Genomic DNA, 71,996 nt, shown 5'->3' with positions numbered 1-71,996 from the left:
AAGAGAGTGAGAGTGTAGGGCATGAATTGAGTAATTTGTATTTTCCAGCTCTATGACGCTTGGGGGGCAGTGTTTCTACTGCTGGGGAGTGAGGATGGTATTATCTTGTAACCACCTGGACCCTTTTGGGTATTTTAAATAAAAAAATCTCTATCTTCTTCCTACTACCATTTTCTTGTTTTGTTCTTTTGTGTAATTTCTGGTCTGCATTTTCCTGACTCTATTAATTGGTCCCACCTGCCGGATCCACAAACCCATAATGGAAAACAGATTAGACAAGATAGAGGGGAAAATGGCTTCTCTAGCACAAAACCTAACTCATTCATTGGAAACAAGAGAAGAACATGAACATAATCAACATTATACTCGCCGCATTACTGCAGATGCAGGGGATGACAGTAGCAGTGGACAAAATTGTTGCCAATCACCAGCTTCAACAGCCAACCAATGTGGAGGCTGCGACCATTCACATGGGTGCTCAAGATTGACTTTAGGAGGAATTTCCATTCATCCCAAGGAAAGTTGAAATACCCATGTTTACTGGAGACAATCCACAAGGGTGGATTGAGCATGTGGAGCAATAATTTGCAACATATGGGACTCGCGATGATACAAAAATTCTTTTGGCTATGGTCAAAATGGACGGAGCACCGCTTCAACGGTTGAGTGGGTTTCGTCAACAAAACCTGTTCCCTGCCTGGGACCAATTTACTCTGGAGCTATTGGGGCATTATGGCGGAGATGCAGGGGAGCATCAAGGGTCTGCTTGTGTATAGCACAAAGCAAACAGCCAGGGAGATGGAAAGGACATTTCACATTGCTATGCAGGTGAAGCCAAAAGACTCTTTCCAATTTGTGTTTGGAGAGTCGGCAGGGAATAAGACGACATGTGATGGGTTTGTACTGTGGATTGCTTCTGTTGGGATGAGCCCATTTTCTACCAATAGAATCAAAATATATTATGAAACGGAAGAACCAATACACATGAGCTCGCAGTACTTTGCAAACCCACCTCCTAAGTTGAAAGTTGCTTTTGAAATTGGCTAAGTGTGGATTTTGCTGGGTGAGGTTAGAAATTTCTAACCATATGAAATTGTTGGTTGGCCCAATTCAAACCAACTCAAGGCCACCTCCAAAACCCCCACATAGAATCCTAGAGAAATTTCAAAACCTCAGTCTTTCATCTTATTCGTCCATAATTTTCTGTTCTTCATCTGCTTTATTGCTATTGTCCATCAAACAAAGAGCCTCGATACAACAATATCGATTCACTACTGATGGGAACCTAGAGATCAGGGCAAAGTGGTGGCTAATGGAGACCGACGATACTCTTTCCACCCAGATGGCGCTGAAGCTATTTTCAATTGATAGAACTTTTCAATCAAGCACAAGGACAATGAGGGTAAGTATTACTATACACCCAATTACATTGATATTAGATGGCAGAGATGGCCAAAATTGGGCACCTCACAAAATGGGTCACACCATATAATGTCGGTGGGAAATTTGGTGGGATTCTAAATACTAGGTTATCGATTATTTTGTTTTAACAAAGAGTAATTTCTATGTAATTGTTCAATACACATTGAAAATATTTTACTTGTTGCACAAGAGGCCACTCGCACAAATATGTCCATTTTAATTAATGCAGAAAGTAAAAAGGAGGGGTAGGATGATTTTATGAAATTGGCTAGTCGTATTCTAAGTTCTGCAAAATTTCCATTTGCATGGAGTGATGCATCATCTGTTCTGAGTGCACACGTTTTTATGTTCATCAAATTTATGAATGCTACGTTGGACGAAGATGATGTTAGGTAGAAACCCTAACAACAATTATTTCAGAGTTGAAATTAAGAGAACAGAAAATTAGAAGAAAAAGAGAGAGAGAGAGAGAGAGAGAGAGAGAGAGAGAGTGTCGAGAATTGTAAGGAAGAAGATAATATTGCATTGAGAATTTGAATGAATCTTTACAATATCTCACAACCCTATTTATTGCCACTTTCCCTCCAAAAACAACTGCCTAACCACTTGCTACAATTTCTCCAACAACCTATAACAGAAAGCTATTGCAATTTCAACTACCATCACAATTAATTAATCAATTCACTTATTCTTATACTTCCTTCTTTTGTACGTGACAATACCCCCATCTCGAGAACATTCTTGTCCCCAAGAATGTATGAAAGTGGGAAATTGGGCTTGGATGAATGACTGATCCTCCCAAGTAGCATCCTCTAATGGAAGATTAAACCATTTGACCAGTCCTTGAATTACAGCCTGACCATTCCTTGTAATGGTTATGGTTTGCAAAATCTTCACAGGGGCCACTATTATTTCATTCTCCAACATTTGATGCTGTAATTGTGGCACAACATTGTCTCCAAGTTTTCTCTTAAGAAGCGAGACATGGAATACAGGGTGAATAGCAGCATTAGGAGGAAGCTGTAACTTGTATGCCACTTTGCCAATCTTCTGCAGAATTTGAAATGGTCCATAATACTTAGCAGCTAGCTTTAAATTCCTTCTTAAGGCAACAGATGTTTGCCTATAAGGTTGAAGCTTTAGATATACCACATCCCCTACCCCAAATTCTCTCTCAACTCTACCCTTATCAGCTTGCTGTTTCATCCTGTTCCTAGCTTGCTCCAAATTATTCTAGAGAACATCATTCAACTGCTACCTCTCCTGAAAAAATTGGTCAACAGCCTGAACTGGTGATGCAAAAGAAGGAATAGCAAGTAATGATGGAGGGTAATAGCCATATAAGGCTTCAAATGGAGTCATTTTTATAGCAGAATGGTATGAGGAATTGTACCACCACTCTGCAAGTGGCAACCACTAAAACCAGGCTTTGGGATGTTGATGAGTCATGCATCTCAAGTAGGTTTCCAAACACTGATTCAAACGTTCTGTTTGGCCATCACTTTGAGGGTGGTAAGCACTACTATAAGAAAGAGTAGTGCCCAGCCGCTTGAAAAATTCTTTTCAAAACACACTTGTAAATACTTTATCTCTATCTGAAACAATTGTGACAAGGGCACCATGAAGCTTACAAATATGTTCTATAAAGACCCTTGCTATAGAAGATGCAGTAAAGGGATTAGCCAATCCAATGAAATGGCCATATTTTGTATACCTATCAACCACCACTAGTACAGTATCCTTACCTCCAGACTTAGGAAGCAGCTCAATAAAATCCATAGTGATGTGCTACCATGCCTGAGAAGGTATTTGTAAAGGCTGCAATAACCCAAGGGTAGCGAAAGTCATTCCCTTACATTTAGCACATTCTGCACATTGTTGTACCCATTGCAAGACGTCAGTCTACATGCCAGGCCAATAAAAATGTCTCTACAGCCTACTATAAGAATTGTGAATGCCGGGGTGCCCTCAACAGCACTGTCATGATACAATGATATTAATTGCTTCCTCAAATTACCATGACCACCAACATACAATCTATTGTTGCAAAACAACAGCCCTTGCTTCAACTGAAACTTGGAATGAACCTTACTATCCAAAGAAAGTTGAGTAATTAAATCCGTAGCCTTAGAATCATTAACATAGCTATTAAGGACATTAGCCATCCAAGTAGGAATGATTTCAGAATGAGCAGCAGATAATTGATTCACAGCAGAATGTGGCCTTCTAGACAAAGCATCAGCCACTCTGTTCTCCACCCCTCTTTTATACAAAATTTTATAATCTAAACCCAAGAGTTTAGAAATACCTTTCTGCTCTAAAGGTGCTTGATACTTTCATGATCAGTTTGATGAAGAAGGGACCTTGCTCAAGGTAATGCCTCCATTTAGTGATGGCAAAAGTGATTGCCAGCAACTCTTTATCGTATACAGAAAGGCTTTGATTCCTAACCCCAAAAGCCTTAAAAATATAGGCAATAGGGTGTCCATTTTACTGTAATACAACTCCCATACCATAGCTGTTAGCATCAGTTTCAATGATAAATGGTTGAGTAAAATTTGGTAATGCCAGAACAGGAGCAGAAGACATAGCTACTTTTAATGAGTCAAATGCTTGTCTAGTAACTTTAGTCCATTGAAAGTTGTCCTTCTTTAATAAATCTGTAATAGGCTTACTAATCACCCCATAATTTCTAACAAACTTCCTGTAATACCCTGTCAATCCCAAGAAACTCCTCAATTCCTTGACAGAAGTTGGATAAGGCCAAGCTACCCTAGGCTCATTTTTTAGTGTATCTGTAGATACTCCTTTTTCTGAAATAATATGCCCTAAATAATCAACAAAATTCTTACCAAAAGAGCACTTAGACATTTTAGCAAAAAGCTGCTGCTCCTCCAACACCTTAAAAACAGATTCCAAATGTTGTAAATGGGATTCTAAATCAGGGCTGTAAATGAGTATGTCATAAAAAAAAACAACAAACTTCCTAAAAAATGGTTGGAAAATTTGGTTCATGAGGGCTTGAAAGGTAGCAGAGGCATTAGTCAACCCAAAAGGCATGACTGTGAATTCAAAATGTCCATGGTGGGTTTTAAATGCAGTCTTGGGAATATCAGGAGGATCCATTCGAATTTGGTGATATCCAGCCCTTACATCAATCTTAGAAAACGGTTTTGCTCCATGTAATTCATCCAATAGATCATCTATGATAGGAATAGGAAATTTATTCTTAATGGTGTGGTCATTCAACTTTCTGTAATCAATGCAAAATCTCCAAGTTCCATCCTTCTTCTTAACCAATAAAACAGGGGAAAAAAATGGACTAGTGCTAGGCTGAATAACTTTGGAATTCAACATTTCAGTCACCAACTTTTCAATCTCATTTTTCTGATAATGGGGATACCTATAAGGTCTCACATTTATAGGTTTAGTATCAGGTTGTAATGGACTATTGTGATTATGACTTCTAAAAGGGGGTAAGGAAGTAGGTTCAGTAAAAACTTGAGGGTATTTATGAATAACTTTCTGAATATCAAGGTGAATATCACCTCTGTTAGCTGTACACAGAGTAGTAGCACCAGCAAAATGAATTCCAACAGCTTGCTCTATCAAATTAACACAGAATATGGAGACTGGAAATCATTTTCCTTCCTATGCAACAACTGCTTCAAGGAATTACATTCTTGAAGGCTACCAGGTTCCATCCCCTCTTTAATCCCTTGCAAAATAACTAAAGTATCTCCCTTTTGAAATGAGATTTGCAATCCCTTGAAATCAAATAAAATTGGACTCACACTTCTCATCCAATCTACTCCCAATATAACATCAAATCCACCCAACTCCAAAAGTCTCATAGGAAAAGAGAAACATTGGTTCTGAGTGTGCCATTGAAATGAAGGACACATTGTAGAACTTAGTAATTTCCTTCCATCAGCTACAATAACCACTGACACAGGTGCTTGCACCACTAGAAGTTTTAAATCTTTGGCCACTTTTACATCCAAGAAACTGTTAGTGCTCCCACTATCCACCAATATAACTAATTGCCTATCCTTATGTCTCCCCATCACCTTAATTGTGTCTACACCTCGACTGCCTTCCATAGCATGGAGTGATAGAGTCATTTATGGTTGTCCTTCCCCAATTTCCTCACCTTCTACCACTTCTTGATACTCTTCCTCCAATTTTTCCACTCCTTGTTCCTCTAATTGAATGGTCATAGCAGTCTTAGATTTACACTGATGACTAGGGAAGAACTTTTCCCCACATACATGTGAGGTTTGACCGCCTACTTCTTTGAGTTGGAAGCAAACCTGATTTAGATGAAGGTAGAGGTAGTGAATTACTACTGGCAGCAGAAGAGGACTTAGCAGTGGTTGCATAAGGTTTTTGGTTGTGGTTGTTATCATTTGGAGGTTTTGGTGGATAAGAAAGTGGTTGAGAAATTTTGTAGGATTTGTATGAAGAAGAAGATGCAAAATTAGGCTTATAAGCACTATTGTACCCAGATCTTGGTAGAGAAAAGGCTTTACTATTACATAGCATCCACTGCTCTTGTAGTCTAGCTGCTTCAAAAGCATGAGCTAGGGTTGTAGGCCTAACCATTCTCACCAATGGCCTAATTTCATCCCTCAATCCTCCAATGAATCCAGAAAAAAAAATAAGCTTCTCCTAAATCAGGCATAAACCTCTCCATTCTCACCCTAAGATCCTCAAACCTATATTGATATTCCCCAACACTACCCTCTTGCCTTATTCTCATAAACTCCTCAACTACATCCTCAAAACCCTGTTCTCCAAATCTATTACATGCTGCTATCTCAAATTCTTCCCAAGATCCACTAATTTTAGACTTATTCCAATTTTGAAACCAAGAGTCAGCTCTTCCTACCATGTACAAGCTTGCTATTCCCACCATCTTATCTTTAGGAACCCTAAAAACTTCAAAGCACTTGAAACACTTCCTAACCCAAGCCCTTGGCTCACTTCCATCAAAAGTTACTAATTTAATCTTAGGAAAAATCTTTTACATTGCGATTCCATAACAAAATCAGAACTACCCTGATCTCTAGAATGAAGATTCAGAGTTTCCTTTGGAGCTGTTAAAGAATTCTTACCTGTCACTCCATTAGAATTCCTTTCATCAGAGTTGATGATTTCTTTCCCTTTTTTCCCAAAAAACCCTAACATTAAGGTTTCTAATCTTCCCACAGCAGTCTCAATTGCAATTTTATTCTCGGCAGCATCTTTCTTGATTCCCTCTTGTAGCTTCTTGAAGTCATGCTTCAGAATTTCCATTTCCTTCCTGGTCTCCCGAGATTCCCCTTGCAACAGACCCAACCTTTCTTCCATTTGTGCCATCTTAACAGCATCTTGACCCACCACTGCTGATTTGGTCATGGTTTGCGACTCCAAAGAACCAAATTGCAAATGAAACCCACCCAGTTTTCAAGCTCTGATACCAAATGTTAGGTAGAAAAGCTAACAACAATTATTTCAGAGTTGAAATTAAGAGAATAGAAAATTAGAAGAAAAAAAGAGAGAGAGAGAGAGTGTCGAGAATTATAAGGAAGAAGATAATATTTCATTGAGAATTAAAATGAATCTTTACAATATCTCACAGCCCTATTTATTGCCACTTTCCCCAAAAACAACTGCCTAACCACTTGCTACAATTTCTCCAACAACCTCTAACAGAAAGCTACAACAATTTCAACTACCATCACAACTAATTAATCAATTCACTTATTCTTCTACTTCCTTCTTCTGTACGTGACAGATGACTACATAATACTTGAGCGAAGTACAACTAAGGCTTTATACCAATGGAAACAGACGCTCTGTTAAAACATTACAGCAAAAGGATGATATAATTGTCATCACAACATGTTTTTCATTGACATTGATAAAGCTAAAAGCAAAATGGATATGAGCAATAAATGACAAGTTGTTTGTAGAAGCAACTGAGCAGATACTTCCACTGGAATTTGTTGACACAATTGGCACTGCAAATACCATTATTGGTGTTGATTTTCATTATCCTTATGAAACAACCTGGATGGACTTCATTCAAATTCAGTTTCCATATCTCAGCCTTGAGGACAAGGCTGATCTTCAAGGGGTCAGCAATGATAGGAAAATGGGTGTAGCTGGGATTGCACTTAGAGGAATTAGAATTCATGGCTGGTTGATATATTCTAAAAGGAGTAAGAAGACACTACAAGCAATGCAAGCTATTATGCCAGCTCAGCCAATTCTGTTGAAGAATACCCGGAATTCATGTGAAGCAGCAACCACAGGGAGCAATATATAGTAGAAGAGATTGAGAGTGTAGGGCATGAATTGAGTAATTTGTATTTTCCAGCTCTCCGAAGCTTGGGGTCAGTGTTTCTACTGCTGGGGTGTGAGGGATAGTCTTATCTTGTAACCACCTGGACCTGTTTGGGTATTTTAAATAAAAATCTCTATCTTCTTCCTACTACCATTTTCTTGTTCTGTTTTTGTGTAATTTCTAGTCTAAATTTTCCTGACTCTATCACAGCTCATACTTGCAACTGTAAGAGACATAAGTAAAGGCTTCAAAATTCAAAGAGTTGAAATGTTGAAGCCGAAATTTTATAAATGTAATGTTGGTTCCTTTTTCTTCTGTGGCTGCTTTGCTTATTGGACTAATATTTTTCCTATGAATGGGAATACAAGAAACCTTTACCATTCTATACCATTATGGCAAAGCCAAAGACCAAAAAGAGGGGCCATACAGATCCTGTAATACTTGTTAATCAAGTCCGGCAGCACAAATAAAAATAAAAAAGCACCTGGGAAAGGCGTCCAGCATCCAAAGCTTGACGAAATCTAGACTGCAAAACCTCTGCAACAGCTTTTACTTCCTTCTCGGGCACAGCAAAGCATACAGAATGCTCGCTACTAGCCTTCATTAAATTAAATCAAACTAACATCTATGTTAAATAATGAAAGCCATCAAAACTGAAATTAAAGAATAGAAATACCTGCGATATCATAATGACATTAGCACCAACATCTTTCACAGCACTAAAAATGGCACTAGCTGTGCCAGGAACACCAGCCATTCCGGTTCTGCAAAATAAAAAGACAATGAAAATAGGGATATATATATATATATATATATATATATATATATATATATATATATATGAGTACAATGTATAACTACAGCAAACAAATGAGTGAAATACCATGAAATGGCTCACCCTTCAACATTCACAAGGGCCACATTGTCTATCGTCGCAAAACCTTTGACAGGGGAGTCCAATTTCTGGTCATCTTCGCTCACATTCATAGAAGGCTGGCAGATCATTGTTCCAGGTGAAGCAAGGTTGAAAATATTCCTTATCATGATCGGAATATCATAACGCATAACAGGAATAATAGTGCGGGGATGTAAAACATTAGCTCCAAAATACGACTGCACAATCACATAAATTTAATCTTAGAAAAATGCATTCAGAAATTTGGAACAACCCTGACAGGCATGAGAAAAGTGATTAAGTTTACCATTTCCCAGGCCTCTTGATAAGATAATGTCCTCAGTATCACAGCCTCACTAACTGCAGAAATAAAAGGGAAAAAGTAGGAATGTTTAGCATTTCATTGAACCTCATAATTCATGTCTTCTTAAGTGTTAAGAGGTACTATCTAGAATTAGACCTAGAATTAGACTGGTTCAGCAAGCAACACAAGCCAAGGTAGATCCCTTCTACAGATAAGGTGTACACCATGAACTCGCTTAAGACCTAGCACAAACCTTTTCTGGGGTCTGCACTGTAGACCCCATTAACATCAGTCCAAATAGTGACTTGTCGAGCCCTCAATAGAGCACCCATTATTGCTGCAGAGAAGTCACTTCCATCCCGCTTCAAAGTAGTTGGAATATTCTGAGGTGTGCTGGCAACGAAACCAGTTGCAACTATTGTCTTACATGGATTTCGAGAGAACCATTCTTCAAGTCTTTTTTCAGATTCCACAAAATCAGGATCAACTTGATTAGAGCTGGTAGGATTTACAATAAGCACTTCTCTTGTATCCATCCATTTACAATCTAACCCGCTCTGCACAAGAAATCTATATAATCATACTCAGAAAATTTGCACAAACTACAATTCACAGGTAATCTACATTATCATGAGCAAATAAACAGTCAACCTTTCTGACGCGACATATGATAACATCTGAGCAGACCATAACTCTCCATGTCCAACAATAAAATCAGAAAATGATTCTGTTGCATGACCAGCTGCAATAGATTAAGTTGGTTGTTAGAGGCACTAGAAGTCCAAATAATACAAGGAAAACAGACCAGCAACTCATTATAACATGAATGTGCTGATCTTGTTCTAACGGCCAGTGCACGTACACTGTTTAAAAACAATCAGTAAGTTCAAGAAGCAAATCTTGTTTCTTAATTAATAAAACCTTTATTCCTACTTTCACTTGTTCCTTAAGGGTAAGAAAAATGAAAAAGAATGCATGGTTAGAAGAAAGAAAGATCCAAATGCCAGCAATGGGAAGTTGAGGTGCATGACAAATGAGATATGATTTACCACTGGCCTCAAGAGCCACAGTTCATACAATCATAACTTAGGAAAAAAATAATAAAAATAACACAATTTTGATGAATCACTGTTCTCATAAGCACATATGCTTCTATAGGTATTAATATTCATCAATTCATCAACCACTTTGCAGAGAGAGAGAGAGAGAGAGAGAGAGAGAGAGAGAGAGAGGTTTGATACCTATGTATATTGCATGAAGCATGGCTTTGAGGTTATTAACATCATCATGTAACTGGGCCAGAAAACTAGCAAGATCTTCCCCATCAAGAAGATCTGTTGCCGTTAATCTATGCTTCTCAAAAACAGCATCAGCAGCAGCAATATAAGAATCATCTCGTGATTGTGCCTTGTAGATGAGGTCATACATCATGTCCGTCACCTTTGACATTGCTGACACAACCACCAATTTCCCATCTGATCCATCATTAACAATTACCTCAGCTACATTCTTGATTCTCTCAGAGGTTCCGACACAAGTACCACCAAACTTATGGACTGACCACATATCAACTTTTGGAAGGCGAATCTTTTCCTTGGATTCATCCAGTAAAACAGCTAAAAGCAAAGGAGAAAATTCACAAATAGAACAAACTTACTGTACCTATTATTTACAAGCTTGTATACCCGAGTTTAAACAAAAGTAGAGAATTGAACAGCTAATGTACCTTTAACTGAAGAAGAGACATGACCACATCCTAACTCCCTTCTTCCCCACTGAGAAACAAAACTTGTCCTGAAAGAAAGATCATATAAACTCTTTAGCAGCTTATTCATAAAAATAGAAAATAATTGAGCTTCTAACCTAAGAGGACAGGTCAAAACTATAGATCTGTGGCTTCCCAAAAATCCAGCATTATTGTAACCCACCCACATAATTCTTAAAAAGCCCTCACAGCAAGAAATATGTCATACTCTGTAAGTTCAAAAAGAACAGCATTCAAATATCTTGATATGGGATTAAATTACAAAAAAATGAAGGAAATAGAAAAAAAAAATTATCACAATTAAAAAAAATAAAGGAGAATAAGAATGAGCTGGATAGGAAACCAAAAACACATACTCCTATGCTGGTCAGAAAGTGAGAAGGTAAAATGTGTAAAAACAATAATCACAACTCACGGGAAGGATGTGAACAAGAATGATCACTTTTCAAAGTAGCTTCTAACCTAAGAGGACAGTTCAAAACTATAGATCTGTGGCTTCCAAAAATCCAGTATTATTGTAATGCACCCATGTAATTCTTAAAAAGCCCTCAAGGCAAGGAATATGCTGTACTTTATAAGTTCAAAAAGAACAGCATTCAATTATTGATATGTGATTAAATTAAAAAAAATACAAGAAATAGCAAAAAACAACTTATCACAATTAAAAAAAAAAAAAGAATAATAGGAATAAGCTGGATAGGAAACCAGAAACACACACTTTTGGACTGGCAAGATAGAGAGAAGATAAAATGTATAAAAAGAATAATCACAACTCAGAGAAAGGATGCGAACATGAATGATCACATTTCAAAGTAAGTTCAAGTGGACCAAAGATTAACCATAGCATCTAAAAATCATTGAAATGTAAGTGAAGGATGTAGAGCATAAGAGAAATACTAAACACCAAAAAATTTAATTTTAATGTGAACAAAAATAAAATAAAAATGCTTCCTTCCCAATGGTTAACCAATAACAAGTTTTAATGCTTTTTCTCTTTAGGTTAACTTTGTACACCAATTGAACTTGGAGCATTTCTAAACAGCATCTAGTATAATGCCTCATCATAAACAACTAACTAACCAACCACCTACCACATTATGCCACTTTCCTTTAGACATTTATTTAGAGATCTCAACAATTCATTGCAATAGCAAGAGCCACTATATTGATGAATGTAATTAAGTAATCCTATCAACAAGCTGATGCATTTCAACACAACAATCAATCACTCAACCTAATATCTTCAAGCATTTTAGTTAAGTACTGAACATTAATGAATTTAATTTTTTTGTCGATCAAATTGGCTCCAGCTCTGCAACTACATGAGCATCAACACCCATTAGTTACAGAAGAATTAACCAACGAAATAACCTTATAATTCTAGGCAATTCAACTCTAATTTCTTCTTCTTTTCCTTTTTTTTTTTCTCTTTTATTTCTGATGAGCAACATCGCATAGGCATATTAAGAATTTTATGGTTATAACGTTTTCTGGTTTTCATTTAGTAGTTTTCAGTATTTGTCTGCAACAACCTAATTACATTGAATAGCCTTTCTAAGACTGAAATAAGCTATTAATCAAAAGACGCAAAGGCAACATTACTCAAAAAGTTTATGCTAACAAGCAAAGCTATTAGAAGGATTGAAAAACTGTATCCTTGAGCTTCACAACCCTACTTCTGGCCCCATTCTCATCAAACAGCATCAAAATAGCTAAAACAGAGTTTGAACGACATCTAAAAAACTTCTTCCGGCCTTCTCAAATCTATACTATGCAAATAGCTAAAACAAATTTAGCCCAGCGGTTCCATGTTCATACTGAACAGTGAATTTGCGAATGTAGTTTTCATGGGCTGCAGCCAGAGAATCCGATCTCAACCCACTCCATAAAAAATACCATGTAGAAATTTCTTTTCCACCAAGCATGTGTCCACAGGTATTGACTTTATGCGCAAAGCAGAATGAAACCAAATAAAGAACAAAAAAAATTCAAAAACTAACCACTCGAAGTGATGTCGCTGCACTATCAAGCGATTGAGGCGGCTGGTCAGGCTGCTGTTTTGCTGGCAGGTGGAGATGCGTGGGTATGGACAAGGAAGCTGTGGGATAAGCCTTGTAGGAATTAGCTGCTGTCTCGCCATTTAGTCACTGATTCGTGTTCTCAGTACTTCTACTACTTGTACTACCCAAAACGCAACTAGAGCTAAACTGGTAAAAAACAATAAGACATAAGAGAGAGTATGAGAAGCTAGGGATTCATGTGATAATGTAGCTTTACTAGAATTCAATTTTGTGAAATTTTTGGTGATTAGACGTGTGATTTTGCTTGTTTGACGCAGGGACGAGGAAGAGATGGCAGCGAGTTTGGTAGCCGTGCAGAGCTGTGAAGGAAAGGGGAGTTTGATCTCTGGCCGCCAGGTGGAGGAAGAGATGGCGGCTATTTGGCGGCCGTTCAGTGCTGTGAATGAAATGGTAAAAGGCAAAAGAGGTCCTGCTAGAAAAATGAGGAAGAAAATAAGCACGAATCAACCCGGTGGCGAGTTACATCGTATTTGTCATTATTTTTCGATATTTAATTAAAATTTTATTTTGTTAAATATAATTAAAAAATTATCAAATTTTAATTTGATCTAGTAGATAATCATTTCATTTAACGGCGTCGTTTGCTGAGGGACATGTGCTGAGAAATATCAAGAAAATATCGACAAAGATATCAAACAGAAGGGAAAGATAAGACACACAATAAAAAGCAAAATGTCAAAACCTGAAAACACAATATACACAATTTAAGGGGAACAGAAATTACACTTGGCCTTGTTTTATCAAACTGATATCTGTTCTCACTCTGGATACTTCTCACAAGTTTAGCCTACACCTGTAATTACTTGTAATGATGCTGTCCTCTGTCTAAATCTGTCTGTTGTTTATCCAAGTTCTCCATGCCTATGCCAATACGGGGCTCAAGCGAGGAATTCACAGTACCGTTCTTTGTCTTGAGTCTACCTCGTGACATCTATTCTTTAGGAGGGTTCCAATTTTTTGTTCAGATGTTCACGCAAGGCTTTTAACAGCCTCTGCTGCATGAAGAATAAACAAATCCAACTTCCATGGATTATTTTCACTATTTCTTACTCAAAATTTCCTTAGCTGTCTTAGCATTGAGTCTTTCAGCATCCAGTCATTCTTTACGAGCCTTCAATGAGTACTGTTGGGAAGAAAAATGATCTCCTCTCAGAAAGGTATTAGTGGATGCCCTGGAGTGCCGAGCTGCCAAACTCATCATCCTTGGTTCGTTTCTTCGATGGCTCAAGTAAACATCATGCTCTTCCAACTCAGGCTCAACGGGGAATTAAAGGATCGCAAGTGACCCAGAATTAGTTCCATGTGTTTGCAGCAGCAGGGAGCATATGTCCACAAGCAGTATGCACATCCTTCAATTGTTCGTGATTATCTTTAATAGCATCCTCAAGAGTAGAGCTTAGATCAGCAAGGTCTGAGGTCTGTCCTAAAAAACCAATCTCATCTTCCCCCTTGTCACATCGAAATCATCTCAATGAGATAAATACATTGCTTCCCCATTCTCCTCGAATTGTCAGCAGACATCATCGCTTCCATCAAAATTGTGGCCTTATCAATATAAGCGTTCACGAAGGCCATGACATCCTCGATCAAACTTTTGTCAGCCCAGCTGTGAAGTTCTTTGAGATGATTGAAGGTAAAATCAGGATCCTTCTCCCCAAGAAGTCAACTAAACCAGATCACTAACTGGTGTCAACTTATTGCAATTGCCATTCTCTGTTATGGGTGGAAATTCTGTAGAGTAATACAGATGAGAAGGACCCTGCAGAAAAGCCATTATTGTTCTGGCATTAGCATTCAAGTTGTCTTCCCTATTACGGAAATTTTTTCCTTTGGGATAGCAATTATTTCGAACCAATTGATTCATTCTTAGGGGGTGTTTGATTTACCTGTTGTGTGCAGCTGATAGCTGATAGACATCCAAACAGATAAATTGTGATGTTTGGCAAGCTTAAAAAAATAGAGCTGATAGGCGATGGGCATTCTGCGATTGTATCTTTTAGAAATTTGTTTCTCATCAGCTGATAGCTGATCTGATTTTATTTTTTATTTTGACCATATTATTCTTTTTTATTTAACTTAAAAATTAATATTATTAATATTTTTATTTTTTTATTTATAATTTTAACATTTTGATTAACGTATTTCAACTTTGTTAAAATATTTTTTATTAATAACATAAAATATAAAATATTTATTTATATCCAAAAACTTAAAATTACTTATAAATTTTTCTATTAACAATAATAATTATTTTATTATTTTATCTATATTTTTAAAATTATTTAATTATCTTAAAAAAATAATTATTTTCTTATTTCAATAATAAAATAAATGATATAATATAAAAGATTAATAATTATATATTTATTTAAACAATATAATATATTAATTTAATAATTATATATTTAATTTAATAATAAAATAAATAATATAATGTAATAAATTTATAATTTTATATTTATTTAAATAATAAAATAAATTATATGATATATACCCTTATTAGTCATTTCACATGTTAACAAAGAATAAATATATAATTTTACCAAACACTTAATATAAAGCAGTTATCATCACTATCGCTATTATCACTATCAAAGATACTTGTTATCAGCTAACAGCTATCAGTTGTATTCAACAGTTAATCCAAACAGGCCCTTAATCCATCAATTTTTTCTGACCCTGTTTCGATTATGATATTATACCAATGGGATAGAAGACCTTCTCTTCGCTCCCATTCCTCTCCACGAAATAATATATCATTATTTTTTATTAAAAATAATTTATTTATATATATTATTAAAATTATATTTAAAACTTATATTTTTAATATATAATTTATTTTTTAATAAATAAATTTATATTATATATATAAAAAATTAAAATATAATAAAATTAAAATAAAATTTGCTATGGAGAAATCTGTCCCAACCCAACCCTGCTCCGAACTGTTGTGGGGCGGTGACGAAAAGTGCGATTCTCGCTCCTAACCGATCCTATCGTCATTTCCAAATTTTTAGAGGAAAAGAAAAAAATTAAAAAATAAAAAAATAAAGAATATTCTTTTATTATTTTTTATACTATTAATTTAATAAAAGAAAAATAAAATTCAGAATGAAAATAAAGTTTTTTTTTTTTAAATAAAGAGGTGAAAGAAAAATATGATAAATTTATAATTTTATTTTATATATTTTTTAAAAAAATTAAAAATATAATTTTATAATATTTTCGTGCTTTCTTCTCACTTTTTTATTCTTAGAGAGAAAATAATAAAAAGAAAATTAAAAATTATATTTCATGTCACGACCCAACCTATGGGCCGGACCGGCACTAGGACCTGGGCCAGCCTAAAGCCTCCGAGGCCCGTAGTAAGCCTAACTGTTCATTAACCCAACTCTAAGGCCTATTGGGCCTAAATTCAAGAAAACAAACGGACAGAGTCCGGCCATAAAATGAACTTTCCAACGGGGAGTTTTCGACTCACCCGACCTGTAAACACAATAAACAATCCATTGGGGAGCTCAGCTCACCCTCCACATACTCATCAACATAATAATAAATGGGAGCTCAGCTCCCTCATCCAATCCATCAAAACAGACTTAAAATATTAAGTTTACAGGTCCAACATGATAATAATATTACAAACCAAATTCAAATAATTACTGCTAACACATGCGGAAATTCTAGGAGTAATTAAAATTACACAAATATTAATAAACAACCTGCGAAGTAGAAAAGCAGGTTAACCCATAACAAAATATCCTCCTGTGGCCTGTAAAAATTTTTGAACAGGAGTGAGCGTTCGACTCAGAGAGTAAAATATCAATTTTAACCATAATCTCTATAACTATCTAAAACTAATGCACCATGTAGAGTGAAATGCAACATCAATAACATTTTCACATCATAACATCAAAAAGATAATTTGGAGCACTCACGCACCCCGTAGAATCAATCATAACATATGGGAGCTGATCCCCTATACAGCTCTCTTAAATCCAACACGTGCGTGAAGAACTCAAGCCGGACTTTCGCTTAATAAACCAAATCGAGGGTCCCAGCGAAGAACTCAAGCCGTGACTACCCCTCGAAGGATCGGGTTCCCAGCGAAGAACTCAAGCCGTGACTACCCGTCCTATCCATAGTCCACACCACATCACACGCACGCCAACGCACGCACACTGCTCCAAATTACCACAACAACATCATGGCACTTAAACATTTATCAATGCATCATAAATCGTGCCTAGAGTTTAACTACATAAATATATGTATATAAATGATGCATGGGCATGCTAAACATATAATAATATCGAAATTACAATTAAAATTAATATTTTACTCACAGACTTGACGATGGTCACTGAGGCGGCTGGGCGGAGGAAGAAGGCTGTCCCGGCTCACCTGACAATTATATTACAATTATTTAATACAATCTGACTCAATACAAACAAAGAAAAAGACCAATACGTCCTAAGTCGTGCCGAAAATCCGGCAGAGTCTCCCCTATACCTAGGACCTACCCAACCTGCAAAATGGCTCAAAACGCACTTCTATATTCACAATCCATATATCAACAGTTCAATCATATCACACAGCCCCTCCTGGGCCCATCAAATCAATCACCCATCACAATACGCAAAATTTCAATTTAGTCCTTATTATTGATCATTTTTGCAAAAACTGCCCAAACAAGCTCTAAAAATTATAAAACTTTGCCCCGCGGTCCTTAGCAATATTACTAAGCTATTGCAAAAAGAATCGTAATTTTCTAAGCTACCACGAATATTTTATGGATTTTTAATCCTATTTAAGCACTAGAAAATTACGAAAAAACAAGGTTCGGGTTTACCTTTGCCGATTCCGACTTCGGGGACGCACTCGGGACGTCTGACAATGGGGGGGTAGCCAAAACCTCGGTCCAATTCGGAGACTTTTCAAAGATGTCAGTGCATTCGCGGAATTTATGAACTTGGTCAACTGTCGAATTTCCGCGAATCGAGGATACCTACACGAAGCCCATAACACGGGGGTTAGTACATAAATTTTTCAGAATTTTCTAAGCTCATTTAATGCTCGGAAAAACACTGCGAAGTTCCGTGGGACCCACCGAAAAACGGTGTCGGAAAAATTTGAAATTTATGTCGCCGCGAAGCTCTCGACGAGTGGAGCGTGCTGGTAGCCTCGGTTTTCTCGTGGGATTCACGGTTTTCGAGAAATCTAGCCCAAAAGTCGAAATGGGCTAAAATCTTCCAGAGCAAAAATCGGACAAACCGCTCGATGGATTTCGGCATTCTTGGTGTCTATGTAAAGCTCTCGCCGAGTAGATGATTTTCGACACAAGACCCGGTCCAATCGGTGGCCGGATCGGCCGGATTTGGCGGGAAGGCTGAGCGCGTAGCAGTAGGGGCGTTTCGCGCGCGTTTTTCCGGCCGTTTGGGCGTGGCCGCATTGGTCAGGCGGCTGATCTTACCGCTAGGGGCTGGTGGTGGCCGTGGTGGGGGTGGGGAGGAGAGAAAGCGAGAGTAAAGGGAGAGGGCCATCGCGCGCGGGAGGGAGGAGAAAAAGAGAAGAAGACCGGTCCGATTCGACCGGTCCGATCCGGTCCGGTTCGATTCGGCCGGTTCGATTTGAAATATAAAATTTTGAATTTTTTACTCTGCCTCGGGACCGAAAACGAGGTCCAAAAATTCCGAAAAAATTCCATAAAACTTAGAAAAATACGTAGACTCCAAATATATTTTTAGTTTTACCACGTGGTCTTTAAATTAATTTTTAAAAATCATCAAAGTTTATATTTTCGGAAAATCGAACCCGATTTTTAAAATTCGAAAAATCTCAAAAAAATTCCTAAAATTTAAATAAAATTAAAATACCAAAAATGCTCATAAATTTTAAAATTTTGAGGTGTTACATTCTTCCCCCCTTACAGAAAATTCGTCTCGAATTTTACACAAGGCAGAATAAAGCACATGATTATACATTGAACAGATAAGGGTACTTGCTACGCATGTCCCGTTCTGACTCCCAGGTGCACTCTTCCACTGACTGACTCCTCCACAAAACCTTAACCACAGGGATCTATTTTGATCTCAGCTGTCTCACTTGGTAGTCTACTATGGCTACAGGCTGCTCCTCAAATGTCAAGTTCTCTTTTAGCTCTATCACATCCGGCTGCAGTACATGAGAAGGATCGGGAATGTATTTCCTGAGCATGGAGATGTGAAACACGGGATGAACGTGAGAGAGGTTGGGTGGTAGCTCCAACCGGTAGGCAACTGCTCCAACTCTATCAGTAACCTCAAAAGGTCCGATATATCGAGGTGCCAACTTGCCCTTCTTTCCAAATCTCATGACTCCCTTCATTGGAGAAACCTTCAGGAATACATAGTCGCCCACTGCAAACTCCACATCCCTCCGTCTGGGGTCTGCATAACTCTTCTGTCTACTGAAAGCTGTCCTCAGTCGTTCCCTGATTAAAGGAACTACCTCTGAAGTGTACTGCACTAGGTCTACATCATGCACCTTCGCTTCCCCCATTTCTGTCCAACACAGAGGAGACCTACACTTTCTTCCATATAGTGCCTCATAGGGTGCCATCCCTATCTTTGGAGTGATAACTGTTGTTATAGGCAAACTCCACCAACGCTAGCTGCTCATCCCATTGACCTCCAAAATCCAAGACACTCATGCGAAGCATGTCTTCCAGTGTTTGGATTGTCCTTTCGGACTGTCCGTCTGTCTGAGGGTGGAAAGGCATCGAAGTTCAATCTGTGTGCCAAGTGCCTCCTGCAACTTTCTCCAAAACCGAGAAGTGAATGGGGCCCTCTATCGGATATTATGGGCGGAACTCCATGCAATCGACTATTTCTCGAATGTAGAGTGGGCGTCTTGTGCCCACAGTATGTAGTCTTCACGGTAAGAAGTGAGCTGATTTGGTCAAGCGGTCTACAATTACCCATATCGAATCATATCCTCGCGTGGTACGAGGCAACCCGATCCACAAAATCCATAGTAATCATTTCCCACTTCCATTACGGGATAGGGAGCTCTTGCGACTTCCCGACGGTCTTTGGTGTTCAAACTTCACCTTCTGACAAGTCAAGCACTTGGACACAAAGTCTGCTATGTCTCTCTTCATGCCATTCCACCAATAGCTATCTTTCACATCATGGTACATCTTGGTGGAACCTGGGTGGACACTGTACAGTGTGTAGTGTGCCTCTCGCATGATTTCATTCCTGAGGTTGTCCACATCGGGCACACATATCCTAAAACCTTGCACTAAGGCGCCATCATTGGCAAATCCAAACTCACCACCTTCACCTTGCTGTACTCTTTCTATGATTTTCATCAATTGTTGGTCTCTATGCTGGGAAACTCTAACTCTGTCCCTCAAATCAGGCCTCACTGAAAAGTGAGCCAACAATACCCCCTCATCTGAAAGATCTAGGATTAAACCTTGATCCATCAACTCATGCACCTCCTGAATCAATGGTCTCTTTTCTACTGAAATGTGCGCCAAACTGCCAGAAGATTTTCTGCTCAAAGCATCTGCTACAACATTGGCCTTCCCAGGGTGGTACTGGATGGTGCAATCATAGTCCTTCAGAAGCTCCATCCATCTCCTCTGTCTCAAGTTCAAGTCCCTCTGCTGGAAGATGTACTTCAAACTCTTATGGTCGGTGTATATCTCGCACACTTCACCATACAGGTAGTGTCTCCAGATTTTTAGTGCAAAGACTACAGCCGCCATTTCCAAATCATGGGTGGGGTAGTTCTGCTCATGCCTCTTCAGCTGCCTTGAAGCATAAGCCACTACCTTTCCATTCTGCATCAAAACACACCCTAGGCCAACTCTGGAGGCGTCACAATACACGGTGTATCCTTCACCACTCACAGGTAGTGTCAACACAGGGGCAGTGGTTAGACACTCCTTGAGCTTCTGGAAACTCACCTCACAGTCATCTGTCCAAATGAATGGAACATTCTTCCTGGTCAACTTAGTTAGGGGAGCCGCTATCCTGGAGAAATCTTATACAAAACGCCTATAGTAGCCAGCTAAACCCATAAAACTTCGCACCTCAGTGACTGTTGTAGGCCTAAGCCAATCAGTTACAGCTTCAATTTTCTTGGGATCCACTTGAATACCGTCACTAGAAACCACGTGTCCCAAGAATGAGATGCTTTCTAGCCAAAATTCACATTTTGAAAATTTGGCATATAGCTGGTGCTCCCTCAACGTCTGCAACACCATCCTCAAGTGCCACACGTGTTCTTCCTCGGTCCGAAAGTATACCAAAATGTCATCTATGAATACGATGACAAAACGGTCCAAAAATGGCTTGAACACCCTGTTCATCAAGTCCATGAAGGCTGCTGGTGCATTAGTGAGTCCAAAAGACATCACCAAGAACTCATAATGACCATATCTTGTCCTGAAAGCCGTTTTGGATACGTCCTCATTCCTGATTCTCAACTGATGGTAGCCTGATCGCAAGTCTATCTTGAAAAAAAATCTAGCTCCTTGGAGCTGATCAAACAAATCATCTATCCGAGGAAGTGGATACTTGTTCTTCACAGTCACCTTGTTCAGCTGTCTGTAGTCGATACACAACCTCAATGACCCATCCTTCTTTCTCACAAATAGAACAGGAGCGCCCCAAGGTGAAGTGCTCGGACGTATAAAACCCTTGTCCAAAAGCTCCTGTAGTTGCTCCTTCAGCTCTTTCAATTCTGCTGGTGCCATCCTGTAAGGTGGCATCGATATGGGGTTTGTACCCGGCACAACATCAATGCAAAACTCTATTTCCCTTCCTGGTGGCAACCCTGAAAGCTCCTCTGGGAAGACATCCATAAATTCTCTGACAACAGGAACATTTTCCATGCTGACACCTTCTACAGATGTATCTCTCACCAATGCCAAATACCCTTGGCATCCACTCCTCAACATTTTTCTAGCACTAATTGCTGACACTAAGTTATATGGAGCCACGCTCCTGTCACCGTCAAAGCTAAACTCTTCCACACCAGGTATGTGGAAATACACCTTTTTGTTCCTGCAGTCTAAAGTGGTACAATGAGTTGCCAACCAATCCATCCCCAAAATTACATCAAAATCCATTACTGGTAAAGGAACCAAGTCTGCTGGGAGAATCTTTCCATCCACTACTACTGGGCTACCCGGAAAAACCATATCTACATCTATGTTGTCACTAAGTGGGGTAGCTACTGACAAAGGGTACTCTAAAGTTGTAGGGTTTCTACCCAACCTCATGGCAAACACAGGGGAGACAAATGAGTGCGTAGCACCCGGATCTATCAAAACACGAGCCTCATAAGAACAGACCAGAAGAATACCTGCCACAACTGCATTGGAAGCCTGAGCATCCTGGTGGGTCAGGGTGAAAACCCGAGCTTGACCCCTACCCTGAGTGGCGTAACCACGACATCGACTTCTACCTCTGACCGCCTCCAAATCCACGTCCCCCTTGTCCTCGGCCTGTTGGCCCATCGATCACTGCCATGTTGGAAGTACCGGATACAATCGGCGAGGAACATTTGCAGAACCTGTGACCCCATCCGTGGCTCACAAAAGCAGGGCATTCTCTAGCAAAGTGACCGGGTTGGCCACACCTGAAGCATACTCCTGATCCCATCAAACAAGGTCCTGAATGTCCTCTTCCACACTGTGCACAAGGTGCCAAGGAGGATCCTGAACCAGACCCAGAACTGCTGTACCCTGAACTGTGACCACTGCTGGATCCGTACCCTGGTCTGAATCCTCGAGGTTTGTGTCTAAAACCACTCTTCTTGTTCCTACTTCTTCCTCTGTAATTATTCTGGCCACCACTGTCTGGAGTACCCATGGAAGGGACACCTGAGGAACCCTCTGCTCTGTTTTTCTTGGCTCTCCTGCTGTCATCCGCAGCATAGCTGATCTCTGTCTGTCTAGCTCAATCAACTACCACGTCAAAAGACTGATAAGACATCATGGCTAGGTTCGCATACCTCCTGTCAAGCCCCCTTAGGAATCTCTTCACCTTCATAGTTTCTGTAGCTACTGTTGCAGGGGCATATCTGCTCAATTCCAAAAATTCTGTAGCATATTCGCTCTGCACCGCCATTCTCGTCTTAAGGCCTCAAAGGCCCACCGCTTCGATCTCTCAAGCTTTCGCACAAAACGATGGATAAAAAGTTACACAAAATGAGACCATGTCAAACCCTCCATCTTGGGTAACACGTAGTCATTCATCCATTGTCTAGGCATAGGCCCCATGACATTCTGCATACTCTCTATCAATCTTCTATCGTCAATCGTAATTACATTCTGCACTCTGCAGAATCCAAAACCGATATGCATCGTCTGACACATCATAGGTACCAGGCACCAACTTCTTGAAATTAATTATCTGTTTGTAAGGTTCTCCTCTTGGTGCGGTGGACTGCTGCTGCTGTGAAGGATGGACCATATACTGTGCCATCATGTCGATGGTTCTCTGCAGACCAGCTAGAGTAGCTGCCATGGGGTCCATGGGACCCTGTGCCATAAAGGACTGATCCTGTACTGGGGGTGGCTGCTCCTCTACTTGAGCAGCTCTAGGCCTCCTACCCCGCCTCCTACCCCGCCTCCTCGGGGCAGACGCCTCATCCTGTGCCGACACTTCGTCAGACACATCCAGTTGCAGTGCGATGGCAGCTCTCACCTTCTACGCATTTTCACGAAATTCAAGACATTAGCCCACAAAAATTCAAAACTGCTTATTACACAGCTCTATAGACTCATATTTATACATAACATATAGAGCAGAAACTAGAAGCAAAGATGACAATGCAAGACGAATGTGGACCCTATATTTCCGCATGTGACTCCTAGTAGACTCTTCCCAACACTTTAGACAACATTCCCTAAGAATCTGGAGCCTAAGCTCTGATACCACATTTGTCACGACCCAACCTATGGGCCGGACCGGCACTAGGACACAGGCGACCTAAAGCCCCGAGGCCCGTAGTAAGCCTAACTGTTCATTAACCCAACTCTAAGGCCCATTGGGCTAAATTCAGAAAACAAGCGGACAGTCAGGCCATAAAATGGACTTTCCAACGGGGAGTTTTCGACTCACCCGACCTGTAAACACAATAAACAATCCATTGGGGAGCTCAGCTCACCCTCCACATACTCATCAACATAATAATAAATGGGAGCTCAGCTCCCTCATCCAATCCATCAAAACAGACTTAAAATATTAAGTTTACAGGTCCAACATGATAATAATATTACAGACCAAATTCAAATAATTACTGCTAACACATGCGGAAATTCTAGGAGTAATTAAAATTATACAAATATTAATAAACAACCTGCGAAGTAGAAAAGCAGGTTAACCCAGAACAAAATATCCTCCTGTGGCCTGTAAAAATTTTTGAACAGGAGTGAGCGTTCGACTCAGAGAGTAAAATATCAATTTTAACCATAATCTCTATAACTATCTAAAACTAATGCACCCTGTAGAGTGAAATGCAACATCAATAACATTTTCACATCATAACATCAAAAAGATAATTTGGAGCACTCACGCACCCCGTAGCATCAATCATAACATATGGGGTGATCCCTATCTGACTCTCTTAAATCCAACACGGTGCGTGAAGAACTCAAGCCGGACTTTCGCTTAATAAACCAAATCGAGGGTCCCAGCGAAGAACTCAAGCCGTGACTACCCCTCGAAGGATCGGGTTCCCAGCGAAGAACTCAAGCCGTGACTACCCGTCCTATCCATAGTCCACACCACATCACATGTACGCCAACGCACGCACACTGCTCCAAATTACCACAACAACATCATGGCACTTAAACATTTATCAATGCATCATAAATCGTGCCTAGAGTTTAACTACATAAATATATGTATATAAATGATGCATGGGCATGCTAAACATATAATAATATCGAAATTACAATTAAAATTAATATTTTACTCACAGACTTGACGATGGTCACTGAGGCGGCTGGGCGGAGGAAGAAGGTCATCGGCTCACCCGACAATTATATTACAATTATTTAATACAATCTGACTCAATACAAACAAAGAAAAAGACCAATACGTCCTAAGTCGTGCCGAAAATCCGGCAGAGTCTCCCCTATACCTAGGACCTACCCAACCTGCAAAATGGCTCAAAACGCACTTCTATATTCACAATCCATATATCAACAGTTCAATCATATCACACAGCCCCTCCTGGGCCCATCAAATCAATCACCCATCACAATACGCAAAATTTCAATTTAGTCCTTATTATTGATCATTTTTGCAAAAACTACCCAAACAAGCTCTAAAAATTATAAAACTTTGCCCCGCGGTCCTTAGCAATATTACTAAGCTATTGCAAAAAGAATCGTAATTTTCTAAGCTACCACGAATATTTTATGGATTTTTAATCCTATTTAAGCATTAGAAAATTACGAAAAAACAAGGTTCGGGTTTACCTTTGCCGATTCCGACTTCGGGGACGCACTCGGGACGTCTGACAATGAGGGGTAGCCAAAACCTCGGTCCAATTCGGAGACTTTTCCAGATGCATGCGGCGGAATTTCGTGAACCTAGTCAACTGTCGAATTTCCGCGAATCGAGGATACCTACACGAAGCCCATAACACGGGGGTTAGTACATAAATTTTTCAGAATTTTTTAAGCTCATTTAATGCTCGAAAAAACACTGCGAAGTTACGTGGGACCCACCGAAAAACGGTGTCGAAAAAATTCGAAATTTATGTCACCGCGAAGCTCTCGACGAGTGGAGCGTGTTGGTAGCCTCGGTTTTCTCGTGGGATTCACGGTTTTCGAGAAATCTAGCCCAAAAGTCGAAATGGGCTAAAATCTTCCCGAGCAAAAATCGGACAAACCGCTCGATGGATTTCGGCGTTCTTGGTGTCTATGGAAAGCTCTCGCCGAGTAGATGATTTTCGACACAAGACCCGGTCCAATCGGTGGCCGGATCGGCCGGATTTGGCCGGGGAAGCTGAAGCGACGCGCGCGCGTTTTTCCGGCCGTTTGGGCGGCGCCGCCTGGGTCAAGCGGCGGCGTCGCTAGGGGCTGGTGGTGGTCGTGGCTGGGGGTGGGGAGGAGAGAGAAACGAGAGAGAAAAGGGAGAGGGCCATCGCGCGCGGGAGGGAGGAGAAAAAGAGAAGAAGACAGGTCCGATTCGACCGGTCCGATCCGGTCCGGTTCGATTCGGCCGGTTCGATTCAGAATACAAAATTTTGAATTTTTACTCTGCCTCGGGACCGAAAACGAGGTCCAAAAATTTCGAAAAAATTCCATAAAACTCAGAAAAATACGTAGACTCCAAATATATTTTTAGTTTTGCCACGTGGTCTTTAAATTAATTTTTAAAAATCATCAAAGTTTATATTTTCGAAAAATCGAACCCGATTTTTAAAATCCGAAAAATCTCAAAAAAATTCCTAAAATTTAAATAAAATTAAAATACCAAAAATGCTCATAAATTTTAAAATTTTGGGGTGTTACATTTCATCAACTCATTATTTTTTTCTTATTTTTAGATAAAAGAAAATATCAATTATTTTTTATTTTAAATCCAATCATGTTACTAATAAACTAATTAAAATACATCTTAATGTAAATTCTGTAATTTAAAACCAATCATGTTACTTTTTTTTTAATAAATAGCTGAAAGTGAGATCCTTTTATAAAAATTATATTAAGAAAATATATAAATTTATTAAAATTTTTATATATATCTTATATACATTGAAATTCACTTTAATTTTTCATATGATTCTACTATTTCATTATTTTATATGTAGATAATAAAACATGCTCCCTATATTCTTATGCTTCTTGCATACACATGTACAATGGATTAGTGTACCAAGTATATTGAAAAAAAAAAATCCATTTTTTGAAAATTTTTTTCTCTATATACGGTTGAAAAAGTGATTTGCAAAGCATTTTTTTTGAAATTTTAATTAATTAATTTTAATATGTGAGTATGCATCATTATTTTTCAATAATAGCTAATATTATGTATATTTTATCATATAAAATTAAAATTTTAATGTTTTTACCAAAATGATGAGAATTAAGTTATTGTAATACTTTCACATTATTTATATAATATAATATAATTTTAAAAAAGATTGAGGGGCAGTGATTACCCTGGTCTATGAGGTTGACGAAGGGGAGGACAGGGAAGGAAAGGAAGGACGAAAGAAGAGGATTTGATGACTTTCTTGTTAGGTGATTTTTACTTTAGTGGATTTGGCTATGGTTTTGCGAATTACTGGTGACAGTGTTTATTTGAAAAGAATTGAAGGTGTTAGCGATGGTTACGATGCCATTGGGAAGAGTTTACGAACTTTGCAAGGTCGGAAAAAATAAATTTTGGCCATATCAAATGCAATTGGCTAGCTAAGATTGAAAACACAAACATTAAGGACTAAGGAAGAGAGAGTGAGGGCAGGATGCATGGAGCGTGAATAACAGTATTAAGGTATTTTACTCGAGAAAAATTCTCTCTTCTCTTGGGTTTTATCTCTGAGACCTAGTTCCTGTTAGGTTCTTCGCGGGTTGTCCTTTGCTCTTCTTCTGCAGGGTGCGGCCTTCCTTCTCCTGTCTGGAAGATATTAATTAATTAAATAATATCTTTTTAAAAATAATTTATCTTTATAGTATGAAATTTAAATTATTTATAATTATAATATTTATTTGAAAAAGCGTGAATTGAAAATGTGCTTTTAAGGTGTAAAAAATTAATATGAAATCGTCAACTAAAATGGTCATGTCATGTCATTGAAAAGCGAAGAGCCTTGAAGCATAAAGACTATCACTTGAATTGATAGTTTCAGAAGCAAAACGTCACGTCTAATTGTAATAGTCTTAGAACATAAAAATCACTATTTAAATTAGCAATTTTAGTAGCAAAAAATTACATAATTTCATTGAAAAGCACTGGAATAGAGCAGACATAGAAATCACCACTTGAACTGGCAGTTTCAAAGCAACACTGATGCTATCCAAAATTGTTGGAAATGAAAATTTGGTAAGAAATTTATTCATTCATTGCAACACGCATAGCTGTAAATAATTTAAAAAGTCTCAGCTAGTTTTAAAAAGAGCAACTACCTCTATTAAATTTAGAGTTTTGCTCCTAATGAATATAGGTTTTCTTTTATTTTCCACTCCAATTTATTTTTTCTTAATTTAGCCTTTTTTCATATTATATATAGGATTTTAGAGTTTCACTGCTGTTGATTTTTACTAAGAAGCTTTATTACAACTAAGGTAAAATTTCAAACTTTATAGTAAATTATTATTTTGATTATTGTTGTGACATATTGTTTATTTTATTTTTAATAATTTTATTATTGTAAATATTAAATTAAGTTATAAATTTAATGATATGTGTGTAAGATGTGATAATTAGTTAAAAATAAATTAGTATGTTGAATAATTAGTTAAAAGTAAATTACAATTGATATATATTTCACTTTTTTATGATAATTTTAGTGATATATTATATCAATTTTTTTATAATAAAATTTGGAAAGTAAAAATTAGGGAGTATTGCAACAACTCAACTCAACTAAGCCTTTATCCCAAAAAATTTGGATCGGCTATATGGATTCGTTTTCTCCACTCTAAACGATTTTGGGTTAAATCCTTAGAAATGTGTAATGCTTCTAGATCATGTTATACTACTATCCTCCAAGTCAATTTAGGTCAATCCCTTTTTTTTCTTTCTATCCTCTAACATAATGTGCTATATTTGTCTAATTTGAGTCTCCGTATGTCTATTGCAATACCCTTTTTATTTACATTTTTATTATGAGTGTAATTTTTTTTATTGTGCTTTAAACTTATTTATAATATTATAACTTTTATTTTACAAAATATGATAGTTTTATCTTAGCAGGGAATTCTTACTCCGTTTTAAATTAATGAAAAATTTTTACATAATGTAAATTTGTATACAATAATTTAACACACATAGCACATATATTCTAAGAAGAATTTTGTATTTATAATTTTATGTACCAATGATTAAAAATTTTTTTGTCAAAATTTTTATGTATTTACAACTGGCTTTTAAAGCTAGCAATTGAGCCATAGACAATATTTGTATTAGGCATGCATGAGTAGAGGAAATAAATTCTCAACATCCCTACAATCTATCTTTTACAATGTTATAGTTGTATTGCTCTTAAAACCGCCAACTCATATGATGTTTGTTGTGTACATAAACAGAGTTTGTCAATTGATATGATAAGTTATAAATGTTGCTTTTGAAACCATTGACTAAGATGGTATTTTTAGTGTACGTAAAATGAACTTGATACTTGATGTGATAGGTCATAAAATCACTATTTCAATTAATGGTTTTTACTACACTATATTATTTTGGTAAATAGTTTAAATGTCACATTATAATAGTAAATATTGTTTAAAATTACATTATTAAATAATTAATCCTCCTGGAAGTAGGTTAACCCCTTATCACCTCTGAGCAGGGTTTGTGGATAAATAAAATGGGTTTTTGATGGCAGATTAGGTGCTTAAATGAGAGGGTTTAGGTTGATCTTTTTTTTTTTTTATTACTAGTTATTTATCGGTGTATGCTTTTGTAGATGGAGATTCAATTGTTGAAGGCTTTGCTGCTCCCCTGCTCATGTCATCAGGCTGGAGACATGAGATTTTCTAAACACTGATCATTGGTTTGACATCGGGTGAGGCACGAGTGTGTCACTAGACAAATTAAGTCTTCATTGCCTCTGTGAATGAACATTATGGCTACTGTTTCTTTGGACCCATAACCTTTAGCTATCTTGACTTCCATGACTCTAGTCCCTCATCTTTTCCTTATGTCCCCCTAGGGTCGGCTATTTTTTGGTGTTGTTCTTTGGTAGTTAGCCCCTTACTTTGAATTGAGAATGGCCACTCTTTGTCTACATGGCCGATTTGAAGGCCATGCTTAGGTCGGTGATTTGGTGATGGCTTATGTCTTTTTTGGGTTGGTGTTTTTAGGTGGTGATCCCGCATTTAGTTTAGGTTTTTTTGTTTAGGCTTCTGGGCCTTTTTTGTTATAGACAAAGATTGTTAAATAGAGTTAGGGCTTTTTTTTTTTTATTTTTTGCATCTTGGACTAGACTATAGTCTTGTTTGGCATTGAGTTCAGAGTCTGAAACTGTTTTTCTGAATAAAAGTATCATTTTAGATACTGTTGAGAAAAGTAGTTTGGAAAAAACTGTTTTATTATTTTAGTGTTTTTATGACTAAAACTGATTAAATTTAATTTTTCATTATTTTTCAACACTTTTTAACTAGTATATTTAAAAAAGTAATTTTCTCGACAATAATTTTAATAGCAATACCAAACAGGCTGTAACACCCCTGATTTTTTATATATTATTATTGGGCTTCGTGTAGGTATCCTCAATTCGCTAAAATTCGACAGTTGTCCGGATCTGTGAATTTCCTACCGAACAGGACCAACTCTGGAAAAGTCTCGAATTGGATCGAGGTTTTGGCTACCCCACCATTGTCGGGCATCCCGAGCGTTCAAGTCGGAATCGGCAAAGGTAAACCCGAACCTTTCTTTTTCGTAATTTTCTAGTGCTTAAATAGGATTGAAAATCCATAAAATATTCGTGGTAGCTTAGAAAATTACGATTCTTTTTGCAATAGCTTAGTAATATTTCTAAGGACCGCGGCGTAGTTTTATAATTTTTAGAGCTTATTTGAGCGGTTTTGCAAAAATGATCAATTATAAGGACTAAATTGAAATTTTACATATTGTGATGAATGATTGATTTGATGGGCCCGGAGGGTTGTGTGATATGATTGAACTGTTGATATATGGATTGTGAGTATAGAAGTGTGTTTTGAACCCTTTTGCGGGTTGGGTAGGTCCTAGGTATAGGGAGACTCTGCGGATTTTAAACACGACTTATGACGTAATTGGTCTTTTCTTTGTTTGTATTGAGTCGATTGTATTAAATAAATGTAATATGATTATCAGTGAGCGGAATGACCTTCTTCCTCCGCCCGCCACAGTAATTTGTCGTCAAGTCTGTGAGTAAAATATTAATTTTAATTATAATTTCGATATTATTATATGTTCAGCATGCCCATGCATCACTTATATGCATATATTTATGTAGTTAAACTCTAGGCACGATTTATGATGCATGATAACTGTTAAAGTGCCATGATGTTGTTGTGGTAATTTGGAGCAGTGTGCGTGCGTTGGCGTGCGTGTGATGTGGTGTGGACTATGGATAGGACGGGGTAGTCACGGCTTGAGTAATTCGCTGGGACCCGATCCTTCGAGGGGTAGTCACGGCTTGAGTAATTCGCTGGGACCCTCGATTTGGTTATTAAGTGGAAGTCCGAGCTTGAGTAATTGGCACGCACTGGGTTGGATTTAAGAGAGTCAGATAGGATCAGCTCCCATATGTTATGATTGATACTACAGGGTGTATGAGTGCTCCAAATTACCTTTTTGATGTTATGATGTGAAAATGATGTTGATGTTGCATTTCACTCTACAGGGTGCATTAGTTTTAGATAGTTATAGAGATTATGGTTAAAATTGATATTTTACTCTCTGAGTCGAACGCTCACTCCTGTTCAAAAATTTTTACAGGCCACAGGAGGATATTTTGTTCTGGGTTAACCTACCTTTTTACCTCGCAGGTTGTTTATCAATATTGTGTAATTTTAATTACTCCTAGAATTTCCGCATGTGTTAGCAGTAATTATTTGAAATTGGTCTGTAATATTATATTCATGTTGGACCTGTAAACTTAATATTTTAAGTCTGTTTGATGGATTGGATGAGGGAGCTGAGCTCCCATTTATTATTATGTTGATGAGTATGTGGAGGGTGAGCTGAGCTCCCCAATGGATTGTTTATTGTGTTTACAGGTCGGGTGAGTCGAAAACTCCCCGTTGGAAAGTCCATTTTATGGCCGGACTCTGTCCGTTTGTTTTCTTGATATTGGGCCCAAATGGGCCTTAGAGTTGGGTTAATGAATAGTTAAGGCTTACTACGGGCCTCGGGGGCTTTAGGCTGGCCCAGGTCCTAGTGCCGGTCCGGCCCATAGGTTGGGTCGTGACAAATGTGGTATCAGAGCTTAGGCTCCAGATTCATAGGGAAAAATTATCTAAGTGTTGGGAAGAGTCTACTAGGAGTCACATGCGGAGTATAGGATTCTGTTTCATCTTTTCCTGTAATTCTTTGTTTCTAGATTCTACGTTATACCTCGGGAAATATAAGATTACCTTAGTTAGTGTCTTGATTTTCATGGAGTACACAAAAATGTGAAATAGAGTTAGTAGACATGTGAGATCTATCATGAGGATACGTACTCCAAGAAATGTTATATTTTTGTCAGTATGGGTTTAAATGGTGTGCCTATTTCGTGTAAGACACGAGTACATAAAAGTGAGTCTTAAAAGTACAGTTGCCCTAGATAAGGATGAGGATACCACTACTGGCAGTCATCAGTAGATGACCCAGTCAGAATAAGTTTGTGATAATAGAAGATTCAGGAGAGATAAGAAATTAGGAGACCTAGTTTGTCAGGACGTATCGTAGTAACTATAAAATATTCTCGATGTCTGCTCTGTAAGCTGCAGATTACAGTACCGACATGAGATTATTGTGTAGAGCTGCGTGCATCCCCGTGGTGCTCCATAATGAGGGTGTTTGAGATGGCTTCTGTTTTGGTACAGTTATGCCAGAACAGAGTTCTATATTTGCAGAGGAGTTGGGAACTCCTGACTAAGAGTTTAGAGTTAGAATATTGAAAGGTCACAGTTGGGTGATAACTAGAGTCAGTGACTCAGTTACCCCAGCATGAGCTAGAGTTTCATCAAGAGTTGCCATCAGACCAAAGGTTTCGGACTAGTTGCAAAGTAAAGGTGACACTTATAGAGTGAGAATAGTATACCTTGTGTGTATCAGTATGGAATAAAGTACAACTCTACTACCTAGAGAAGGTCGAAACTATGAATTGATGATTTATAGAGCTATGATATGATAAAAGAGTCATTAACTTGACATGGTTCTGGCAAGGTGGTAGATGTAGTACCTTTGTTGCAGCAAGTTAGGATATAGTCCTATCTTTTCAGAATGGATCGAAGGTTATTATTGATAATGATGACTTATGGAATAGTGTCCCAGATGGGACTGTAGAGTGTGGTAGAGAGTAGTTGGCTCGGGTATCCTGGAGAGGATACAAGTTCTATTATAGGAATCATATATAATCAGATCACGATGGATGTAAATCCTTTGAATTGGATGACGGGTTTGGGTGCCCGAAATCTTAAGTTTTGGAATTGAGTAAACATGGAAAATAATAATAATAATAAAAATAATAATAAATAAAATTACTGCAGAATCAGTTCTCGAGGTAGTAAGGGTATTATGTAAGTTAAAGGATAAGAATAGAGATCATACAATAAAAGTATGACTATAATTTGCTGAGTTCCTTTCTAATTTCAAATTATTCAAAACAATAGTATAATCTAATTATAATAGTGTTAAGAGTAATAAATTAGCGAAGATAAATCAGATAAGGCCAATGTATAAAGAAAGTGCAGAATGAAAGTTTGGGCAATTGATTGCAGATGCAATATAATCTAAATGCTAGTGGAAGTACTAGCTAGAGTGGTCAAAGGACCAAATCTGAGTAGCACAGACATATGATAACGCGATAGAGACTCTAAAAGATATAGTTAGCAAGTACAGCTATTATGTTAGGAAGAAGAATGGAACCAGGGATAGAATAGTCAAGTTCTATTTTGGGTAAGACAAAGGAAATAAATGAAAGGACAACCTAAAGAGCGCATAATAAAAGGAACAAAGTTAAGATATAGGATAGGCTAAGTGTTATTCTTGGCAAGGAGAATGACAAGGATGGAAAACCCAAAATGGGATCACATTAGTGAGAAAAGTGATGGAGGTATGGAATACAATAATAATGAGTAAATGTTAGAAGGTGTGCGATGTTATTGAGGAATTGCTAAATAGGTATAGAAAGAGAAGTTAGTAAGGATAAGTTGAATAAAAGTCAGTCTAAGGGATCAAATTAATGACCCTAGATAAGGGTGGAATTAGTGTTGGAAGAATTTATTAGTGAGAGAAATCTTTCAGGAATCAACAAAAGTTAAGGGCACAATAAAAACGATGATAGATATGAATCATAGGTCGAGTATAAGTAAAGTTAATAAATTATAAAATATTATGTCAAGAAGGAAAATGGTACGCAGAAAGGGTTTATGCAGATGATAACTTATAGGTAGAGCATAATTGTTCTAGGAGATGATGAAATTTGGAGATAAAGACCAAGAAACTTAGGTGAAACGTTATAATATGACAATCGGGTGTAGTTGAATATAAGAGGATATTTTCTTTCTTTTTAAGTTTAGCTTGTGCTTTTGGTTCTAGAAGGTTATATAAGGAACAAAACTGAGTCAAGGAGACCTAGTTATTGAGAGTTTAGTAGGCACAAATTCATACATAATTTCCTGATATGAGAATGACAGTAAGTGCATACCTAGTATTAAGTATGAAAGGACGAACAGAGTAATGACAGGATTTAGCTACTAAGGCTTGCAACTGTTTTAAACTATGAGCTGGAGGAAGTACTATTTATGGTTGAGATTCAATAGATGAAATTGTTGCTGATGGGTAATTTGAGGTTGAAATTTAGAAAGCTATGGGCAGTATATATGATTATATTAAGGAGAATGAACACGTGAAGTATCTTGTTTGGAATTAAGGCATGACACATATTTCCTACAGCCGTGTTAGTTCAGATGGAACTTATAGTTTATGGGGCTCATATTCATCCAGGATAAGCAATTTCCTACTAAGGCTGATAGGGAATGATAATGTTCTGATAGTTAAGTTGGAAAAAAGGGGATACAAGAAAAAAAAAATTTTCTATGGGTAATTATAAGTGTTACATAAGGTGAAGAATGTGCTGGTAGGAGTAAATCATAGGGTTAGAATTCTTGAAGTAATGAAACTAGTATTCAAGATAAGACTAAGAAATAAAAAGAAAGTTAAAGTTGATGATGGGATAGACATCTTTGAAGGAAAAGGTGTAAGGATGAGATAGGACTAAAATTAAGGAATAAGTACAGCAGGTTGAAATGATACCAACAATACCAAAAATAGGAAAAGGGAAGTGGATAAGATGCAAAAGACAGGAAGAGAGCTCGATAGAGTCAGTTATAATGATGAGGATAAGGAGTGTCTAACCACTGCCCCTGTGTTAACACTACCTATGAGCGGTGAAGGATACACTGTGTACTGTGATGCCTCTAGAGTTGGCCTAGGGTGTGTTTTGATGCGGAATGGAAAAGTAGTGGCTTATGCTTCAAGGCAGCTGAAGAGGCATGAGCAGAACTATCCCACCCATGATTTGGAAATGGCGGCTGTAATCTTTGCACTAAAGATCTGGAGACACTATCTGTATGGTGAAGTGTGCGAGATATACACCGACCACAAAAGTTTGAAGTACATCTTCCAGCAGAGGGATTTAAACTTAAGACAGAGGAGATGGATGGAGCTTCTGAAAGACTATGATTGCACCATCCAGTACCACCCAGGAAAGGCCAATGTTGTGGCAGATGCTCTGAGCAGAAAATCTTCTGGCAGTTTGGCGCACATTTCAGTAGAGAAGAGACCGTTGATTCGGGAGGTACATGAGTTGATGGATCAAGGTTTAATCCTAGATCTGTCAGATGAGGGGGTATTGTTGGCTCACTTTTCAGTGAGGCCAGACTTGAGGGACAGAGTTAGAGTTTCCCAGCACAGAGACCAACAATTGATGAAGATCATAGAAAGAGTACAGCAAGGCGAAGGTGGTGAGTTTGGATTTGCCAATGATGGCGCCCTAGTGCAAGGTTCTAGGATATGTGTGCCCGATGTGGACAACCTCAGGAATGAAATCATGCAAGAGGCACACTATACATCAGACAAAGATTCACCTGTGTTCCACCAAGATGTACCATGATGTGAAAGATAGCTACTGGTGGAATGGCATGAAGAGAGACATAGCAGACTTTGTGTCCAAGTGCTTGACTTGTCAGAAGGTGAAGTTTGAACACCAGAGACCGTCAGGGAAGCTGCAAGAGCTCCCTATCCCAGAATGGAAGTGGGAAATGATTACTATGGATTTTGTGACTGGGTTGCCTCGTACCACGCGAGGATATGACTCGATATGGGTAATTGTAGACCGCTTGACCAAATCAGCTCACTTCTTACTCAGAAGACTACATACTGTGGCACAAGATGCGGCTCTACATTCGAGAAATAGTCGATTGCATGGAGTTCCGCTTCCATAATATCCGACAGAGGGCCCCATTCACTTCTGCTTTGGAGAAAGTTGCAGGAGGCACTTGGCACCTGCTTGAACTTCAAGACACCTTCCACCCTCGTGACAGACGGACAAATTGAAGGACGATCCAAACATCGGAAGACATGCTTCGCATGAGTGTCTTGGATTTTGGAGGTCGTGGGATGAGCAACTAGCTCCAGTGGAGTTTGCCTAAAACAACAGTTATCACTCCAGGATAGGGTTGGCACCCTATGAGGCATTATATGGAAGTAAGTGTAGGTATCCTCTGTGTTGGACAGAAATGGGGGAAGCGAAAGTGCATGATGTAGACGTAGTGCAGTACACTTCAGAGGTAGTTCCTTTAATCGTGGAACGATCGAGGACACTTTCGAGGCGTAAGAGTTATGCGGACCCAGACGAGGGATGTGGAGTTTGCGATGGCGACTATGTATTCTGAAGGTTTCTCCAATGAAGGGAGTCATGAGATTTGGAAAGAAGGGCAAGTTGGCACCTCGGTATATCGGACCTTTGAGGTTACCGATAGAGCCGGAGCAGCTTGCCTACTGTTGGAGCTACCACCCAACCATTCACACCTTCATCCCGTGTTACACATCTCTAAGCTCACCAAATACATTCACGATCCTTCACATGTAATAAAGTAGTATGTGATAGAGCTAAAAGAGAACTTGACATTTGAGGAGCAGCCTGTAGCCATAGTGGACTACCAAGTGAGACAGCTGAGATCAAAACAGATCCCTATGGTTAAGGTTTTGTGGAGGAGTCAGTCAGTGGAAGAGTGCACCTGGGAGTTAGAACGGAACATGCGTAGCAAGTACCCTTATCTGTTCAATGTATAATCATGTGCTTTATTCTGCCTTGTGTAAAATTCGAGGACGAATTTTCTGTAAGGGGGGAAGAATGTAACACCCCTGATTTTTTATATATTATTATTGGGCTTTGTGTAGGTATCCTCAATTCGCGAAAATTCGACAGTTGTCCGGATCTGTGAATTTCCGGCGCATGCACCAACTACCGGAAAAGTCTCCGAATTGGATCGAGGTTTTGGCTACCCCACCATTGTCAGGCATCCCGAGCGCGTTCCCGAAGTCGGAATCGGCAAAGGTAAACCCGAACCTTTCTTTTTCGTAATTTTCTAGTGCTTAAATAGGATTGAAAATCCATAAAATATTCGTGGTAGCTTAGAAAATTACGATTCTTTTTGCAATAGCTTAGTAATATTTCTAAGGACCATGCAAGCGTAGTTTTATAATTTTTAGAGCTTATTTGAGCAGTTTTTGCAAAAATGATCAATTATAAGGACTAAATTGAAATTTTACATATTGTGATGAATGATTGATTTGATGGGCCCAGGAGGGGCTGTGTGATATGATTGAACTGTTGATATATGGATTGTGAGTATAGAAGTGTGTTTTGAACCCTTTTGCAGGTTGGGTAGGTCCTAGGTATAGGGGAGACTCTGCCGGATTTTCGGCACGACTTAGGACGTAATTGGTCTTTTTCTTTGTTTGTATTGAGTCAGATTGTATTAAATAAATGTAATATGATTGTCAGGTGAGCCGGGACAGCCTTCTTCCTCCGCCCAGCCGCCACAGTAATTTGTCGTCAAGTCTGTGAGTAAAATATTAATTTTAATTATAATTTCGATATTATTATATGTTCAGCATGCCCATGCATCACTTATATGCATATATTTATGTAGTTAAACTCTAGGCACGATTTATGATGCATGATAACTGTTAAAGTGCCATGATGTTGTTGTGGTAATTTGGAGCGCAGCGACGTTGGCGTGCGTGTGATGTGGTGTGGACTATGGATAGGATGGGGTAGTCACACTTGAGTAATTGGGACCCGATCCTTCGAGGGGTAGTCACGCTTGAGTAATTCATTGGGACCCTCGATTTGGTTATTAAGTGGAAGTCCGAGCTTGAGTAATTACCGCACGGGTTGGATTTAAGAGAGTCAGATAGGGGATCAGCTTCCATATGTTATGATTGATACTACAGGGTGTGTGAGTGCTCCAAATTACCTTTTTGATGTTATGATGTGAAAATGATGTTGATGTTGCATTTCACTCTACAGGGTGCATTAGTTTTAGATAGTTATAGAGATTATGGTTAAAATTGATATTTTACTCTCTGAGTCGAACGCTCACTCAGGGTCAAAAATTTTTACAGGCAACAGGAGGATATTTTGTTCAGGTTAACTCGCTTTTTACCTCGCAGGTTGTTTATCAATATTGTGTAATTTTAATTACTCCTAGAATTTCCGCATGTGTTAGCAGTAATTATTTGAAATTGGTCTGTACTATTATATTCATGTTGGACCTGTAAACTTAATATTTTAAGTCTGTTTGATGGATTGGATGAGGGAGCTGAGCTCCCATTTATTATTATGTTGATGAGTATGTGGAGGGTGAGCTGAGCTCCCCAATGGATTGTTTATTGTGTTTACAGGTCGGGTGAGTCGAAAACTCCCCGTTGGAAAGTCCATTTTATGGCCGGACTCTGTCCGTTTGTTTTCTTGATATTGGGCCCAAATGGGCCTTAGAGTTGGGTTAATGAATAGTTAAGGCTTATTACGGGCCTCGGGGGCTTTAGGCTGACCCAGGTCCTAGTGCCGGTCCGGCCCATAGGTTGGGTCGTGACACAGGCCCTATTTCAATTATACTTTTACACTCAAATCATGCATTTTTCCCTATAGCTATGAATGAATAGTCTATCTATTAAAAAAAAATATTTTACTCTTTATTATCAATAAAAATCTAAAAAGTTTGATTTTATAATAATAAAGTTATTGCACTTGTGATTTAGAGGTTATACGTATGAGTAATGGGAATTTCTCTCTTTTGAGGCTACAACTTCATAATATTGGTACAATAAGTTAATCCTTTTATTACTAATAAAAGCCAAGAAAAATAAATGAATAGACGAAAGTGTTAATAACGATAAAATTCAGGGTAAATTTAAAATAATATTTTGAAAGCACCTATAAGAAAATACTCGCAAATTCTGTGAATTCCAGACGAGCCGTGTCGAAACTCAAAAAGAAACTTTGCTTAGGCATCGGGGGCAAGCCCGACCACCGACCTACGCCGGCAAACCAAAATCCGACTACAATTTATTGAAGTATTGGATTCCACAGCCGCCGGAGAAGACGGTATGGCTTCACTCTTCTCCTCTTTCTTCTCTATTGTCTTTATTTTGAGTTTTATGAGAAGATAGAATTTTGGTGATGATGTTGCCTTAGCCTTAGCAAAAGGATATAATAGATAGAAGAAGGGTGTGCACTGTGCAGTGGAGCCGAGGAGGATTGAACTATGGCCATAACAGCCCCTGGGCAACAGCTCAACCTTAACGAGTCTCCCTGTTGGGGATCCAGAAGTGTCGATTGTTTCGAGAAATTGGAGCAGATTGGCGAGGGCACTTATGGGTCTGTTTATCTAATCTTAAATTTTATTATCTTTGTGGTGCTTCTTGTATGATTTTTTACTTCTATATTTGGTTTGGAGAAAACTCATATGCTTTTAGGACCTGGATTAGTTTTCCATTCAAAATTTTTATCTTTTTGGTGCTTGTTTTATCGTTTTTGCTTCTAATTCGGATTTGGGAAAATTCACGTGCTTGCTATTACTAAGGTCTTCACAATGGTGTGTAACATATTGCATAGTTTTGATATATATATATATATATAAGTCTTAACTTTTTGAGATGATTTCGTTTGTGCTCATAATTGTGAGAAAAAGGTTTAAAATTTTGAATTTCAGCTCAGTTTTCATCATTGTGACTTGATTTCTTCACTGCAAAATTTCTAGCTAGCTGTTCATTCTAGTGCAGCCCTATATTTGTGGTGAAATCCCCATTGAAGTAAAGCTAGAAGTACTATTCTGGAGCTTGTTATCTAATTCACGTTGTTGAAAACCTTTATTCTGTATTTCTTCCTACTTGATTTTTGAAGATGACAGGACAAATTTTTGATTGCGGGTGCTTTGCTTTCTCCTTGCAGTCAAGTTTACATGGCCAGGGAAATAAAGACAGGTGAAATAGTTGCTTTGAAGAAAATAAGAATGGACAATGAAAGAGAGGGGGTACTTTTATACTCTTGCTAAGTTATTTATTGATTTAACTTACTAGATGGACAACCATTTATGTCCTGTATGTCATCTAGACCTGATTGTGTATTTTGTATTTTTTATGCACTGGCTTGGAGGTCAATGAGCTATAAAAGGATTTCCACTTATTCAATAGATTAATATTATATGTTTGACTATTAAAATAAGTCTTGTATTTTCTGCAGTTTCCCATAACGGCAATACGTGAAATCAAAATTCTAAAGAAGCTACATCATGAAAATGTAATCAAGTTGAAAGAGATTGTGACATCTCCTGGTAATGCTATGAACTTTACTAGCTCACTGCACATGTGTAATGCTGCCTTTATGAAGTATCCTTTATTCACCGCATCATTTTGGGTTTTTTTTTTGTTTAGATATATAAATTTCTTGGCACTGTTTTGTAGGTCCTGAGAAGGATGAGCAGGGGAGGCCAGGCAAGTGATCTGTTTTGCATGTGCTGCTATCAATTGGTCATAATTTTCATTGCGTGACTTTCTGCCTGCATGTGCACATAGGCATTTGATGGTTTTTGTATATAAAAATGTTGATCTAAATGGTTGTCTTGTTTGAGGACAGTTGATTTCTGATAGCTTTGTTGGGGGATTGCAGATGGTAACAAATATAAAGGTGGAATATACATGGTCTTTGAATACATGGACCATGATTTGACAGGTCTTGCTGATCGTCCTGGGATGAGATTTTCAGTTCCTCAAATTAAGGTATTTTGCATAGATTAAGCATTTGATTTACACTAGCAATATCCTCTCTTTTTATTTCTTTAATTAATTTTTTTGGGTATTATTTTGTCCTTCAATTTTTCTTCTTTTTCTTGAAGTGTTATATGAGGCAGCTTCTGACGGGGCTTCACTATTGTCATGTAAACCAAGTACTTCATCGTGATATCAAAGGTTATTAAGAAAGCAAGTAATATACTATTGAATCTTGTTTTCTACTTCACAATCTGAACTGTGTTTTTACTGCAGGTTCTAATCTTCTCATAGACAATGAGGGTAATCTAAAGCTTGCAGATTTTGGGCTTGCCAGGTCATTCTCAAATGATCACAATGCAAATCTAACAAATCGTGTTATTACTTTATGGTACAGGTAATTTTTATTACTTCATGGTTCAGATTTGATTAACTAAACTTCTTCCTTTCTCTTAAAGAGTATGCACCATTTCTTTCTACCTAAGGAGTGCCAAGGATAAGAAAAATGAGAAAAGTCAAAGAATAAGTGTCATTTACTTTTTATTTTGAGCAGACCTCCTGAGTTGCTTCTTGGGACAACAAAGTATGGTCCAGCTGTTGATATGTGGTCTGTTGGCTGCATTTTTGCTGAACTTCTTCATGGGAAGCCAATTTTTCCTGGAAAAGATGAGGTGAGCAGATTAGCCTTTTTTATACTTTTTAATGTATAACTCATGAATAAACTGTTGCCTTGCTTGCCATTGGGCAGAAGGATTTGAAGTTGTGAATTTTCAATTTGATAATTTATGGGTTCTCTTTGATTGATTAAATTTATGAATCTAAGTTCAGAATGTGAATAAAAACTTCTTTTTGAATGTGGATTTGGCATACTTAGAAATGGTTCATTTCAAGTCTACCTCAAATAAGTTCAAACATATTCATGAATATAATTATCATCCATGAATATAATTATCATCCATGAATCTAATTGTAAATAAACAGGCTAACTTTCATTAAAGCAATCTAAACAATTCCTATTTGAAAAATTCTTCTATCCAAGCATATTATTGTGTTAATTTAGAAATGAATATAAATTTTAGGGAGTACAAATTATTGAAATTTTGATTTTTTAAAAAGGTAATGAAGTGGGAAAACAAAGGAGAGAGTTATTGATCCAATGTCCCACAAAATGCAACCTCACTTGGCTCACTTAATGATGACATGTAGATCAATGTGACTGGAATAGATTAATGATATGTCTTTTCTTTGGTTTTTTTTGTCAGGTGTTGATGATCTGTTCTGAAATAGTTCGAGTGATCTCATTAGCTATGACCTATTATAAGTTTAGTTCATTTTTAAATGGTTATGGGATATATACATGAAATTTGGTAAGGGATTAAATGAGTGGGATTTTTTTTTTTTTTTTTTTTGGGGGGGGGGGGGGGGTGGGTGGTGATATTAAATAATGGTTAGTTATTACAATTTTTGTTTGTTCAATTTTTCATTTCGTTGAATTATATGTTTGCATGACTAGCAGATGCTGATTGGCTGTGTTTGTAGTAGTGGTGGTGATAATAGTTAATATTCCTTAACTTTTGTTTTCCCCTATAACCTCAATTATCCTAGTCACCCCTATATTAACGTATAAGCCTTTTCTTTGGGTTTAAAAGGTTACATGTTAATTGGCAATTCCTCCTTTCTACTAAATATGGTAAAAGGGGGATTAAAAATCATTCCAGATGTTAAATGATAAAAGAGAGCAAGTCATGGGATTCAATTTGGGCATTGATTTTAGTAGCAGATATAATCCATGAGTTCAATAGTAATGTTTTTGTTTGAGTCGGCTGAAAATTGGAGTAATATCCATTACCCCTTACCTTTGATGCTCACTCTAAGATGACAGGGATTGATAACAGATGTAATTGTGTCAGATTTGATGTTTGCTTTGCTGCATGCATGATGGTCTATTACTGATGGTTTTTTGTGGACCACGAGGATCTAGAATACTATTTATTTTATTTGGATTTGAGTACCAACAATATAGGGAGTGGCTTATGTATGAATCACATGTGGTAGGATGATGGTGCTACACTTAAAGATTTTTTTTTTTAAATTTTTTTATGAAGTTATATTCCTTATATGAGATTAAAGAATACTATAGAGGGGAAAATATGTATTTTCAATTCCCATTTGGTTAATTGTTACATCAATACTTTTTCTTACATGATACCATCATAATACCCATTTTGTGACTATTGTAGCCAGAACAATTAAATAAGATTTTCGAGTTATGTGGAGCTCCAGATGAGGTTAATTGGCCTGGGGTTTCCAAGATTCCTTGGTATAACAATTTTAAACCAACAAGGCCAATGAAGAGACGTCTAAGGGAGGTTTTCAGACAGTAAGTTACAAAATTGTGCTCATCTATGCTACAATTTTAATATTGTGGAAGTTTGACTTTTCCTGTGACAGTTAATGACTTCTGTGCCTTTTGCCTTACTATTTCTTCCTCTTCTTTTTTCTGCCTTTTTAAATTCATTATTTTGTGTCAGTTTTGACCGTCATGCGTTGGAGCTCTTGGAGAGAATGCTGACTCTTGATCCTTCTCAGGTATCTCTTTATCTGATGTATCTTCATTTAGGTGTCTAATGGCAGGTCGTTGTGGTGACCACGGCCTCCCCAAAACTTTCAAAAAATTTATTATTTAACATGATGGCCTCATCCCCTATTATTAATATTTATGGTCCCAAAGTGCCTATATATATATATATATATATATATATATATATATATATATATATATATATATATATATATATATATTGGAACTTATATTATAATAAGATTCCCTTTATTTTATTAAAGTAAGACTCCTCAGTAGAATAGAAAGTAGGACTCTAAATAGTTTAAAAATACAAAGTGAACTCTTATAAATAGAAGAACCCTTAGAAAAGAAAAAAAACATAAAATAATTAAGAGAAGAAAGTTGAGAATTGTGGAAGAATTTTATAGAACAAAGTGAAGGATATCTCAATTAATTCTAGTAAGTTAAAATTCATTGTTTTCTGTTTTATTTATAATTTATCTATTTATGATTATTTATTTATTTCATAAAATAAAAGTTTTGAATTCAAGAACATAATTTGAATTGATAATTACTTTCACAATTCAAAGTTGAAAATCACTCACAATGAAGCATTTATTAATTTACTTTTAGATTTTTATTTATTTATAATTACTTTGTTTGCTTTTTTTTTTTTTTAAATTGAAAAAGAGTTGCTCAAACATTTAGTTTAAATCCATTTTTGATGACTGGTTTCTCTTTTACAATTTAAAATAATATGCATAATTTTTTTTCTTATTTTAATTTTAAAATTAAAAAATATCTATTATATATTTTTAGTGAACATATTATATTTTATTGTTAAAGCCCTGCCACTGTAGGTGTCTGAATTCTGAACTCCTGTTTATATTATTAGGAGTTATTTGTCAACTATATTGGAGTTGCATTTAAATGTCTGTTTGAAGTGTACATTTATTTCAAAAGTTGTACCTTGAATGTGTATGATGTGTTCAATATTCTAAGTGTTGATGCTGGAACATATTTTATATAAAGAGCTCAGTCATGTTTTACCTAGAACCAGAATGGTCACTGATTCGGATGTCCACCTAATGTGTCTGGTATTCAAACCCAATAAAAACCAATTACCCAGTAAGTTTGACCACGAACTGGCCAAACAGGTCTATAGAGGTGTTTAGTCCAGTTTTCCTGACTGCATGGGTCACGTGGCATGTTGATGTTATGCCATGCTGACATCAGCAAGGGTTAACCCTAGTTAAACCTCTGATGCTTAATCCTTTCCCTTCTCCAATTATATCAAGATAGTTTTCATGGCATACGATGCAGTTAATAAAGGGAGAAAACTACTTTCATTGTGTAGGTAAACAATTTTTCTTTTCAAAAATAGTCTTAAGAATAGCAATATTAATGTACAATCAGAACAATATTTGCTTAAACATTTTCATAATATTATACCACTTATAATTTGTGTGCAACAATAATTTTAGTACAAAATTGAAATTGTTTTCAGTGTAAATGATATGGTTATTATTTTACAATTAATAGATAATGTTTTGTCATTTAATTGTGTCAGTATAATTGTTTTATCATGAAAATATAGATTATAAAATTTAGAATTAAAAAATTAATTTAGAAGATTAATTTAGAATGATAACATTTTTTAGATCATAAATGCATAAAAGATCTTACAATTCACCAGAGTTATATTGTACCAATATTTTAATAGTTATTAAAAATATTTTAAATTAATAAACTGCTATTGCGTTTAGATGTTACATGATGAGCATTGGTTTTAATAATCTTTTTAGATAATAAAAACTCCCATTTGAGAAAAGTTCAATTCATGTTACAATTTGTCAATTAGCAGCAATGCAAGGTGTTACTATTTGTTAATAAATAAATGAAATTACTCCTGAGTATTGTTGAGTGGTGGAAATTGTTTCATAATTGATGACCCTGTATCAAGAATTTCATCCATTCACCAGAAGTGTACAACTTACATGGTGGAATTCATCAAATTTGGCATTGGTTGAGCTTGTGGAAGTTGCATTTCATATATTTAAATTGTATCTTGGATGTGAGTTTTACATAATTTTTCCTTGCATCTGTGGTGATACATCTATGCTGACATTTTTCTTGAGAGTAGAGAGTTGATCGCTTTATTGTCAGGGATTTATGGCATGGTACATTTCATGACATCTGCTTTAGTAAATGACATTTCATTGCATTGTGTTTCTTCTTTTATGAGCATACTCATAGTTTGTGGATAAAGATTCTATCCAATGTTTTGTGCCTTTCTTTTCCATATTTGTGCCTTATACAGTTTTGTTGTCCCATATTTCTGATGATAAACATTGGCTTGATGAAATTGGTTGCTTCTATGTTGTGTGGATGGCATTTTTCGCTTGTTATGTAAATGGGCGAAACATGTGAAAACATCCTTTTATCATTTGTACAAGGATTGCTGTTAGTGTTGTAATCTGGGTGAAACAGAGGGCTACAAAATAACATCCAGGTTAAAAATTATTTGCAATTTCAATAAATTTTATGGAAAAAAGACAAAAGAAGTTAGAGAGAGAAAGAGGGGACACAGGGAAAAGTGCCCCTAGTATCTTCTGTGGATGTTTCAGTTGGTCTTGTATGCAAAATTCAAATATAGAATTTGTATTGCATCATTTTAACTATGTTCTTTTTTTTTATTGTTTTTCTTTATAAACAGAGAATATCTGCAAAGGATGCACTTGATGCCGAGTATTTCTGGACTGATCCATTGCCTTGTGACCCCAAGAGGTTTTATTTTCTTCTTTCTTGAATGTCTTGTTCATTACAAACGAAATTTTTGTAACTGAAGTTGGCTTGTTTCCATGACCGAGTTTTGGTTTCTTGGTTCAGTTTACCCAAATATGAATCATCACATGAATTTCAGACAAAGAAAAAGCGCCAGCAACAAAGACAGCATGATGAAAATGCAAAACGTCAGAAACTGCAACACCCGCAGCAGCATGGCCGCCTTCCACCCATTCAGCAGTCTGGGCAGGCACATCCGCAAATGAGGTCAGGGCCTAATCCACCCATGCATAATTCTCAGCCCCCAGTTGCTGCAGGGCCTAGCCACCATTATGGAAAGCCTCGTGGGCCTGCAGGTGGGCCAGGGAGATATCCACCTAGTGGAACAAGTGGAGGATACAATCATCCAAATCGGGGAGGTCAAGGTGGTGGAGGTTATGGGAGCGGACCATATCCTCCACAAGGGCGGGCACCACCTTATGGTTCAAGTGGCATGACTGGTGCTCCTCGTGGTGGAGGGAGCAGTGGATATGGAGTTGGTGCTCCAAATTATCCTCAAGGTGCACCATATGGCAGTTCTGGTGCTGGTCGTGGCTCGAACATGATGGGTGGAAACCGCAACCAGCAGTATGGTTGGCAACAATAGTGTGGTTTGATGATTAATTGTACTGTAAGAACATGTTGAAATGACATTGAATGAGAAGGCATATGATTAAAGTGGTCAGTCATTGGAGTTTCCTCGTGGTTCTTGTGCGCTTTCTATTTGATCTCCGCTAGAGAATATTTTGTGGGTTGCATTACACCCTTCAATCAGCTGGGAAGATTCTTAAACAGAGACTGTTTGGATTACCTTCTGTTTGTTCCTAATCGGTGGATACTTGTGGTTGCTGTGTACATTTGTGAGCACTGACCAATGTGCTGTTTGCAATTTTTTTGCAGGCCAGTTATATTGTTTGTTCTCACGAGCGGTTAAAATGAAGCTCAGGGAGTAATGTTACTTATGATGAACGGCTAGCTCTAATCTGTTTTATTTTTTGCGATATGCTTGATTTTCTCCCTCCCTATCTCCAAAGATGGTGACTGTTTGGTTATTTATGTAATTATAGAGGTTAAGATGAAATCATGATTAGAATCCTCATCACTTATGGAGATTTCACATGGGATTAGGTTGTTTTTTTTTTTTTTTGAATTTGGAATTTGCTTTTTTGAACCTATATTTGATGTCCAGAGATTTAACTGGCAATTGAGATTCAATTTTATTTGGTTAAGTAATTTTTTTATTAATAATTATTCTCTAAAATGACCAAACATTGCAAATGTAAGAAATTCAGAAGGGGCCAAATTAAAAACTTAATCCATTCTAGCAAGTTGAAACAAGAAACGTTAGCCATTACTAATAGCACTCGTCCACTCACCTCCTCCACCGTGACCCGTCCGTTCATCCCGATAAGATCTTTAGCACTCATTCCGCCTCATTTGCTTTCTTTCGGCTCAACTCACAGCAACTTTAGAGGCTTCGCTTTGCATGTTTGGTTGCTTAAGATTTCCCTAAGTTGAATATCAATAGAGAAAATGGTTGTTAGGAGTTGTTTCCATAGAGAAGATGACTGCTGAATTCAATCATTTTCTTCAATACTTTGCTATGTTTGATTACTGAGACAAAACAATAAGAAATGAAAACAATAGATTTTAAAATTATAAAAAAATTTCTTGCTTTACGGGCATGTAAATACAGAGTGAAATAACACTTGATTATTACTTCCTTTTCTTAAAAAAAAAAATTAAGAAGCGTTGAACAACTATTCTTTCGATAGGAATGTGAGGATAATGTTAATCATAAGATTAAAGTCGAATGATTAAAATAGAAACGTGCCACGAGAGTTTTATGTGATCACAAGATTTCCAATAAGTTGAAAGGAAAATTTTATCGTACAGTCATACGACCAGCCATGTTATATAATAGTGAGTGTTGAGCACCGAAAGAATCGTATGTGTCTAAGATAAGAGTTGCGTAGATGAGAATGTTAAGGTGAATAAGTGACCATACTAGACTAGATAAAGTCCGTAATGAGAATATTAGAGAAAAAGTAAGAGTGGTACCAATTGAGGATAAGTTGAGAGAAGGAAGATTGAACTGATTTGATCATGTAAAGCATAGACATACGGAAACTCCAGTCAGACAAGTAGAACACATTAGGGTAGAGGATAAAAAGAAAAGAAGGAATAAACCTGAACTGATTTGGAGGAGAGTAATACAACATGACCTAGAAGCATTACACATTTCTGAGGATTTAACCTAAAATCATTTAGAGTAGATAAAGAGAATCCATATAACAAACCCCAAATTTTTGAGATAAAAACTTAGTTGAGTTGAGTATTCCAAAACTCGGATAATCTGCATTCTCTAGTTCATTTGTAACATACTATTGCAACCAAATCAGGAAAAAAAAAATCAATTTCCAGAAAATATTTTCAATGGAGATACCCAAGCAACTTATTTTTCTGTTTCTTTTTCTAAAACAAATACAACCTAAAGTCTTAAAAATGTCATAAAAATGTTAGTGCAACATCAACCTTAGTTTTATATATCATCATTCAACTATTAACAAACCATAAAGCATTCTCTTAAGAAAATAGGTCGAACTTAACTCACTCGGGGAGATGAGTGCCCAAGGCCATAAAAAGAGCACATTACTCAAATCACAAACCAATGTAAAATCTTAACACTCCCCTCTCAAGCCCAAAACCAAACACCTGGAGTGTGAAATATTTATGGGAGGCCCAAACATTAGTTAAGAAGACTCTGATACTATCTTAAGAAATTAGGCCAAGCCTAACTCACCCCTAAAAACTAACTCAAAAGGGAGAGGAATGACCAAAGCCATATAAGGAACATATTACTTTATCCCAAATCAATGTGGGATCTTAACACATTCACATGAAATCCATAAATCCATCTTCAGATGGCGTAAGAAGGATTCAAGCATCAGATGGTGTAAGAAGGATTCAAGCATCAGGCAAAACATAACAGGTGACCTACTTCTCATTCTGCAATAGATATATGACAATACAAGAATACCAGTCACGGAACCAGGAATATTCTTATATTGTCCATACACAGGGTTACCATAAAATAAGGGATACAAAAAGACCTACACAGCCATCCAGTGAGATGCCATGAAGAACAATAGATCTAAAATGCAAACAACCCACAAGCTACATGTGACATTTATTCCTGACTAAACTAGAGACCTTGTTAGGGGCAAACTCAGACCACATCACCAGACAATTGTGTTCATAAAACAAAGCTCCAGAATTGTCCTTAAATTCCGCATAATGAAAGAGTACAGAAATGAATTGCATAACAAATGACCACTGAAACTAGATCACATCAGTAATGACTCCATAAGCCATTGTAAGACAGCAAGGATGAACACCCAAAAAAATGAACTAGATACAGTTAAGTCTCAAAACATTCTATGTAGCAGTAAAATAAAAACAAAAAATGTATGAGCCAAATGCCCTAAGACCAAACCATGTAATGCAAATCATGTCACAAAGAAGAAGGATGACATCAGAAAAAGGTCACTGCCATAAATTTGCCAGCATAAATACCCACACATAGAGAAGTGACGACATATACTTCCAAATGATAAGGTATGACAAATCAGCAGGTAGAAGCTGAAAGGTTAGCCAATCTTTGATTCTAACTACTAAGATACAAAACAGGACAAATGTCGCTCTAGACACTGCATTATCTTAATAAATTAACAAGAAATATTGTGGGTTTGCTATATAACACAGTAAAATAAATGAATAGAAAACACAGGATGTTCCTTTTTTCATTTATCCTTCTGAAATTTCTCCACATAAGCCTGCAACCCAACAAAAAACAATTATGTGAAAAGGTATAATCAAAGATAGTAAATAAATGAATTAAGAAAAAAAAAAGTCCTGTTTGAGACAGAATTTTCATTTCCTGAGAAATACAACATAAACCGAGTAAATGAGAGCCCACCTGTACAAGTTTGGTCAGCTTTGGCTTTGAAAATGAAAGATATTGTTGAATTCTTTCTTGTGTTTGAGGAATAGTTCCCCCCTGCATTGAACCGGTAACTTTGTCAACTACTTTCTTTACAACGTTTTTGTAAGCATCCTTGGTCATTTGACCTTCCTTCCATTTGGGCTTCAGAAGCTCCTTAACGAACTCCACAAGTGCAAACTTAAATGCACGAATCCCCTTGACATCCTTGCTTTGTTTGCCCTCATCAGTCTTTCCATCTCCATCAATGTTCTCCAAGACATCATTTTCTTGTGCAGTCTTGTCCTCCTCTACTTTCCTGCTTTCCTCAGTTACCACCCCATTGTTTTCCTTGGTAACTATGGAGTTTGCACCTGGTTCCATCTCATTTACCTGGTAACTCTTGCCATCAGGTTCTTGCAAACTGTGGAACTTATTATAATCACCAGCCTTTGGTGCACCAGCAACAGATGGAGACAAACTTTTGGATGACATTTCTGGTTTCCCATCCACAACCTTTTTCTCTATAACAAAGTTTTGTGAAAAACCTGGTGGATTATAATTGACAACATTCTTCTCAGCATCAAGGCTGTCACATATAGGATCATACTGCTTCCTCAGCCCTACATTTTGATTTGATTCTGTAGTCACTGCAGAATCTGGTTTAACAAGCTCCTCAGTGTTCACAATGGAAGATGTTTCTGTGTAATTATGGGCATTGGAATTATGAACAGCAAAAAGATGGGGCAGCTGCTTTCCATTTGCAAGTAAGTGAGCTAGAGAGGCCGAGATGTTGGTAAGCTGAGTAAGCTGTTCACTGTTGCTTACCAGTTTCTGAGTCATAGAAACTCCAGAATTCATTTGTGATGCATTTGCATCCCCATCATTATCTGGCTTGTTGATTGTCTTTCCCTCCTGAAGCAGCATCTGATCTTGAGGATTCACATTACCTCCTCCTGAAGTTGGGATTGTTACTTGACCTTGTCCAATAACATTTAAGCCTGAAAGATGTAAAGCATTTGAATTCATGCCATTCTGATCTAAGCTTTGCGCAGACATAATATTGGCAGAAATACTACTATGAGAACTGGCAGTTTTTCCAGTCACACTGTTATCATCGTGAGGCACAGCATTTGCACCAACATCCTTTAACTTGTAGTCCTGAGGTTTGGCAGATGATTCATTTGTCAATGATGGCACAACTGCAGTGACATCATGTGCATGATCTGAAACTTCTCGAGTTATACTGGGATTGCAACTGGTTAAAGAAGCAAGCTTATCAAAATGGTTAGAATGTCGAAATTTATAATTCCACTCAGGAGACATGTCCATATCTCCAAGCCAATTCTCACCACCTGGCCTTTGTTCAGAAGCAACCATGTTGTCACTAGCATTTTCTGTATTCCATGTAAGATCTGTTTCACTCTTGACCATTTTATGATCAATTGGTGCATTGCCAAGTGTCTTATCTTCCTCCAAACAATGACCCCATTTGTCACCAACAGCACATGCAGTGCCCCTTTGATCAGGGGTACCAATTGTCACATTTTTATCCCCACTCAACTTTCCAGCATCTAAAGCACTTGTAGCGCCCCATTTTGGACCATTCCACAATTTCGCCACATCATCAGTGTTTTGGTCAAGTGAACGCCTACCATCCCGTGACCTATCAGGACTTACATGGGCCAAATCCTGATGTGAAAACCTGCAATATTTTCCATTCCGACAATTACCCGCAGCAAAAAATTTGCAAGGAACATCAGATGCTCTGTAGGTTTCACGGTCACTGCGTTTCTCCGGAGATGCATCTCTATGCCTTCTGTCACTATTTTTGTCCCTAGTTACATCATTAGAAGACTCCTTAACAGTCACATTTGAGGTTACATGATGGGAAAACCTGCAGGATGCACCCCTCCTACAGTTGCCTTTAAGAAAATCATTACAACAATCAACAGATCTTCCACTCACTGAGGGGTAGTCCCTGGAATCATGGGGAGTGGGATGTTTTGAAGTTACAGTTCTCCTGTGTCTTTCCCAGCCATCCACATAACTCTGATTACCTTGGTGAAGAAATTGACAGTGACTACCTCTCCTGCATCTCCCAACAGCAAAATCTTTACATAATTGAGCTGATACACCTGATCTGCTTCTACTTCTCTCGTACAATCCTGATTCTCGCCCAAAGCCACGGACTGGACTTCTACTCCTGCTCCGGCTCTCGCTCCGGCTCCTACTTCTGCAAATAAACCAGAAATGGGATGATCAAATAACATCAACCAACCATCTCAACTCTCCTATCGAGAGAGAGAGAGAGAGAGAGAGAGAGAGAGAGAGAGAGAGAGAGAAAGAGAGAAACAATTATAATCAACAAAGAATCAATTTAAGAAGCTTAGCAGTGACTATTACAGTATTACTTCCTCACTACAACATGCATAAACTTCATCAGAAAGTTGAAACAACATTATGCCAAGTGCATGCGAATAATAAAACAGGAAAACCACAAGCTACAAACTAACAAAAACTTGAAAAATTTTAAGTAGTTGGTGAAGATTTACATCTCAAGCAAATTCTAGTTCAGGAAACAAGACTGACTGACTGGCTTCTTAGTAATATGTATGCCATTAAAAAATAATATTAGAAGATAAGAACCAAGGGGCAGACCTAAGAGTTGAAGAAAGTAGAAAGGACTCAGAGGCCCTATATCTTTCTGAATATGTAAACATAAACAGGGTGAAATGGAAGAAATGGATACATGTAGCCAACCTCAACTAGTTTGAGGGCTTAAGGCTAAGTTAAGCAGGGTACATAATAGTTCATACATTATCCATTATTTTTATATGGATATATGCACAAAGGGAAACACAGGAAAAATAAAATAAAGAAAAAAAAAACAAGAGAGAGAATACTACAGTTATATCAATGAGAAAAAATCTTATCAAACCTTCTTGATCTTTTCCATTCACTTTTAGGAGAGTTGCGTCGGTTTTGCTGCCTCCATTCATCAAGACCAGGAGACATTCTTGTCCCATAACTCTCATCTCCATCCCATGTGGCCATTGCTTTTAAACTTCTGTTACGCTCCTCATCAATGCTATCATCCCTATGTGAGCCTCTTCTTCCAGACAAAGGTTCCAGAACAGGCCATTTGGCGCGAGTGCTACTTGCTCCTTCAGGAGACAGCCAGTCATGCTGTGATTCTTTGTCATGAAAAGATAAGCCTGCTTTCCCAGACCATGCATTTTCATTTACATTATCAAATGGGATACGGGATTCTTCTTTCAAATCCCACTTAGAACTGCGTCTTCTGCCACTTCCACTCATTTTACCAAATGCAGCACTGCCTTCTCTCAGTCAAAAGGAGTACAAGCTGGTGCCAGCAAGAGAATATTATTAGAAGCAGAAGAATATTATTAAAAGCAGGGTCCAAATTCAAAGGTACAAACTTAGCTAACATAAAGTAATGGCACCATGATGCAAGACAGCCTACGGTACTGAAAATTAGGCCGCATCACACCAGATTATTTTGTTGTCATTAAGCATAAGCAAGAGTTAGAAGGCAATGCAATAATCACCTTCTCTTCCACCTTGTAATACAAAATATAAATAGTAGAGAAACCTAAAGTGTCAGTTTCTCAGTTTGGTTCCAGGTTGGTTCCAATCATCATCATAAACTTCAAAATAAGCCCACAATTTGCAACTTTTATTTTTTTTCCCTTTTTCATATGAAAACAGTTTTTTTATTGTGTTGTAGAAATTTGTGATCAATTTTTAACTTGTGCCATATTTATAGATGGTTAATGTCAATCCAACTACTTTTTCTTCTTCCTTTTTAAAAAAAAAAAAAAAAAAAACCACCAGTGTTTGGTCTATGCATTTGCTCAGGTATCAATGATTTAATATAGGAGAGATCACATGCTTGTCCCTCAATGTCATCAGACCACATGAACTTGATAAGATCAATTTTCTCATCATTACTAGCAACAAACTTGTCAGTTCTCTGTTTGATGCCAGTAACATTCCACTTTTTAGGACATTGATTATAAGCATGTCCATTCTCTTCAAAACTGTGAGGAACAAATGGAATTTTTTTTACTTGCTTTGCCAATACTACAGCCTGATCAATGGAAGGAAATTTCCTTATCTTTCAATTCAATTGGTGTCATAATTAAGTCCACCAGAATATCTAATGATGCAACATTGAATATCATCTTCAAAACCACATTAGGCAACAAGATTATGGCACACCAAGGATCAAGTATTAACATCCTTGTCACCCTGTGAAAGAACACACTACTTGGGGTTAATTCCCCTTCATAGTGAAGGGTAAAAAAATTCTCCTCCAATAAAAATTTGAACAAAGCTCAATCAGTAATAGACAAGTGCTATCAAAGTTGACGTTGCTAAGCATGATTGTGATACCAAGTGCAAGCAAAACGTTTCAAACATTGACTGCATACCCTCTCTACATTTCTCATACTACAGTACTAAAAGATTCTCTTTTTTAAGCCAATCATGAAGAACTGTGGATCACCATTAAGTTCAAGTGGTGGTGCTTCTAGCAAGATTCTGACACAGCAATGCTGGGTTCTAATAAACCTTGTGATTCCTAGTTCAATAGTAATGGTGGTTTTTTTAACTGGTATATGAGCTCAATGACAAAGGAGAAATCATAAGAATTTCTAATAGCTTGGCCAATAAGCTTTTCAATATGATTCTGACAATAGGGGAGAGCATTCGGTTCCGAACCGAACTGATTAAGAAAAACAGGAAAACCGAATGGGCTGAAATTCAAGACCGAACTGAACCGATATTTCAGGAATAATCAAATCAAAGCAAACCGATTATGATCAGTTCGGTTTGGTTTGTTTCAATGAAAACCGAAATTAATAAAAACCCAAAGAGGCCTCCATCGTTAACTTCACACCTCTGCAATGGTTTCTCAATTAGTAAATTCCAATCCAACAAAATTTCTCAGATGCCAACAACATCAAGGAATCAATCAAACAGAAATTAACAGTAAAACCGAAATTAACAAAACCAAATAATCAATCCTACTGCCACAGCAGCAAAATTTCAACAAATAGATCAAAACCTAGTTGTTCAAATCAAGTATCTAGAGACAAGATATAGAAGAAGAAGATCCAGAGAAATGGAGTTTGGAGGATTAAGACTTGGACAAGATGAGTCCAACGTTGCAGCAATAGGAGGTTCGTCTCGTGAGGTGATGAGGGATGGCGAAATAGTGCACAAATTCTTGAGTTGTGTTGAAGGACGATGCACATCATTGCGACTTCATCTCGCTGAGCGACATGAAAAGGAGACAAACCTAAAAGGTTGAAACACTAAAACTAAAAGGAAAGAGGCATGTGAGAAGACGATTGAGTGAGACTTGAGAGTGTGAGAAGATAATTGGGCCTGCTTGTGAGAAGGATATCTGCGAAGGAAGAAGGTGATGAAGGAAAAGGTGAGGAAGAGATTGCATTTGTGATTGTGAGAGGAAAAAATCAAAATGTAAAATGGAAAGGAAAACGAAACAAGGAATGTTGAAAAATGGGCTGGGCTTATTATTTTAAACACATGTAGACGACGGTGGCAAAGGAGAAGGCCCACAGTTAACTTCAATTTCATTTATCTCGGTTTTTTCTGTTATAACCGAATTAAAAACCAAACCAAACCGAACTGAAAACTGATATTCTTAAAAATAGATAACCAAACCAAATCAATTGAACCAAATTGGTTCGGTTCAGTTTTTCAGTTTAGACCGAAAACTGGCAATCCTGCTGACAAGTAATGACTGATCACAAATCGAACAGAATATGATGAAATAGCTAAAGGTGGCAGCCGTGGCGAATAATGCCCCAGGGTGGATTTTGAACATGACAACATATTTCTATGTTATTTGTAAAAATGTAAAATCCTAAATTTAATACAAACTATTGGAAAAAAAAAATGACTGCACAAGTTGGCTCCAATACCATCTGATGTAGCATCCTAAGTTCACACCCACCAAATATTCTAATTCAACCAAAAACCAAATATGCCTATAATACATCCTTACATAGAAAAATAATCAAAATTACAAAATAAAAATTTCCTACTTATAAAATCCCTAAATTAACAATAATTATTGCAAATAGGTCCTCTCCAAAACATGCTTGAGTCACAATTGAGACTGGGTTATGCCTATGGGGAAGGACACATACTGCATCTGCATCACTTATGAAATAAGCACAACTGCAATAAGTTGATAAAATTGATGAAAAATAAATAAAAATAAAAACTTATGTATATAAGCATCTAACTCCACTCTATCTTGCCTTCAAAAGTGTTTATGAGCTTTCACATGTATGGTTTTATTTTGACATTGAGAGTTAAGCAATACAAATATAAACTTTGAGACCCAGGACAAAACACAAACTTTGAGACCGTTGACAAAACATTGACTGGTCCAATGGATCATCATAATTAGTAACAAGTTATTCACCCAAGAAATTTACAATTCAAATTTGATAGTATGCATTAAAGACAACTGCCACTTTCATGTATAGAAGAGGAACAGAGGTCCAAGGGAAAATTTGGAAGCTTCAACCTAACCTCCAAAAGCACCATTAATGCATAAAAAATGGTGATTTTACCTGACTTAATTTCCAAATATATGAGTTCCCTTTTCACATTGCATTCTTTTTTTAAAAAAAGAAACAAAAACCCCAAAGTAAAAAACCCCAAAGTCATGACAGCTACAGACTTATAAAAGCAATTGCTATAGAATAACTAATTATGGCAAATGCCACTGCTACTTACCCACTTCATTCTCTCCCATGAAGATGGTCTCCATTTCAAAGGATTCAGATGAAGCACGAGGAACCTACAATTTATTTTTGCATCAATTCCCCGGATAATAGAAAACACATATCATAATTTAAACTCAAAAGACAAAACAAAACTAAATTATCAGTCTGAATGCATAAGCAATAAAGTTGTGCTCAAATTACCTGGTTTTTTAATAACCTTTTTTTGTGGTTTCAGCATTACCAAAGTTGCATTCACACCCCCCCCCCCCCCCAAAAAAAAAAAAAATGCCGGCACCCAAACAGTGATAGATTGAACCACAAAATTTTTAAACTTCCCCAATTTAGCAAGAACTTTTTTCTAGAGAGATAGAGAAATTTTATTGTCCGGATTGCCTTCTCAGTCATTTTATGTGGTAGTAGATAGATAGGTTAAGCTAATATATCTAACAACATTCTTGCATATTTTCAGCTACCATGCAATCATGAAGCATTTAACACTAACAATGAAAGAATAACCTTTTAACGAATTCAACTGTAATGTGTAAATTATGTACGAGGAAAGTTGCCCATCAAATCTAAACACAGAACTAAGGAAGTCCCAGCCCTTTGAATTTGGCGCAAAAATCCCCAGAAGCAAATATATTTAGCTGTGATGTTAAAGAAAGCCCATATGAGGAATTTCACTGAGAAGAATAAAATGAAAGCATCACTGCTGAAGAAAAAAAAAATCTCTTCGATTTCTTAAGCAATGGAAAGGTTTTGAAAAAGACCAAATAATTGTTGAGCGAAAGCAGCAAAAAATAAAAAAGAAAAAGAAAAAAGAAGCAACGAAAATGACAGCAAAAGATAGAGGCAACCAAAGACAGAGAGAGAGAGAGAGAGAGAGAGAGAGCCTACCTGCAACGGCAACGTCAGTAGCCTAGTAGAACAGACAAGAAATCAGCGATATGGATGCGGCGGAGTTAAAGATCGGCGGTGGAAGACCGAGCCGATACGATCGTCCGAGGGAAGAAAATTAGGGAATCAGGGATTGCGTCACCACTACAACTCTTCAGCTCCGCAAAATTTATATAAGGAGTTTCTATATTTTTTAGAAAGTAAAATTTATTTTGTGCGCATTAATAAGGTTTAATTTGGTGAAAAATTTTATAAATAAAAATTAAAAATTAAATAATCAAAATTTTAATTTATAAATTACATAAAAATATTGACATCACTTCAATTTTAGTGAGATTAGAAATTCTATTTTCACTTTAATATGATAATGATTTTATTTTTTATCAAATTAGATTTTATATATTTTTATTTTAATTATATATTTTAATTAATGATATATGAAATTTAATATAAAAATGTTTAAACTTATTTTTATATAAAATTAATTTATAATTATACAAAATCCAATAAATTTTGATATACCCAGCAAATAAAGTTTAATTTCAAATGAGATGGGGATTAACTCATAAATTACCTGCTATAAAAAAATAAATATTTATCTAAAAAAACTATAACACTTTGAATTTTTAAATAATTATTTTATATATAGTTATATAATTTTTTACTAGTTTGATGGGCCTAGGAGAGGCAATATGACGTTGTTATGACGTGAGCCTGAGGCCATTTGATTTATAAGTGTTGTTTGAGTTGCCTTGCTAGTTGAATAGGTCCTAGGTATAGGTAAAATTCTGTCAAATTTTTAGCAAAAATTTAAGATGTCTTTGACTAACTTTCTTATTTTGTTTTAATTTTAATAAATTAATGAATATAATTGTTTAGGTGATCCGGATCAATGTTCTCCTCCGCCCAGCCGCTTTAGTAATCTGTGATTAATCTGTGAGTAGATATTGATTTTATTTATAATTTCAATATTATTATATATTATAGACATGTTCATGCATTCACTTATAAATATGTAGATATAATTAATTACTAGGCATGTAATGTATTACATATTTATTTGATGAAATTATTGTGAATGTCGCCTTAGGGTAATTTAGAGTTTTGTGTGTATTAGCGTGCGTGTGATGTGAATATAGATATAGGTAAGACAAGTAGTCATGACTGGAGCTTGACTTGTTAGGACCTGATCCTTATATATGGATAAGTCGGGATGAGTACGACTTTTAGTTAATCTCGTTGACCCTCGCATTTAAATTATTAAGAGAAAGTTCGACTTAAGTTAACCTTGTTGGCAGGTATTGGAATTAAGAGAACTGTATAGGGGATCAGCTTTCATATGTATATATGTTGATGTGACACATGGGTATGTGCACACTCCAAATTATTTTTTGTGCGAATATTACTTGAATTGTTTGATACTATGTGATTATGTTGCATTTCATATCCAGGCAATACATTAGTTTTAGATAGTTATAAAAATTGTATCTAAAATCAATATCTTACTTTGTGAGTTGAACACTCATTCCTGTTTACCATATTTTTTTCAGGTTAATGAAAGATTTTTTTGTGATTAACCTGCTTCCTTTCTCGCAAGTCTATTAACAGCAAATATATGTATTTCATTCTATTCATTTGAAATATAAAACTCCGCATATACTATTAGTATTATGCTCTTGTCAGGGATTGTATAATTTAAATCTTTTGATGTTATTGTAATTTATTATTATGTGTGGATACAGAGTTACATCCTTAGATGAGGAAGCTGAACTCCCATTTGTTCGATTGGCTATATTGAGAATGGTGAGGGTGAGCTAAGCTCCCCAAATTGAGATATGTTGAGTTATTTTATGCTTTACAGGTCGAGTGAGTTGAAAACTCTCAATTGGATAGTTTAATTTATGGCTGAATTCTGTCCATTTGTTTCTTGAAATTAAACTACAGTGATAGGCCTTATAATTGGATTAGGAACAGTTAAGTTTACTACAGGTTTTTGGGGCGTTATGCTAATCCAAGTTCTAATACCAGTCCGACCCATAATTTGTGTAGTGACAAGTTCAATGCAAGTTATATTTTTCGCTGTCATTAAGGATGATAACAGGTTGGATTTTTTTAATATCTAACTCGACTATATCCTATCAAAATGGATTCGTATAATATATAATAGGATTTAAAACGAGTTCAAGTGCAATTTAAATATTTTATTGAATTATGAAATTTTAAAATAACAATATTAATAACAAAATTTTAATTTATAAATTAAATAAAAATATTGACATCACATCAGTTTTACTTAGATTAGAATTCTATTTTCATTTTAATATGATAATTATTTTATTTTTTAGTAAATTAATATTTGAACATTTATATATTATTTATTTTAGTTATATATTTTTCATTAATTATATATAAATATTTAATATAAAAAAATGTTCAACTTATTTTTATATAAAATTAATTTATAATTATAGAAAATCCAGTAAATTTTAAGATACTCAAAAAATAAAGCTTAATTTCAAATGAGGTGGAGTTTTGCACATAAATTACCTTCTATCAAAAAAATAAATATTTATCTAAAAAAGGTCAATGCAAATTATATTCTTTGCTGTCGTTAAGAATAACAATGGGTTTGATATCTAACTCGACTAGATCCTATCAAAATAGATTCGGATAATATATAATCAGGGTTGAAATAAATTTGAGTGTAAGAAGTAATAATTGTACTTTGTTCGAATGCTATTGGGAAATTGAAAGAGAGATATTATTCTTTGATTATATATATTAGGAAAAATGTCTTTGATAACATTTATAAGATCAAGTGCTTATTACCGTGCTAAAAATTTAGCAGAAACGCAACTCTAACTCTTTATAATGTAAAAGACTAAGCGCTAAGGGTGAGCATTATTCTGTAATTTAGTTCAGTTTTTAAAATAATTCGGTTCGGTTCGGTTTTATATTATAAAAATTTCAGTTATTTCGGTTCAGTTCAGTTTTAAAGAAAAAAAAATCGGTTAAACCGAATCGAACTGAATAGTAATTTTATATATTCAAATCGAACTAAACCGAACCAAATTAATTTTTGAATTGATTTATTTTTATGGAGAATTTATGAATTATATGTAATTATATATATAAAAATTATTTAATTTCATTAATTAATGGTTATTATGTTTAAACCAAAGTCAAAATTAGGCCAATAACTTGAAAATCAAGTCTAAATTAAAAAATCAATAAAAAATAAAACCGATCGGTTTGAACCGACCGAACCGAATCGAAATATAGCGGTTCAATTCGATTTGTTTTTTCACCAATTTCGGTTCAATTTTTAAAATATGTAATTCGGTTTTCATGATTTAATTCGGTTCGGTTGGGTTTGAATCTAATGCTCACCCCTACTAAGCGCCATAAGCCAAAAGATCTAGGTAGGATGTTAGTCCACTGACTTATCTTTACTCAGTGCCAACAATCTCCTAGCACCTTCGAGCTCATGACTTTGTCTTTAATACCAATTGTAGGATGGAGCATCTATTAGAGATTCAAACCCATGACCTCGTCACCAATTGTGGGATGGAGCGCTTACCACCATGGCCTGCCCCCACCACTACTTTTTGCTACAATTTATAGAAACTATTAATTGGTTAATCGGCAAGTTCTCCATATATATCATAGGTATTCAAAACTATGTGATAGTGAGTAATTTATATAGTTATGAGTTTTGAGTTTAAGTTTCATTTTGTTTTCATGCTCAATTTCATCCCTATAGTTACTTTTCCGTTCAATGTCCAAACTGAAAAAATGTTAGGTGTTAGTTCAAGCTCTCCATCTCCAAATCGCTATACCTATTCTCAATTGTAGAGCTCCTAAGGATGGCCATGACCATGATTCTCCTATCAAGCATGGAAGGAATTCATGGGTCTTGAGCATCCATAATTCCCAAAATGCTCACCTAAACCTATGATTGTCTCTTTCATCAACCCTGCAGTGTGGAGCTAAAAAAAAAAGCATAGTTCAATTCGTTTATTGGATGTGAGGTGTGAAGCTTTAGACTTAATCGAAGCCAAATGAATAAAAGGAAATGGAAACAGAGAAAGATATGCATATTATGTTTTTTTTTCTTTTTGTCCCTAAAGATAAGTTTTATTCATTAGGAGCCCCATCTACTCAATGCACCGGATCCAAAATCCAACCCTCAGAGGCATCTCATAGCCGTCGAGCAGAAGAAGTACCACCGAATCCAAGAACATGTTAACCAAGCAGTGGCCAGAGCTAAAAAAAAGTCACCGTAAAAAAAAAAATATGAAAGAAAGATTTCCAACAAAATCAAAGAAAACTAATAAAGTGTAATTAAAAGGAAGAATGATGTAATTTGCAGATTTTCTTAATTATGATCATAAAATTTCAGATTCTCTTTAACGTTATCAATCTCGCATTGGTAATTTCTTAATTATGGCTATAAAATTTCAGATTTGTTTGATTTTATAACCATAATTAAGAAAATTTCAATGCAAGATGAATAAAATAAAAGAGAATATGGAATTTTATGATCATAATTAAGAAATTCTCAATGTAGAAATTGATTAAATCAAAGAGAATTTGAAATTTTAATGATATAATCTACAACAATCAACCATATCTATGCAACAAAGGCTAATTTTCTTTTTTCTTTAGTTGAGTAATGTTTTGGTTTATAAACCAATTATTAGTTGAAGATTTTGTTCAAATGAAGGAAGGCTAGAGAAAAAAATATGATATTAATGGGTGAATGTGGGACTGGCTTTAATAATACTCAACTAAACTAAACTTTTATCTCAATTTGAGGTCGGCTATATGGATTCTCTTTCTCCATTTTAAACGATTTTGGGTTAAATCCTTAAAAATGTGTAATGCTTATAGGTCATGTTGTACTACTATCCTCCAAGTCAGTTTAAGTCTATCACTTCTTTTCTTTCCATCCTCTGACCTAATGTGTTCTGCTTGTCTAACTGGAGCCTCCGTATGTCTACGCTTCACATTACCAAATCACCTTAATCTTTTTTCTCTCAACTTATTCAATAAAAGAAAAAAAAAGAAATCAAATAATGAAATGGTTTTAATCTCACATATAGAAAAATGGTTTTTCTAAGAAATATATGAGGACTATAATATATCTTATAAATAAATTTTACACATTAATAACACAAAAAAATATTATATTTATGTTTTGCATTCATTGAAAACACCTTCAAGATAATATTATTGCATAAAAAAGAATTCTTTAAAATATTAAAAATAAATCAGAAAATTCAAATTTTACAATTATATGTCATAGAAAATATTATTGTATGAGATGAGAGTTGTTATTCAATTCACATGGATATTAAAATCTATAAATATGCATGAAATGAATTATATTCATAAAAGATTTCTCTAAACACTGTTTATATTTTGAAATTGATAAATGAATTATATTCAACTTATTTATATATATTTTTAGACACAATAAAAGGTAAAAGATATTTATGTTGAGATTCGATCTTCATTATTTAAATAGAATTGTAAAATTTAATTATTAATTTTGAGATGCAGTTATTATTATTATTATTATTTATAAAAATCTGCTCTTTATTAAAAAATAATGTGAATATTTAACTTTATGATAAGATTGACTCTAAAATAAAATAAGTTTGCTTTCTAAGGATTTTCTTTTTCTTAATAGTTTACGTATTTCTCTATGTGTTCAACAAAAAATGAAACCCTCAAAATAAAGGCATTTAATTAAAATTACATTTAAAAAGTTGTGACATTAGTTATTTTAGTTGTGAAAATAGACCTATTCTTAAATATATTTAATATTTTCAATCATTTAATTATGAAATTTGAGATAAGAATGATAATAATAATAAAGATATTTAAAAAAAAATAAAAATAAATTAAATAAAAAACATAGAATTAAATATTTAATATAAAAGATAATAACTACTATAAGTATATAATTATAAAGCATGATATTAATAATTAAATAAATATTAATTAAATATATCTAATATTTTCAACTATTTAATTGTGGAATTTGAAATAAACATAATAATAATAATAATAAAGATATTTAAAAGAAAAATAAAAACAAATTGAATAAAAAATATAGAATTAAATACTTATTATAAAAGATAATAATTACTATAAGTATATAATTATAAAGCATGATATTAATAATTAAATAAATATAAATTAAATATATCTAATATTTTCAACTAGTTAATTGTGAAATTTTAAATAAACATAATAATAATAAAGATATTTAAAAGGAAAATAAAAAAATTAAATAAAGAAATATAATTATATACTTAATATAAAAGATAATAATTATTATAATTCTATAATTATAAAATATGATAATTTATATACTATAAGTGACACATAGCTGAACCAAGAGAAAATCTATCAATATGGTAACACCAACGAAAATAATAATAATAATAATAATAATAATAATAATAATAATAATAATAATAATAATAATAATAATAATAAATAGATAGATTACCATTAGGCTATGTGACAGAATTGATTAAAATTGGGATAAATTAAGATTAAATCTGTGAGTCATAGCAAAACTCATGAGGCACTTTTTGATTTAAATTTAAGTCATGATTTCGTCCTTAAATTTCATTAACAAAATAGTCTATGTATTTAATTTTTTTTTTTAATTTAAAATAATTTAATTTATTAAATTTTATTTTATTAATAAAATAATTCATATATCTAAATTTTATATTTTATAATTTTTATATTAAATAATTATAAATATAAAAATATTTAATATTTTAAAATTAAAAAGCAATTAACGAAGTTAATAATCTTGACAGCGTTAAATGATTAGATTCTAAGTTAACATTTATTAAATATTATAATCATAATTTATAATTTTTTTAAATATTTCCTTATTTTTCAGTAATTTAATATTTTTATATGTAATATTAGAATATATAGTTTTTAGAGTTTAAGATTTTAATATATATTTTATTTTAAAACATTAAAATTCAAGTTTTTTAAAATATAGGTATTATTTGTTTTAAATAGATATATGTTGTACAAAATAAAATATTTCTGTATGTAATATATATAATAAAAAAACAGTTTTTTTAAAAATAAGCAATTAAAAAAAAAAAAACCTAAACCAAACACAGCCTTAGTTGTAAATTTGCCATTAATTTTTTTTTTTGTCCTATGAGATTCCAGGAAATGAGACTCCAATGGTATGCTGGAGCTGGTATGGAGAAATCTATTTTCTTCCTCTTCTTATTGACTCCTGTAGCTGTAAGCCCGCGAATGAAGCCATTGATTGATCCTTTCTCTCCCACTGCCAGAAACGACAAATGCCCAAAAATAACCCATCAAACTGCCTTCCAAATATATCCACTTCAATATCTCATCACCGTCACCACTATAAATACCCACCAATGGCATCACTTTCGCATTCCCACTCACCAACTCCGTTTTTCTTTCCATTTGCATGGCCTCCTCTCTCTTCTCCCTCTCTGTCCTCGCCCTTTTTCTCCTACTACGCGAATCGGAACCATCATCAGTGGCCACCGGTACCCCACCTGAGATCTCCCAAGCTTGTAACTCAACGAGGTTCCCAGATGTCTGTGTATCATCTTTTGCCGATTCCAAACAGGTCCCTCAAAACCCAACCCCGCTTCAAATTGTCCAATCGGCTATTTCTTTATCCGCTGCCAATCTCCAAACTGCTCAATCAATGGTTAAGTCCATTCTAGCCAACTCCACCGGTAGTTTAAATCGCACCAACGCAGGTAAAAACTGCATAGAACTACTCGGCAATTCCCAATACCGTATCTCATCAACGCTAGATGCTTTGCCACGTGGCAGGAACAAGGACGCCAGGGCTTGGATGGGCGCGGCAATGATTTTTCAGTACGATTGCTGGAGCGCTTTCAAGTACGCAAACGACACGTCGCAGACTAACGAAACGATGTCGTTTTTGAATACGCTTATCATGATTAGCAGCAATGCCTTAAGCTTGCTTATGGCCTACGACATTCACGGGAACCAAACCGAGTCGTGGACCACAGCAAAGACGGAGCGGGACGGATTTTGGGAAACTCCCGGGTCGGGCGGCAACTTGGGATTCAATGGCGGGTTCCCGTCGAATTTAACGGCGGACGTTACAGTTTGCAAGGATGGGAGTGGCGGGTGTTATAAAACGGTGCAGGAGGCTGTAAATGCAGCACCTGATAATCAGGCGAACAAAAAGTTTGTGGTATACATAAAGGCTGGAGTTTATAACGAGATCGTTAGAATTCCGTTGGAGAAGAAGAATGTTGTGTTTTTGGGAGATGGTATGGGCAAAACGGTCATTTCGGGGTCGTTAACCGTGGGTCCTACTCTTTCCACTTACAACACAGCCACTGTTGGTGAGTCAACGGTTTCCTACATTCTTCAAAATTTTATTTATATTATTGTGGCCTTAAAAGTGATTATTATTTTTGTTAAACTGCTTTATTATTTTTTTTTAATTAACAAGTAAATAGTAAAGTAATTATTTTATAGATATTTTATATAATTTCTATTCATTTAATTTTAAATTAAAATAATATAATCTAATTTAGCCTAATAATTAAAGACATCATTTAGACTAAGGTAAAGTAAGACAACAAAATTACAAATTAAGAATTCATCAAATCCCAATAATCTGTCTACCTAGTTAAGAATATCCTATGCATGTATTATGTGAAAAAAATTACAAGATGCTCCCTTTGGTCTGCAATTTCATTCTTCTTCTTCTTCGTCAATGATTTTGATGGTAATTTTTTTATTCCTTAATTATTAATTTGAGTTGGGAACAGATCTAGATGTTCTGGTATGTGATGTATCACGTGTGCTCCATTTCCATTACCACTCATCTCTAAAAGCCTCCACTTTTGACTCCTCTCCTTCCCATACCCATCTCCACCACCATGACAGCACCCACCACCAACGCCACCAGAACAAAATTTCCTCGCTCAAAATCCAAATGCATACTCTTTACCATCATTGCTTCTCTCCTGCTTTTGTCTCTCGTCGCTATTATCCTCTTTTTTACCCTTCGTCACAAAATCTCACATTCCCACTCTCCAAATTCATCTTCAAGCTCAAACTTACCAATAGCTGCTATCCAATTAGCCTGCCAAGCCACACAACACCGGGAAACTTGTCAAACCTCTCTATCTCAGTCCAATCTTGTCCCTTCCAATCCTACCCCACTTCAAATTATACAATCTGCATTGTGGGTCTCCTCCCAAAACCTCACAATTGCACAATCAATGTTGAAGTCCCTCCTAGCCTCCGCCGCCAGTAACCAAAACGTCACTAACGTTGTCAAAAGTTGTTTGGAGATTTTGGGTTTTTCCCAGTACCGCAGTTCAGTGTCGAATGACACTTTGCCATTCGGTAAGACCAAAAATGTTCGTGCTTGGATGAGTGCGGCGGTGGCTTACCAATACGATTGTTATGGAGGACTGAGTTATCAAGGCGGCAACTCGCAGGAAGTCAATGAAACGAAGGCTTTTCTTGACAATTTGATTGGGCTCAGCAGCAATGCTTTAAGCATGATTGTCTCTTACGATTTATTTGGCAACGAAACCCGGTCCTGGCGACCGCCAAAAACAGAGCGAGATGGGTTCTGGGAGGACCCAAAGTTGCGCGGTGAAATGGGGTTTAGCGGTGAGTTTCCGTCAAACTTAACAGTGGATGCGACGGTGTGTAAGAATGTGAGTAGTGGATGTTACAAAACGGTACAGGAAGCTGTTAGTGCAGCTCCCAGTAATGCGACGGAGCGAAGGTTTGTGATACACATAAAGAAGGGGGTTTATGAGGAGATCGTTAGGGTCCCGATTGAGAAGAAAAATGTGGTTTTCTTAGGCGATGGAATGGGGAAAACGGTAATTACAGGGTCGTTGGCTGTTGGTCAGCCTGGTGTCAATACATATGAGTCTGCTACTGTTGGTAAGTTTAAACCATTTCCAAGCTTCTCCATGACCATAGTTGGGAATATGCTGGATATGCCAGCTTTACCAAACCATGCTTCCTAAGAAGCAGCTTGGTGGCACCCGTGGTGCCAAACTGGGCCAGAATCTGCTTATTTGCTCCCTTTTTTTTTTTTTCTATAAATTAACTCCTGTTTTGATTTATTTTAAGGCAAGCTCCGCAGAATCTGCTAATTTTCTTTTATTCCATAAATTAACTCCTCTTTTGATTTATTTTAAGGCAAGCTCCACAGAATCTGCTGCTAATTCATGAATCAGTATAAATAATGTAGGCGTATACACTATACTGTGACATATAATTAATTTTATTATATATACGCTATCACATGATCTGCAATTCTGCATCCACATCCTGAAGTATCCGCATGGTTAAGTAAATGAATGTGAAGTCTGAATTAAAGTGCTTGTTGCTTTCAGTATTTTTAATTGCTGATTTTTCCTTTCAAAATTCTCTGTTATAAATGAAGCAAATCATCAATTGTGTTTTTGTTGTCTGGCCGGTTCAAAGTTTATGCTTTTGCCTCTGGCCGATGATTTGGAAGAAAAATCATTACTACAACTTGTAGGCATGAACATTTTCAACCCATTAGTACAATGTTTTGTGTGTTGATTTCATGGAGGTCTCTGAAGGAAAAGAATTTTGCTGATGCATCTGTATATATTTGAAAACTCTAAAATGATGCACATTCTACAAATTAGAAAAGAAATCAAGTGAAATGTATCACAAAGCTTTTCTTTAAAATTCATGGTCTATACATTGTAGTTTGATATGTTCTGTAATTTTGCTGAAGGGGTTCTTGGTGATGGATTCATGGCTAGTGGTGTCACATTCCAGAATGCAGCAGGTCCTCCTACCCACCAAGCAGTGGCTTTTAGATCAGACAGTGATCTATCATATATTGAGAACTGTGAATTCCTAGGCAATCAAGACACTTTGTATGCTCATTCTCTTCGCCAATTCTATAAATCATGTCGGATTCAGGGCAATGTCGATTTCATTTTTGGAAACTCAGCAGCAGTTTTCCAAGATTGTCAAATCTTAGTTGTTCCCAGGCAAGAAAATCCGGAAAAAGGCGAACAAAATGCTGTCACTGCACACGGCAGGACAGACCCTGCCCAATCAACAGGTTTTGTGTTTCAAAACTGTTCGATCAATGGCACTGCAGAGTACATGGCATTATACAATGGCAACCCAAAGGTTCACAGGAATTACTTGGGAAGGCCTTGGAAGGAATACTCAAGAGTCGTTTACATAAATTGCAATTTTGAATCTCTCATAACAGCAGACGGGTGGATGCCTTGGAGTGGCGATTTCGCACTGAATACACTATACTATGGAGAATACAAAAATTCTGGTCCAGGATCTAATTTGTCTCAGAGAGTCACCTGGAGCAGTCAGATTCCGGCAGAGCATGTAAACACATATTCAGCACAGAATTTCATTCAAGGAGACGAATGGATGCCTACATCTTCTTGAATATTCAAAATAAATAATGCTGTATACTAACTTTATTTGTAATAATGTTGTGTGCTGCATTACACTTGTTTACAGAATCAATATGGCGAGTGGTAATGAATTTGCTTAATTTATAGATTGATTACAGGCGTTGTAATCAATTTGAACAAGGTCTCAAATTTGGGCTTCTCTTTCTTTAACTCAGAGATTAGGTCAGCTATGAAAATGGAAAATGGAAAATGGAGGGCGTGAATCAGCCTAACGCATGTGTCTTCTTATGCAAGAAATGTTGAATGATGACATATAACATGACTTGCAGTTAAGGTTGCCTTGACAACAAAGCGAAGTTGCATGCCTTGCCTTGGCTGTGTATTGACCTCAGGCACTAAAATTTCTCCGCTCTTTTCATGATGCGATTCTGCGTGCTCCAAGGAGACCGACCATCCATCATGGGGTTACATGGAAGTTGTAATAGAAACTGCAAGCGAGATGAGCGCATGAATTGCGGTTTGCTGAACAGAAATTGTAACGTGAAGCAACTAAATACAAATTGGGCTAAATCAAACTAGATGGCAAACGTAGAACTGGCTAATATGGGAATCGTCGATTCAAATTTAAGGTTGAGAAGGACTGGGTGTACTATAGATTCCTTTTATACTTCCAATTCGATTTTAATTATATTAATCAAATATAATTGTTAACTTTTTTTTTTTCTTAAAGTTCAATTTTGATTTAGAACTGAATCATTCAATTTTAATTTTGATAAATTTAGTTTTGATCAATTCTTAATTGAATTGGTCTCATTTTGATTTTGAATTGATCTTAGGTTGGTCTGCTTGATAGCATACGATAATTTCGATTCGATTACTTAGCACTTAAATACTGATTCAGAATTTTTTAATTTATATACAAACTAAGAAATTACCCATACTTTTGCATGTGGCTAATATATAATAATTTTAATATGTAAAATATTTTTGATTTATATTTTTTTTAATTTTAATGTATGAATATAAAATAATGTTTTAATTCTATTATTAATTATTCCATCTTTTATTCGTATTATTTTTTTTTGCAGACTAAATTTTTTTTTTCTCTTAAATTTTTTAATAAAGATTTTTTTGATAAAAATAATAAAAAATATAACAATAAAAATAGAAATATTGATTAAAGATATAGAATAATATGAGATTGATTAAATTGAATGATCGCTTTCATCACCTTAAAATATAGTTTTTTTATATTCTCTTAATATATTAAAAAATATAATATAATTAAATTTTATCTTTATTTACTTAGATTAATATTATTTTAAAAAATAATATTAATAATTAAAAAGTGTAAAGATAGTGCAATTATTATTGTGCACATAGTGGGAAGAGACACAAGAGATTTTCCTATTTTAGTTGGATTACACCAAGGTTCGGCTATAAGTCCTTAACAAAACATATACAAGAGAGTATCTCTTGGTGCATGATGTTTGCAAATGATATAGTTCTGATAGATGAGATGCAAGAAGGAGTTAATAGAAATCTAGAGCTTTGGAGAAGTACTCCAGAGTCAAAAAGTTTTAAGTTAAGTAGAACGAAGACAGAATACATGCATTGCAAGTTCAGTGAAGGCCGAACTGGTGATAGAGAATGAGATAGTTTGGATGGAGTGATACTGTCCCAAAGTAATCATTTTAAATATCTTGGCTCAGTCTTTCAAGTAAATGGGGGATGTGAGGAGGATGTTAGTCATAGGATTAAAGCCGGATGGTTGAAGTGGAGACGTGCCACAGGAGTTTTATGTGATTGCAAGATTTCCAATAAGTTGAAAGAAAAATTTTACCGTACAGTCATACGACCGACCATGTTATATGATAGTGAGTGTTGGGCACTGAAGGAGTCGTATGTGTCTAAGATAAGAGTTGCGAAGATGAGAATGTTAAGGTGGATGAGTGGCCATACTAGACTAGATAAAGTCCGTAATGAGAGTATTAGAGAAAAGGTATGAGTGGTACCAATTGAGGATAAGTTGAAAGAAAGGATATTAAGGTGATTTGGTCATGTGAAGCGTAGACATACAGAGGTTCTAGTTGGACAAGTAAAGCACATTAGGATAGAGGAAAAAAAAAGAAAGGGTAGACCTAAACTAACTTAGAAGAGAGTAGTACAACATGACCTAGAAGCATTACACATTTCCGAGGATTTAACCCAAAATCGTTTAGAGTGGAGAAAGAGAATTCATATAGCCGACCCCAAATTTTTGGAATAAAGGCTTTGTTGAGTTGAGTTGAGTTGAATTGTATTATTTTTTTAGGGACAGATCCATCTCTTGACTCGATTCGGATAATTCTCTCTAAAGTTGGGGAATTTGCTCATGTAATTGATTGTGATGAGTATAACATATTGTTGAAAATGTCCCATGAAGTTAAGGTAGGGTGGTCTCATCCATTGAATGATTGGGTT

At 36.1% G+C, this 71,996-nt stretch overlaps 4 protein-coding genes across 10 annotated transcripts in view; 2 read left to right on the top strand and 2 right to left on the bottom strand.

The window, feature by feature from the left end:
* LOC110648070 (bifunctional aspartokinase/homoserine dehydrogenase 1, chloroplastic) overlaps nucleotides 1-13,245 on the bottom strand; it is a 19,100-nt gene extending 5,855 nt beyond the window's left edge. The window contains 9 exon segments of the mRNA XM_058150432.1: nucleotides 8,238-8,351; nucleotides 8,430-8,517; nucleotides 8,652-8,866; nucleotides 8,956-9,008; nucleotides 9,206-9,507; nucleotides 9,604-9,694; nucleotides 10,194-10,568; nucleotides 10,679-10,746; nucleotides 12,718-13,245. Of these exon segments, the coding sequence (XP_058006415.1) occupies nucleotides 8,238-8,351; nucleotides 8,430-8,517; nucleotides 8,652-8,866; nucleotides 8,956-9,008; nucleotides 9,206-9,507; nucleotides 9,604-9,694; nucleotides 10,194-10,568; nucleotides 10,679-10,746; nucleotides 12,718-12,857 (1,446 nt within the window). The 5' untranslated portion in view covers nucleotides 12,858-13,245.
* A 25,913-nt stretch (nucleotides 13,246-39,158) lies between these two features.
* Nucleotides 39,159-47,354, top strand: LOC131168707 (cyclin-dependent kinase C-2-like). Of its 5 annotated transcripts, none has more exons than XM_058150429.1 (13): nucleotides 39,159-39,345; nucleotides 39,484-39,618; nucleotides 40,192-40,273; nucleotides 40,483-40,573; nucleotides 40,704-40,733; nucleotides 40,909-41,018; nucleotides 41,135-41,207; nucleotides 41,283-41,403; nucleotides 41,560-41,677; nucleotides 43,247-43,386; nucleotides 43,538-43,595; nucleotides 46,286-46,356; nucleotides 46,459-47,354. In XM_058150429.1, exons 2-13 carry the CDS (start codon nucleotides 39,506-39,508, stop codon nucleotides 46,997-46,999), a joined length of 1,548 nt encoding a protein of 515 aa, XP_058006412.1. In that variant the 5' UTR covers nucleotides 39,159-39,345; nucleotides 39,484-39,505; the 3' UTR covers nucleotides 47,000-47,354. The 5 variants fall into 5 exon arrangements, with proteins under 5 accessions (XP_058006412.1, XP_058006411.1, XP_058006414.1 ...); XM_058150428.1 differs by having other exon boundaries at nucleotides 39,185-39,345; nucleotides 39,458-39,618; XM_058150431.1 differs by having other exon boundaries at nucleotides 39,185-39,345; nucleotides 39,448-39,618.
* Nucleotides 47,355-50,013: 2,659 nt separating this feature from the next.
* LOC131181603 (zinc finger CCCH domain-containing protein 38-like) lies at nucleotides 50,014-58,252 on the bottom strand. Its single transcript, XM_058150426.1, has 5 exons — nucleotides 58,063-58,252; nucleotides 57,176-57,239; nucleotides 53,316-53,741; nucleotides 50,372-52,610; nucleotides 50,014-50,228 (listed from the first exon to the last, which is right to left on the bottom strand). The coding sequence occupies exons 3-5, from the start codon at nucleotides 53,693-53,695 to the stop codon at nucleotides 50,196-50,198; spliced, it is 2,652 nt and encodes an 883-aa protein (XP_058006409.1). The 5' UTR covers nucleotides 53,696-53,741; nucleotides 57,176-57,239; nucleotides 58,063-58,252; the 3' UTR covers nucleotides 50,014-50,195.
* A 7,158-nt stretch (nucleotides 58,253-65,410) lies between these two features.
* Nucleotides 65,411-69,722, top strand: LOC110648071 (probable pectinesterase/pectinesterase inhibitor 51). 3 transcript variants are annotated; one of them, XM_058150425.1, is made up of 3 exons: nucleotides 65,411-66,315; nucleotides 67,883-68,046; nucleotides 68,879-69,722. In XM_058150425.1, exons 1-3 carry the CDS (start codon nucleotides 65,555-65,557, stop codon nucleotides 69,562-69,564), a joined length of 1,611 nt encoding a protein of 536 aa, XP_058006408.1. In that variant the 5' UTR covers nucleotides 65,411-65,554; the 3' UTR covers nucleotides 69,565-69,722. The 3 variants fall into 3 exon arrangements, with proteins under 3 accessions (XP_058006408.1, XP_058006407.1, XP_021657865.2); XM_058150424.1 differs by lacking the exon at nucleotides 67,883-68,046 and having other exon boundaries at nucleotides 65,425-66,476; XM_021802173.2 differs by lacking the exon at nucleotides 65,411-66,315 and having other exon boundaries at nucleotides 66,797-68,046.
* The last annotated feature ends 2,274 nt before the right edge of the window (nucleotides 69,723-71,996 follow it).

Source organism: Hevea brasiliensis, chromosome 7, assembly GCF_030052815.1.
Source record: "Hevea brasiliensis isolate MT/VB/25A 57/8 chromosome 7, ASM3005281v1, whole genome shotgun sequence".
NCBI classification, from domain to species: domain Eukaryota; kingdom Viridiplantae; phylum Streptophyta; class Magnoliopsida; order Malpighiales; family Euphorbiaceae; genus Hevea; species Hevea brasiliensis.
This window is presented reverse-complemented; position numbering and strand designations above follow the sequence as displayed.

Coding starts and splice junctions, on each gene's coding strand:
- LOC131181603 (XM_058150426.1), bottom strand. CDS start 53,695: ATGAGTGGAAGTGGCAGAAGACGCAGTTCTAAGTGGGATTTGAAAGAA. Junction 52,611..53,315: donor GAATGGAAAAGATCAAGAAG/GTTTGATAAGAT, acceptor GTTTATTTGCAG/AAGTAGGAGCCGGAGCGAGA. Junction 50,229..50,371: donor AGCTGACCAAACTTGTACAG/GTGGGCTCTCAT, acceptor GTTGGGTTGCAG/GCTTATGTGGAGAAATTTCA.
- LOC131168707 (XM_058150429.1), top strand. CDS start 39,506: ATGGCCATAACAGCCCCTGGGCAACAGCTCAACCTTAACGAGTCTCCC. Junction 41,208..41,282: donor ACTTCATCGTGATATCAAAG/GTTATTAAGAAA, acceptor TTTTTACTGCAG/GTTCTAATCTTCTCATAGAC. Junction 43,596..46,285: donor TGACTCTTGATCCTTCTCAG/GTATCTCTTTAT, acceptor CTTTATAAACAG/AGAATATCTGCAAAGGATGC.
- LOC110648071 (XM_021802173.2), top strand. CDS start 67,020: ATGACAGCACCCACCACCAACGCCACCAGAACAAAATTTCCTCGCTCA. Junction 68,047..68,878: donor ATATGAGTCTGCTACTGTTG/GTAAGTTTAAAC, acceptor ATTTTGCTGAAG/GGGTTCTTGGTGATGGATTC.